The following is a 72,089-nucleotide window of genomic DNA, read 5'->3' as shown; positions in this document are numbered from 1 at the left end:
GGCTGTGTAATGCGCCTGCAACCTTCCAGAGATGCATGCTCTCTATTTTCTCTGATATGGTGGAAAAATTTTTGGAAGTCTTCATGGATGACTTCTCAGTATATGGAGACTCATTCAGCTCCTGTCTTGATCACCTGAAACTTGTTCTGAAAAGATGCCAAGAGACCAACCTAGTTTTAAACTGGGAAAAATGTCACTTCATGGTGACTGAAGGGATTGTTCTTGGGCATAAAATCTCAAACAAGGGAATAGAGGTGGATCAAGCAAAAATAGAGGTAATTGAAAAATTACCACCACCTGCCAATGTTAAGGCAATCAGAAGCTTTCTGGGGCATGCAGGATTCTATAGGAGGTTTATAAAGGATTTTTCAAAAATCGCAAAACCTCTAAGCAATCTGCTAGCTGCTGACACGCCATTTGTGTTTAACACAGAGTGCCTGCAGGCGTTTGAAACGCTGAAAGCTAAGCTGGTCACAGCACCAGTTATTTTTGCACCAGACTGGACATTACCATTTGAGCTAATGTGTGATGCCAGTGATCACGCCATTGGTGCAATGTTGGGACAGAGGCATGACAAGCTTCTGCACGTCATTTATTACGCTAGTCGCGTTCTAAATGATGCCCAGAAAAATTACACAACCACAGAAAAAGAATTACTTGCAGTGGTTTATGCCATTGACAAGTTCAGATCATACTTAGTAGGATCAAAAGTGATTGTGTATACTGATCATGCTGCTCTTAAATATCTACTCACAAAGCAGGATTCAAAACCCAGGCTCATCAGATGGGTGTTGCTTCTGCAAGAGTTTGATATAGAAATAAGAGACAGAAAAGGGACAGAGAACCAAGTGGCTGATCACCTGTCCTGGATAGAGCCAGTAGAAGGGACGCCCCTCCCCTCTCCTGAGATCTCTGAGACTTTTTCGGATGAGCACTTATTTGCCATTCAGGAAACACCATGGTTTGCCGATATTGCAAACTATAAAGCTGCAAGGTTCATACCCAAGGAGTACAACAGGATACAAAAGAAGAAATTAATTACTAATGCAAAGTACTACTTATGGGATAAACCCTATCTCTTTAAGAGATGTGCAGACGGAATAATCCGTAGGTGTGTGCCTAGAGAGGAAGCAGAGAGGATCCTGTGGCATTGCCATAGATCTCAATATGGAGGCCATTTCGGAGGTGAGTGAACAGCCACCAAGGTCCTCCAATGTGGCTTCTATTGGCCCACACTCTATAAAGATTCCCGAGAGTTTGTACGTAACTGTGACAGTTGCCAAAGAGCTGGTAATCTGCCTCATGATTACGCCATGCCTCAAAAAGGAATCTTGGAAATTGAGTTGTTTGACGTATGGGGAATTGACTTCATGGGACTGATGAGCGGATAATTTATACGCTTTTTGGCATTGTTTTTAGTATGTTTTTAGTAGAATCTAGTTACTTTTAGGGATGTTTTCATTAGTTTTTATGTTAAATTCACATTTCTGGACTTTACTATGAGTTTGTATGTTTTTCTGTGATTTCAGGTATTTTCTGGCTGAAATTGAGGGACTTGAGCAAAAATCATATTCAGAGGTTGTAGAAGGACTGCTGATGCTGTTGGATTCTGACCTCCCTGCACTCAGAGTGGATTTTTTGGAGCTACAGAACTTGAAATGGCGCACTTCCAATTGCGTTGGAAAGTAGACATCCAGGGCTTTCCAGAAATGTATAATAGTCCATATTTTGCCCAAGTTTAGATGACGCAAACTGGCGTTCAACGCCAGTTCTCTGTCCAATTCTAGCGTCCAGCGCCAGAAACAAGTTGCAAAGTGGAGTTCAACGCCCAAACTGGCACCAAAACTGGCGTTCAACTCCAGGAATGACCTCTACACGTGTAACACTCAAGCTCAGCCCAAGCACACACCAAGTGGGCCCCAGAAGTAGATTTATGCATCAATTACTTACTTCTGTAAACCCTAGTGGCTAGTTTATTATGAATAGGACCTTTTACTATTGTATTAGACATCTTTGGATGCCTGGTTCTTAGATCAGAGGGGCTGGCCATTCGGCCATGCCTGGACCTTTCACTTATGTATTTTTAACGGTAGAGCTTCTACACTCCATAGATTAAGGTGTGGAGCTCTGCTGTTCCTCAAAGATTAATGCAAAGTACTACTATTTTCTATTCAACTCATCTTATTTCGCTTCTAAGATATTCATTCGCACTTCAACCTGAATGTGATGAACGTGACAATCATCATCATTCCCTATGAACGCGTGCCTGACAACCACTTCCGTTCTACATTAGATTGAATGAGTATCTCTTAGATCTCTTAATCAGAATCTTCGTGGTGTAAGCTAGAATGATGGCGGCATTCAAGAGAATCCGAAAAGTCTAAACCTTGTCTATGGTATTCCGAGTAGGATTCAATGATTGAATGACTGTGACGAGCTTCAAACTCGCGATTGCTGGGCGTAGTGACAGACGCAAAAGGATAGTAAATCCTATTCCAGCATGATCGAGAACCGACAGATGAATAGCCGTGCCGTGACAGGGTGCATTGACCATATTCACTGAGAGGATAGGATGTAACCATTGACAAGGGTGATGCCTCCAGACGATTAGCCGTGCCGTGACAGGGCATTTGAATCATTTTCCCGAGAGAAGATCGAAAGTAGCCATTGACAATGGTGATGCATTACAAAAATCCAGCCATGGAAAGGAGTAAGACTGATTGGATGAAGATAGCAGGAAAGCAGAGGTTCAGAGGAACGAAAGCATCTCTATTCGCTTATCTGAAATTCTCACCAATGATTTACATAAGTATTTCTATCACTATTTTATTAATTATTTTCGAAAACCTCATTACTATTTTATATCCGCCTGACTGAGATTTACAAGGTGACCATAGCTTGCTTCATACCAACAATCTCCGTGGGATTCGACCCTTACTCACGTAAGCTATTACTTGGACGACCCAGTGCACTTGCTGGTTAGTTGTGCGAAGTTGTGAACCATGGTATTGGCATCATGTTTTTGGCGCCATTACCAGGGAAAGAAAGAGCGATGAATTTTACATAATCAAAGTGTAATCATAATTTCTGCGCACCAGGGACCTTTCCCACCATCATACTCAAACACTTATATTCTGGTGGCAGTTGACTATGTATCAAAATGGGTTGAGGCCATTGCCACACCCACCAATGATACTAAAACAGTGCTGAAGTTCCCCCAGAAACATATCTTTAGCAGGTTTGGTGTCCCTAGAGTACTGATCAGTGATGGGGGCACTCACTTCTGCAATAAACAGCTTTACTCTACCATGGTTCGGTATGGAATTCGCCATAAAGTGGCTACTCCATATCATCCACAAACTAATGGGTAAGCTGAAGTCTCTAACAGAGAAATAAAGAGAATCCTAGAACGGACAGTAAGTACCCGTAGAAAGGATTGGGCACGGAGCTTGGATGATGCTCTGTGGGCTTACAGAACAACATTCAAGACCCCTATAGGGACCTCTCCATACCAACTTGTGTATGGTAAGGTGGTGCACGAAATTGTGATGTCCAGGCTCGAGCAATCCCTGGTAATGGCTCCAAAGCTTGGTGCTTTGATCTTAATTCATAATTGTCGCAACTTCGATACAACTAACCAGCAAGTGCACTGGGTCGTCCAAGTAATACCTTACGTGAGTAAGGGTCGAATCCCACGGAGATTGTTGGTATGAAGCAAGCTATGGTCACCTTGTAAATCTCAGTCAGGCAGATATAAAGTGATAATGGTGTTTTCGAATATGATATAATAAAATAGAGATAGAGATACTTATGTAAATCATTGGTAGGAATTTCAGATAAGCGAATGGAGATGCTTTTCGTTCCTCTGAACCTCTGCTTTCCTGCTATCTTCATCCAATCTGTCTTACTCCTTTCCATGGCTGGCTTTATGCAAGGGCATCACTGTTGTCAGTGGCTACATCCCCTCCTCTCAGTGAATAATATGCTCACGCACCCTGTCACGGCACGGCTATTCATCTGTCGGTTCCCGATCATGCTGGAATAGGATTCACCCTCCTTTTGCGTCTGTCACTAACGCCCAACAATCGCGAGTTTGAAGCTTGTCACAGTCATTCAATCATTGAATCCTACTCGGAATACCACAGACAAGGTTTAGACTTTCCGGATTCTCTTGAATGCCGCCATCATTCTAGCTTACGCCACGAAGATTCTGGTTAGGAGATCTAAGAGATATTCATTCTACCTTATTTCATGTAGAACGGAAGTGTTTGTCAGGCACGCGTTCATAAGGGAGAAGGATGATGAGCGTCACACATAATCATCACCTTCATCACGTTCTTGGGTGCGAATGGATATCTTAGAAGCGAAATAAGAAGAATTGAATAGAAAACAGTAGTACTTTGCATTAATCTTTGAGGGACAGCAGAGCTCCACACCTTAATCTATGGAGTGTAGAAACTCTACCGTTAAAAATACATAAGTGAAGGTCCAGGCATGGCCGAGATGGCCAGCCCCCAAAATGTGATCAAAGGATCATAAGGTAATCCAAAGATGAACAATGGATTAAAACTGAGACCAAAGATGCCTAATACAATAGTAAGAGGTCCTATTTATAATAAACTAGCTACTAGGGTTTACATGAGTAAGTATTTGATGTATAAATCCACTTCCGGGGCCCACTTGGTGTGTGTTTGGGCTGAGCTTAAGTGTTCCACGTGCAGAGGCCATTTGTGGAGTTGAACGCCAGTTTCTGTGCCAGTTTGGGCGTTCAACTCTGGTTTTGGATCCTTTTCTGGCGCTGGACGCCAGATTTGGGCAGAAGGCTAGCATTGAACGCCAGTTTACGTCGTCTATTCTTGGCCAAAGTATGGACTATTATATATTGCTGGAAAGCCCTGGATGTCTACTTTCCAACGCAATTGGAAGCGCGCCATTTCAAGTTCTGTAGCTCCAGAAAATCCACTTTGAGTGCAGGGAGGTCAGAATCCAACAGCATCAGCAGTCCTTTTTCAACCTCTGAATCTGATTTTTGCTCAAGTCCCTCAATTTCAGCCAGAAAATACCTGAAATCACAGAAAAACACACAAACTCATAGTAAAGTCCAGAAATGTGAATTTAACATAAAAACTAATGAAAACATCCCTAAAAGTAACTAGATCCTACTAAAAACATACTAAAAACAATGCCAAAAAGCGTATAAATTATCCGCTCATCACAACACCAAACTTAAATTGTTGCTTGTCCCCAAGCAACTGAAAATTAAATAGGATAAAAATAAGAGAATATACTATAAATTCCAAACTATCAATGAAACATAGCTCCAATCAAATGAGCGGGACTTATAGCTTTTTGCCTCTTGAATAGTTTTGGCATCTCACTTTATCCATTGAGGTTCAGAATGATTGGCATCTATTGGAACTTCAGATTTCGAATAGTGTTATTGACTCTCCTAGTTCAGTATGATGATTCTTGAACACAGCTTCTTTATGAGTCTTGGCCGTGGCCCTAAGCACTTTGTTTTCCAGTATTACCACCGGATACATAAATGCCACAGACACATAATTGGGTGAACCTTTTCAGATTGTGACTCAGCTTTGCTAAAGTCCCCAATTAGAGGTGTCCAGGGTTCTTAAGCACACTCTTTTTTTTTTTTTTGCTTTGGACCTTGACTTTAACCGCTCAGTCTCAAGTTTTCACTTGACACCTACACGCCACAAGCACATGGTTAGGGACAGCTTGGTTTAGCCGCTTAGACCAGGATTTTATTCCTTTAGGCCCTCCTATCCACTGATGCTCAAAGCCTTGGGATCCTTTTTATTTGCCCTTGCCTTTTGGTTTTAAGGGTTATTGGCATTTTCTGCTTGCTTTTTCTTTTTCTTTCTATTTTTTTTTCACCTATTTTTTTTTCTGCAAGCTTTGTTCTTTGCTGCTTTTTCTTGCTTCAAGAATCATTTTTATGATTTTTCAGATTATCAAATAACATGTCTCCTAGTCATCATTCTTTCAAGAGCCAACATATTTAACATTCTTAAACAACAACTTCAAAAGACATATGCACTGTTCAAGCATACATTCAGAAAACAAGAAGCTTTGTCACCACATCAATATAATTAAACTAAGTTCAAGGATAAATTCGAAACTCATGTACTTCTTGTTCTTTTGAATTAAAACATTTTTTCATTTAAGAGAGGTGATGGATTCATAGGACATTCATATCTTTAAGACAAAGTTACTAACTACTAATGATCATGTAATGAAGGCACAAACATAGATAAGCACATAACATAGAAAACGAAAAATAGAGAAAGCAAAAACAAGGAATGAATCCACCTTAGTGATGGTGGCGTTTCCTTCTTGAGGAACCAATGATGTCCTTGAGCTCTTCTATGTCTCTTCCTTGTCTTTGTTGCTCCTCCCTCATTGCTTTTTGATCTTCTCTTATTTCATGAAGCATGATGGAGTGCTCTTGATGTTCCACCCTTAGTTGTCCCATATTGGAACTCAATTCTTCTAGGGAGGTGTTGATGTGCTCCCAATAGTTTTGTGGAGGAAAGTGTATTTGAGGCATTTCCGGAATCTCATGGTGATGAGCTTCATACGCCTCTTGAGCTCCATGAGTGGGCTCTCTTGCTTGCTCCATCTTTTTCTTAGTGATGGGCTTTTCCTCTTTAATGAGGATATCTCCCTCTATGTCAATTCCAGCTGAATTGCATAGGTGGCAAATGAGGTGAGGAAAGGCTAACCTTGCCATGGTGGAGGACTTGTCAGCCACCTTGTAGAGTTCTTGAGGTATAATCTCATGAACTTCCACCTCTTCTCCAATCATGATGCTATGGATCATGATGGCCCGGTCTATGGTAACTTCAGACCGGTTGCTAGTGGGAATGATTGAGCATTGAATAAACTCCAACCATCCTCTAGCTATAGGCTTGAGGTCCAATCTTCTTAGTTGAACCGGCTTGCCTTTGGAGTCAATCTTCCATTGAGCTCCTTCTACACATATGTCCATAAGGACTTGGTCCAACCTTTGATCAAAGTTGACTCTCCTTGTTTAGGGGCGTGCGTTCTCTTCCATGTATGGCAAGTTGAATGCCAACCTCACATTTTCTGGACTAAAATCTAAGTATTTCCCCCGAACCATTGTAACATAGTTCTTTGGATCCGGGTTCTTACTTTGATCATGGTTCTTGGTGATCCATGCATTGGCATAGAACTCTTGAACCATTAGGATGCCGACTTGTTGGATGGGATTTGTTAGAACTTCCCAACCTCTTCTTTGAATTTCATGTCGGATCTCCGGATACTCATTTCTTTTGAGTTTAAAAGGGACCTCAGGGATCACCTTCTTCTTGGCCACAACATCATAGAAGTGGTCTTGATGGGCTTTGGAGATGAACCTTTCCATCTCCCATGACTCGGATGTGGAAGCTCTTGTCTTCCCTTTCCCTCTTCTAGAGGATTCTCCGGTCTTGGGTGCCATCAATGGTAATGGAAAAACAAAAAAGCTATGCTTTTACCACACCAAACTTAGAATATTGCTCGCCCTCGAGCAATAAACAAAAGAATAGAAGAAGAAGAAGAAGAAATATGGAGAGGGAGAGGGAGATGTGGTTTCGGCCAAGAGGAGTGTAGAGGGGTGTGTTGTGTGAATTTGATGAAGAATGGAGGTCTTTATATAGGGAAGGGAGGGGGGGTTAAGGTTCGGCCATATGGGTGGGTTTGGGTGGGAAATTGGTTTTGAATTTTGAAGGTAGGTGGAGTTTATGAGGTAGGTTTATGGGGAAGAGTGGATGGATGTGAGTGGTGAAGAGGTGATGGGGAAGAGAGTTTGAGGTGATTGGTGAAGGGTTTTTGGGTAAGAGTGTTTATGGGGTTGTGTGAAAGAGAGTGGTGAGAAGAAGTGAGTGGAGGTAAGTAGGGATCCTGTGGGGTCCACAGATCCTGAGTGGATCCTGTGGGGTCCACAGATCCTGAGTGGATCCTATGGGGTCCACAGATCCTGAGGTGTTCAAGGATTTACATCCCTGCACCCATTAGGCATGTAAAAATGCCTTTGTACCCAACTCTGGGCGTTCAGCGCCAGGTTGGTGGCCATTTTGGGCGTTTAACGCCCATTTGTGTGCCATTTCTGGTGTTGAACGCCAGAACCATGCCTGTTCTGGCGTTCAGCGCCCAGAAGCTGCCCATTTTGGGCGTTCAGCGCCAGAACCATGCTCTGTTCTGGCGCTGAACGCCAGACAGATGCTCCTCCAGGGTGTGATTTTTCTTCTGCTGTTTTTGATTCCGTTTTCAATTTTTCTATTTATTTTGTGACTCCATATGATCATGAACCTAAGAAAACATGAAAAACAATAAAAATAAGAATTAGATAAACATTGGGTTGCCTCCCAACAAGCGCTTCTTTAATGTCAATAGCTTGACAGTGGGCTCTCATGGAGCCTCACAGATGTGCAGAGCTTTGTTGAGACTCTCCAACACCAAACTTAGAGTTTGGATATGGGAGTTCAACACCAAAGTTAGAGTTTGGTTGTGGCCTCCCAACACCAAACTTAGAGTTTGACTGTGGGGGCTCTGGTTGACTCTGCTTTGAGAGAAGCTTTTCAAGCTTCCTCTCCATGGTTGCAGAGGGAGATCCTTGATTTTTGAATACAAGGGAGTTCTCATTCCATTGAAGGACTATTTCACCTCTGTCAACATCAATCACAGCTCTTGCTGTGGCCAGGAAAGGTCTTCCTAGGATGATGGATTCATCCTCTTCCTTTCCAGTATCCAGGACTATGAAATCAGTAGGTATGTAAAGGCCCTCAACCTTTACTAATACATCTTCTACTTGTCCATAAGCCTGTCTTCTTGAGCTGTCTGCCATCTCTAATGAGATTTTAGCAGCTTGCACCCCATAGATTCCCAGTTTCTCTATTACAGAGAGGGGCATGAGTTTTATTCCTGAACCAAGGTCACACAGAGCCTTAAAGATCATGGTGCCTATGGTACAGGGTATTATGAACTTTCCAGGATCCTGTCTCTTCTGAGGTAATGTCAGTTGATCCAGATCACTTAGTTCATTGACGAACAAGGGGGTTCAACTTCCCAAGTATCAATGCCAAACAATTTGGCATTCAGCTTCATGATTGCACCAAGAAACTTGGCAGTTTGCTCTTCAGTGACATCCTCATTCTCTTCAGAAGAGGAATACTCATCAGAGCTCATGAAGGGCATAAGGAGGGTCAATGGAATCTCTATGGTCTCTAGATGGGCCCCAGAGTCCTTTGGTTCCTCAGAGGGAAGCTCCTTATTGACCACTGGACGTCCCAGGAGGTCTTCCTCCTTGGGATTCACGTCCTCTCCTCTCCTCACAGGTTCGGCCATGGCGCTTATGTCAATGGCCTTGCACTCTCCTTTTGGATTCTCTTCTGTATTGCTTGGGAGAGTACTAGGAGGGATTTCAGTGATCCTTTTACTCAGCTGGCCCACTTGTGCTTCCAGATTTCTAATGGAAGACCTTGTTTCATTCATGAAACTTACAGTGGCCTTAGATAGATCAGAGACTAGATTTGCTAAATTAGAAGCATTTTGTTCAGAGTTCTCTGTCTGTTGCTGAGTTGATGATGGAAAAGGCTTGCTATTGCTAAACCTGTTTCTTCCACCATTATTAAAGCCTTGTTGAGGCTTTTGATCCTTCCATGAGAAATTTGGATGATTTCTCCATGTTGAGTTATAGGTGTTTCCATAAGGTTCACCTAAGTAATTTACCTCTGCTATTGTAGGGTTCTCAGGATCATAAGCTTCTTCTTCAGAAGAAGCCTCTTGAGTACTGTTGGATGCAGCTTGCATTCCATGCAGACTCTGAGAGATCATATTGACTTGCTGAGTCAATATTTTATTCTGAGCCAATATGGCATTCAGAGTATCAACCTCAAGAACTCCCTTCTTCATAGGTGTCCCATTGCTCACAGGATTCCTTTCAGAAGTGTACATGAACTGGTTATTAGCAACCATGTCAATGAGTTCTTGAGCTTCTGCAGGCGTTTTCTTTAGGTGAATGGATCCACCTGCAGAAGTGTCCAGTGACATCTTTGATAGCTCAGATAACCCATCATAGAATATATCCAGGATGGTCCATTCTGAAAGCACGTCAGAAGGACACTTTTTGGTCAACTGTTTGTATCTTTCCCAAGCTTCATAGAGAGATTCACCTTCTTTCTGTCTGAAGGTTTGAACATCAGCTCTAAGCTTGCTCAGCTTTTGAGGAGGAAAGTACTTGGCTAAGAAAGCCGTGACCAGCTTATCCCAAGAGTTCAGGCTGTCTTTGGGTTGAGAATCCAACCATAATCTAGCTCTGTCTCTTACAGCAAAAGGGAAAAGCATGAGCCTGTAGACTTCAGGATCTACTCCATTAGTCTTAACAGTATCACATATCTGCAAGAATTCAGTTAAAAACTGAAAAGGATCTTCAGCTGGAAGTCCATGAAACTTGCAGTTCTGCTGCATTAGAGAAACTAATTGAGGTTTCAGCTCAAAGTTGTTTGCTCCAATGGCAGGAATGGAGATGCTTCTTCCATGTAAATTGGAATTAGGTGCAGTAAAGTCACCAAGCATCTTCCTTACATTATTATTATTTTCGGCTGCCATCTCCTCTGCCTGTTCGAAAATTTCTGAAAGGTTATCTCTGGATTGTTGTATTTTAGCTTCTCTTAATTTTCTCTTCAGAGTCCTTTCAGGTTCTGGATCTGCTTCCACAAGAATGTTCTTATCCTTGCTCCTGCTCATATGACAAAGAAGAAGGCACAGAAAAATAATAATAATAATAGAGATCCTTTATACCACAGTATAGGGATCCCTTTGTGAGTGGAAGAAAAGAGGGGGAGACAAAGAATGTGATGTAAAGGAAGAAACACAACTGTACGGATGGAAGAGATGTGAGATGAGATGTTAGGATATGAATGAATAAATAGAATGAGATGGGGAAGGGATAATTTTCGAAAATTATTTTGAAAAAGAGTTAGTGATTTTTGAAAAATGGTTTTTGAAAAAATGTTAGTAATTTTCGAAAATTAAGTTTTAAAAATTAAAAATAAAAATAATTAGTTAATAAAAAAGAAATTTTTGAAAAAGAGGGAAGATATTTTCGAAAATTAGAGAGAGAGAGTTAGTTAGGTAGTTTTGAAAAAGTTAAGAAACAAACAAAAAGTTAGTTAGTTAGTTGAAACAAATTTTGAAAAGATAGGAAGTTAGGAGGTTAGGAAAGATATTTTGAAAATATATTTTTGAAAAAGATAAGATGAGAAGATATTTTTGAAAAGATATGATAGAAATTAGTTTTTGAAAAAGATTTGATTTTTAAAATCACAATTAATGACTTGATTCATAAGAAATCACAAGATATGATTCTAGAACTTAAAGTTTGAATCTTTCTTAACAAGCAAGTAGCAAACTTCAAATTTTTGAATCAAAACATTAATTGATTATGTTATTTTCGAAAATTTGGTATAAAAATAAGAAAAAGATTTTTGAAAAATATTTTTGGAATTTTCGAAAATAACTAAGAATTTTGAAAAAGATTTGATTTTTGAAAAAGATTTTGAAAAAGATAAGATTTTCAAATTGAAAATTTGATTTGACTCATGAAAAACAATTTGATTTTAAAAATTTTTGAAAAAGTCAATCCAAATTTTCGAATTTGATGAGAGAAAAAGGGAAAGATATTTTTTTTATTTTTGAAATTTTTATGAAAAACATGAAAAATATGCAATGCATGAAATTTTTAGATCAAAACAATGAATGCATGCAAGAATGCTATGAATGTCAAGATGAACACCAAGAACACTTTGAATGTCATGGTGAACATCAAGAACATATTTTTGAAAAATTTTTAATGCAAAGAAAACATGCAAGACACCAAACTTAGAATTCTTTAATGCTTACGCACTAAGAATTCAAGAATGCATATGATAAACATGAAAAGACACAAAACAAAAAATCATCAAGATCAAACAAGAAGACTTACCAAGAACAACTTGAAGATCATGAAGAACACCATGAATGCATAAAATTTTCGAAAAAATGTAAGATGCATATGCAATTGACACCAAACTTATAACATGACTCAAGACTCAAACAAGAAACACAAAAATATTTTTGATTTTTTTGATTTTCTAATTTTTTTGGATTTTTATTTTCGAAAAATATTTAGAAAGAAAGAAAAATAAGGATTCCAAAATTTTTAATATGAATTCCAGGAATCTTGCCATGTTAGTCTAAAGCTTCAGTCCAGGAATTAGACATGGCTCACTAGCCAGCCAAGCTTTCAATGAAAGCTCCAGTCCAAAACACTAGACATGGCCAATGGCCAGCCAAGCTTCAGCAGATATGGATACTTTTCATGTATAGAGCAACTAAGTGTGTGAGAATCTCTTCATTTGTGATGGTAAGTTGAAACCCCAGTCCAAAAATTAGACATGGCTTACAGCCAGCCAGGATTCAACAAATCATCATGAAACACTAGAATTCATTCTTAAAAATTCTGAAGAAAAATATATTTTTGAAAACATTTTTATATTATTTTCGAAAATAGATGAGAAAATTTTAGAAATATTTTTGAAAAATTTTTTTGAAAATAAAATAAAAATAAAATTACCTAATCTGAGCAACAAGATGAACCGTCAGTTGTCCAAACACAAACAATCCCCGGCAACGGCGCCAAAAACTTGGTGCACGAAATTGTGATGTCCAGGCTCGAACAATCCCTGGTAATGGCTCCAAAGCTTGGTGCTTTGATCTTAATTCATAATTGTCACAACTTCGATACAACTAACCAGCAAGTGCACTGGGTCGTCCAAGTAATACCTTACGTGAGTAAGGGTCGAATCCCACGGAGATTGTTGGTATGAAGCAAGCTATGGTCACCTTGTAAATCTCAGTCAGGCAGATATAAAGTGATAATGGTGTTTTCGAATATGATATAATAAAATAGAGATAGAGATACTTATGTAAATCATTGGTAGGAATTTCAGATAAGCGAATGGAGATGCTTTTCGTTCCTCTGAACCTCTGCTTTCCTGCTATCTTCATCCAATCTGTCTTACTCCTTTCCATGGCTGGCTTTATGCAAGGGCATCATCGTTGTCAGTGGCTACATCCCCTCCTCTCAGTGAATAATATGCTCACGCACCCTGTCACGGCACGGCTATTCATCTGTCAGTTCCCGATCATGCTGGAATAGGATTCACCCTCCTTTTGCGTCTGTCACTAACGCCCAACAATCGCGAGTTTGAAGCTCGTCACAGTCATTCAATCATTGAATCCTACTCGGAATACCACAGACAAGGTTTAGACTTTCCGGATTCTCTTGAATGCCGCCATCATTCTAGCTTACGCCACGAAGATTCTGGTTAGGAGATCTAAGAGATATTCATTCTAGCTTATTTCATGTAGAACGGAAGTGTTTGTCAGGCACACGTTCATAAGGGAGAAGGATGATGAGCGTCACACATAATCATCACCTTCATCACGTTCTTGGGTGCGAATGGATAACTTAGAAGCGAAATAAGAAGAATTGAATAGAAAATAGTAGTACTTTGCATTAATCTTTGAGGGACAGCAGAGCTCCACACCTTAATCTATGGAGTGTAGAAACTCTACCGTTAAAAATACATAAGTGAAGGTCCAGGCATGGCCGAGATGGCCAGCCCCCAAAACGTGATCAAAGGATCATAAGGTAATCCAAAGATGAACAATGGATTAAAACTGAGACCAAAGATGCCTAATACAATAGTAAGAGGTCCTATTTATAATAAACTAGCTACTAGGGTTTACATGAGTAAGTATTTGATGTATAAATCCACTTCCGGGGCCCACTTGGTGTGTGTTTGGGCTGAGCTTAAGTGTTCCACGTGCAGAGGCCATTTGGGGAGTTGAACGCCAGTTTCTGTGCCAATTTGGGCGTTCAACTCTGGTTTTGGATCTTTTTCTGGCGCTGGACGCCAGATTTGGGCAGAAGGCTGGCGTTGAACGCCAGTTTACGTCGTCTATTCTTGGCCAAAGTATGGACTATTATATATTGCTGGAAAGCCCTGGATGTCTACTTTCCAACTCAATTGGAAGCGTGCCATTTCGAGTTTTGTAGCTCCAGAAAATCTACTTTGAGTGCAGGGAGGTCAGAATCCAACTGCATCAGCAGTCCTTTTTCAACCTCTGAATCTGATTTTTGCTCAAGTCCCTCAATTTCAGCCAGAAAATACCTAAAATCATAGAAAAACACACAAACTCATAGTAAAGTCCAGAAATGTGAATTTAACATAAAAACTAATGAAAACATCCCTAAAAGTAACTAGATCCTACTAAAAACATACTAAAAACAATGCCGAAAAGCGTATAAATTATCTGCTCATCATAAGGCATGTCACCTGCCCGTGGAACTGGAACATAAAGCCTACTGGGCAACCAGATTCCTAAACTTTGATGCCAAGTTAGCAGGAGAAAAAAGATTGCTCCAATTAAATGAGCTAGAGGAATTCAGATTCACAGCTTTCGAAAATGCCAAGCTTTATAAAGAGAAATAAAAAAAGTGGCATGATAGAAAGCTGTCATCTAGAATCTTTGAACCAGGACAGAAGGTTCTGCTGTTTAACTCTAGACTCAGGCTATTCCCCAGGAAATTAAAATCCCGGTGGAGGGGACCATATGTGATTACAAGTGTATCACCATATGGTTATGTAGAGCTTCAAGATATTGATTCTGATAAGAGACTCATTGTCAATGGACAGAGAATCAAGCACTATCTTGAAGGCAACGTTGAGCAAGAATGCTCAAGGCTGAAGCTAGACTAAAAGCTCAGCAAGGTCCAGCTAAAGACAATAAAGAAGCGCTTGCTGGGAGGCAACCCAGCCATGGGGCATCAATCCTCTGAGCATTTTGCCCTATTTCTATTTTTATTTTTATTTGTTTATATAGAGTTCATTGATAACAAGGTAAAGAATCAATTGCATAAGTTCACAGGGTTACGGAAGGAATCTGCAAATAAAACAGAGAAAAAGAGCTCACTGGCAAGAAAACGCCAGTAAGAGCCTATTTTGGCGCAATTTCTGCGTACCAAGTTTTTGGCGCCGTTGCCGGGGATTGTTCGAGTTTGGACAACTGACGGTTCATCTTGTTGCTCAGATTAGGTAATTTTCTTTTTGTTTTGTTTTAAAAAAATTTTCAAAAATTTCTCCTTTGTTTTTGAAAAAATCTTAAAAAAAAAAAGTTTTCAAAAATATAATAAAAATGTTTTCAAAAATATATTTTTCTTCAGAATTTTTAAGAATGAATTCTAGTGTTTCATGAAGCATGTAAAGCCATGTCTAAATTCATTTGGACTGAGGCTTCCAATTTGTTATCAAGAGCAAGCTAGTTGTTGCTAATCCACCTGCTACTGTTCCTGATTTACATACTAAAGCTTGGCTGGCTATTAAGCCATGCCTGACCCTTTGATTGGAGCTTTAGACTAAAGAGCATAAAGATTCCTGGAATTCATATTAAAGATTTTGGAATCCTTATTTTTCTTTTTCAAAATGATTTTTGAAAAAAATTAAAAGAAAATACAAAAAAATCATAAGATCATAAAAATCAAAAAAATATTTTTGTGTTTGAGTCTTGAGTCATGTTATAAGTTTGGTGTCAATTGCATGTTCATCTTGCATTTTTCGAAAATTTTCATGCATTCATAGTGTTCTTCATGATCTTCAAGTTGTTCTTAGTAAGTCTTCTTGTTTGATCTTTGCATTTGCATGTTTTGTGTCTTTTCTTGTTTTTCATACGCATTCTTGAATTCTTAGTGTTTAAGCATTAAAGAATTCTAAGTTTGGTGTCTTGCATGTTTTCTTTGCATTAAAAATTTTTCAAAAATATGTTCTTGATGTTCATCTTGATCTTCATAGTGTTCTTGGTGTTCATCTTGACATTCATAGCATTCTTGCATGCATCACATGTTTTGATCTAAAATTCTCATGCATTGCATCATTTTCTTGTTTTTCTCTCTCATCATAAAAATTCAAAAATCAAAAAAATATCTTTCTCTCTTTTCTCTCATAATTTCGAAAATTAGATTTGACTTTTTCAAAAAAATTTTAAAATTTAGTTGTTTTTATGAGTCAAATCAAATTTTCAATTTAAAAATCTTATCTTTTTCAAAATCTTTTTCAAAAATCAAATCTTTTTCATTTTTCTTAGTTATTTTCGAAAATTATAAAAATGTTTCTCAAAAATCTTTTTCTTAATTTTATCTCATAATTTTCGAAAATAACATCATCAATTAATGTTTTGATTCAAAAATTTTAAGTTTGTTACTTGCTTGTTAGGAAAGATTCAAACTTTAAGTTCTAGAATCATATCTCATGATTTCTTGTGAATCAAGTCATTAATTGTGATTTTAAAAAAAAAATCAAACCTTTTTCAAAACCAATTTCAATCATATCTTTTCAAAAATATCTTCTTATCTTATCTTTTTCAAAAATATGATTTCAAAATATCTTTTCTAACTTCCTAACTTCGTATCTTTTCAAAATTTGTTTCAACTAACTAACTAACTTTTTGTTTGTTTCTTATCTTTTTCAAAACCACCTAACTAACTCTCTCTCTCTAATTTTCGAAAACATCTTCCCTCTTTTTCAAAATTTTTTTTAATTAACCAATTATTTTAATTTTTTATTTGAATTTTCAAAAAAAAAACTACTAACCTTTTTCAAAAATTATTTTTCGAAAATTACTAACTCATTTTCAAAAATTATTTTCGAAAATCCTCTCCCTCTCTCATCTTATTCTTTTTATTTATTCATCTACTAACATCTCTTCCTCACATCACTCACCAAATTCGAACCCCCTCTTCTATCTGTGTTCGAATTTTTCTTCTTTTCTTCTTCTACTAACAATAAGGAACCTCTTTACTGTGACATAGAGGATTCCTCTTCTTTTCTTTTTCTCTTCTCTTTCTTATGAGCAGGGACAAAGAAAAAGGCATTCTTGTTGAAGCTGATCCAGAACCTGAAAGGACTCTGAAGAGAAAACTAAGAGAAGCTAAATTACAACAATCCAGAGACAACCTTATTGAAAATTTTGAACAAGTAAAGGAGATGGCAGCCGAACCCAACAACAATAATGCAAGGAGAATGCTTGGTGACTTTACTGCACCTAATTCCAATTTACATGGAAGGAGCATCTCCATTCCTGCCATTGGAGCAAACAATTTTGAGCTGAAACCTCAATTAATTTCTCTGATGCAGCAGAACTGCAAGTTTCATGGACTTCCATCTGAAGATCCTTTTCAGGTCTTAACTGAATTCTTGCAGATATGTGATACTGTAAAGACTAATGGAGTAGATCCTAAAGTCTACAGGCTCATGATTTTCCCTTTTGCTGTAAGAGACAGAGCTAGACTGTGGTTGGACTCTCAACCCAAAGATAGCCTAAACTCTTGGGATAAGCTGGTCACGGCTTTCTTAGCCAAGTTCTTTCCTCCTCAAAAGCTGAGCAAGCTTAGAGTGGATGTTCAAACCTTCAAACAAAAAGATGGTGAATCCTTCTATGAAGCTTGGGAAAGATACAAACAGTTGACCAAAAAGTGTCCCTCTGACATGCTTTCAGAATGGACCATCCTCGATATATTCTATGATGGTTTGTCTGAGTTATCAAAGATGTCATTGGATACTTCTGCAGGTGGATCCATTCACCTAAAGAAAACGCCTGCAGAAGCTCAAGAACTCATTGACATGGTTGCAAATAACCAGTTTATGTACACTTCTGAGAGGAATCCTGTGAGTAATGGGACGCCTATGAAGAAGGGAGTTCTTGAAGTTGATACTCTGAATGCCATATTGGCTCAGAACAAAATATTGGCTCAGCAAGTCAATATGATTTCTCAGAGTCTGAATGGAATGCAAGCTGCATCCAACAGTACTCAAGAGGCATCTTCTGAGGAAGAAGCTTATGATCCTGAAAACCCTGCAATAGCAGAGGTGAATTACTTAGGTGAACCTTATGGAAACACCTATAATCCATCATGGAGAAATCATCCAAATCTCTCATGGAAGGATCAAAGGCCTCAACAAGGCTTTAATAATGGTGGAAGAAACATGTTTAACAATAATAAACCTTTTCCATCATCCACTCAGCAACAGACAGAGAACTCTGAACAAAATACTTCTAATTTAGCAAATTTAGTCTCTGATCTATCTAAGGCCACTGTGAGTTTCATGAATGAAACAAGGTCTTCCATTAGAAATTTGGAAGCACAAGTGGGCCAGCTGAGTAAAAGGATCACTGAAATCCCTCCTAGTACTCTCCCAAGCAATACAGAAGAGAATCCAAAAGGAGAGTGCAAGGCCATTGACATAAGCACCATGGCCGAACCTGTAAGGGAAGGAGAGGACGTGAATCCTAAGGAGGAAGACCTCCTGGGACGTCCAGTGATCAATAAGGAGCTTCCCTCTGAGGAACCAAAGGACTCTGAGGCTCATCCAGAGACCATAGAGATTCCATTGAACCTCCTTATGCCATTCATGAGCTCTGATGAGTATTCCTCTTCTGAAGAGAATGAGGATGTTACTGAAGAGCAAACTGCCAAGTTCCTTGGTGCAATCATGAAGCTGAATGTCAAATTATTTGGTATTGAGACTTGGGAAGATAAACCTTCCTTGTTCACCAATGAACTAAGTGATCTGGATCAACTGACATTGCCTCAGAAGAGACAGGATCCTGGAAAGTTCATAATACCTTGTACCATAGGCACCATGATCTTTAAGGCTCTGTGTGACCTTGGTTCAGGAATAAACCTCATGCCCCTCTCTGTAATAGAGAAACTGGGAATCTATGGGGTGCAAGCTGCTAAAATCTCATTAGAAATGGCAGACAATTCAAGAAAACAGGCTTATGGACAAGTAGAGGACGTGTTAGTAAAGGTTGAAGGCCTTTACATCCCTGCTGATTTTATAGTCCTGGATACTGGAAAGGAAGAGGATGAATCCATCATCCTAGGAAGACCTTTCCTAGCCACAGCAAGAGCTGTGATTGATGTGGACAGAGGAGAATTAATCCTTCAATTTAATGAGGACAACCTTGTGTTTACAACTCAAGGATATCTCTCTGCATCCATGGAGAGGAAGCATAAAAAGCTTCTCTCAAAGCAGAGTCAAACAAAGCCCCCACAGTCAAACTCTAAGTTTGGTGTTGGGAGGCCACAACCAAACTCTAAGTTTGGTGTTGAACTCCCATATCCAAACTCTAAGTTTGGTGTTGGAGAGTCTCAACAATGCTCTGAACATCTGTGAGGCTCCATGAGAGCCCACTGTCAAGCTATTGACATTAAAGAAGCGCTTGTTGGGAGGCAACCCAATTTTTATTTATCTAACTATATTTTTCTTAGTTATATGTCTTTATAGGTTCATGATCATGAGGAGTCACAAAATAAACAGAAAAATTGAAAACGGAATCAAAAATAGCAGAAGAAAAATCACACGCTGGAGGAAGCATCTGCCTGGCGTTCAACGCCAGAACAGAGCATGGTTCTGGCGCTGAATGCCCAAAATGGCAGTATCCTGGCGCTGAACGCCCAGAACAAGCATGGTTCTGGCGTTCAACGCCAGAAATGGGCAACAAATGGGCGTTGAACGCCCAAAATGGGCACCAACCTGGCGCTGAACGCCCAGAGTTGTGTGCAAGGGCATTTTACATGCCTAATTTGGTGCAAGGTTGTAATTCCTTGAACACCTCAGGATCTGTGGACCCCACAGGATCATCTCAGGATCTGTGAATCTCACAGGATCCCCACCCACCTCACCCTTTCTCTCCATTCATGGTCATCCCTTCTGTTTTCCATTCACCACTCACATCTATACACACATCCCTCTATCTCCTCCATCTCTTCTTCTTCATCATCTATTCTTTCTTCTCTTGCTCGAGGGCGAGCAATATTCTAAGTTTGGTGTGGTAAAAGCATAAGCTTTTTGTTTTTCCATTACCATTAATGGTACCTAAGGCCAGAGAAATCTCAAGAAAGAGGAAAGGGAAGACAAATGCTTCCACCGCTGAGCCATGGGAGATGGAAAGATTCATCTCACAAGCCCATCACTAAGAAAAGGATGGAGCAAAGAAGAGAGCATATTCATGAATCTCATCAGGCACATGAAGAAGCTCATCATCAAGAAATCCCTGAGATACATCAAGGGATGCACTTGCCTCCACAGAATTTTTGGGAGCAAATCAACACCTCCCTAGGAGAATTAAGTTCCAACATGGGACAATTAAGGGTGGAACATCAAGAACACTCCATCATCCTTCATGAAATTAGAGAAGATCAAAAAGCAATGAGGGAGGAGCAACAAAGACAAGGAAGAGACATAGAAGAGCTCAAGGACATCATTGGTTCCTCAAGAAAGAAACGCACCCATCACTAAGGTGGACTCATTCCTTGTTCTTACTTTCTCTATTTTTTGTTTTCTATGTTAAGTGCTTATCCATGTTTGTGTCTTCATTACATGATCATTAGTAGTTAGTAAATATGTCTTAAAGTTATGAATGTCCTATGAATCCATCACCTCTCTTAAATGAAAAATGTTTTAATTCAAAAGAACAAGAAGTACATGAGTTTCGAATTTATCCTTGAACTTAGCTTAATTATATTGATGTGGTGACAATGCTTCTTGTTCTCTGAATGTATGCTTGAACAGTGCATATGTCTTTTGAAGTTGTTGTTTAAGAATGTTAAATATGTTGGCTCTTGAAAGAATGATGACAAGGAGACATGTTATTTGATAATCTGAAAAATCATAAAAATGATTCTTGAAGCAAGAAAAAGCATCAAAGAACAAAGCTTGCAGAAAAAAAAATATAGGCGAAAAAAAATAGAAAGAAAAAGAAATAGGCAAGAGCAAAAAGCCAATAACCCTTAAAACCAAAAGGCAAGGGCAAATAAAAAGGATCCCAAGGCTTTGAGCATCAGTGGATAGGAGGGCCTAAAGGAATAAAATCCTGGTCTAAGCGGCTAAACCAAGTTGTCCCTAACCATGTGCTTGTGGCGTGTAGGTGTCAAGTGAAAACTTGAGACTGAGCGGTTAAAGTCAAGGTCCAAAGCAAAAAAAAGAGTGTGCTTAAGAACCCTGGACACCTCTAATTGGGGACTTTAGCAAAGCTGAGTCACAATCTGAAAAGGTTCACCCAATTATGTGTCTGTGGCATTTATGTATCCAGTGGTAATACTAGAAAACAAAGTGCTTAGGGCCACGGCCAAGACTCATGAAATAGCTGTGTTCAAGAATCATCATACTGAACTAGGAGAATCAATAACACTATCTGAACTCTGAGTTCCTATAGGTGCCAATCATTCTGAACCTCAATGGATAAAGTGAGATGCCAAAACTATTCAAGAGGCAAAAAGCTACAAGTCCCGCTCATCTGATTGAAGCTATGTTTCATTGATAGTTTGGAATTTATAATATATTCTCTTCTTTTTATCCTATTTGATTTTCAGTTGCTTGGGGACAAGCAACAATTTAAGTTTGGTGTTGTGATGAGCGGATAATTTATACGCTTTTTGGCATTGTTTTTAGTATGTTTTTAGTAGAATCTAGTTACTTTTAGGGATGTTTTCATTAGTTTTTATGTTAAATTCACATTTCTGGACTTTACTATGAGTTTGTGTGTTTTTCTGTGATTTCAGGTATTTTATGGCTAAAATTGAGGGACTTGAGCAAAAATCAGATTCAGAGGTTGAAGAAGGACTGCTGATGATGTTGGATTCTGACCTCCCTGCACTCAGAGTGGATTTTCTGGAGCTACAGAACTTGAAATGGCGCGCTTCCAATTGCGTTGGAAAGTAGACATCCAGGGCTTTCCAGAAATGTATAATAGTCCATACTTTGCCCAAGTTTAGATGACGCAAACTGGTGTTCAACGCCAGTTCTCTGCCCAATTCTGGCGTCCAGCGCCAGAAACAAGTTGCAAAGTGGAGTTCAACGCCCAAACTGGCACCAAAACTGGCGTTCAACTCCAAGAATGACCTCTACACGTGTAACACTCAAGCTCAGCCCAAGCACACACCAATTGGGCCCCAGAAGTGGATTTATGCATCAATTACTTACTTCTGTAAACCCTAGTGGCTAGTTTATTATAAATAGGACCTTTTACTATTGTATTAGACATCTTTGGATGCCTGGTTCTTAGATCAGAGGGGCTGGCCATTCGGCCATGCCTGAACCTTTCACTTATGTATTTTTAACGGTAGAGCTTCTACACTCCATAGATTAAGGTGTGGAGCTCTGCTGTTCCTCAAAGATTAATGCAAAGTACTACTATTTTCTATTCAAATCATCTTATTTCGCTTCTAAGATATTCATTCGCACTTCAACCTGAATGTGATGAACGTGACAATCATCATCATTCCCTATGAACGCGTGCCTGACAACCACTTCCGTTCTACATTAGATTGAATGAGTATCTCTTAGATCTCTTAATCAGAATCTTCGTGGTGTAAGCTAGAATAATGGCAGCATTCAAGAGAATCCGGAAAGTCTAAACCTTGTCTGTGGTATTCCGAGTAGGATTCAATGATTGAATGACTGTGACGAGCTTCAAACTCGCGATTGCTGGGCGTAGTGACAGACGCAAAAGGATAGTAAATCCTATTCCAGCATGATCGAGAACCGACAGATGAATAGCCGTGCCGTGACAGGGTGCGTTGACCATATTCACTGAGAGGATAGGATGTAACCATTGACAAGGGTGATGCCTCCAGACGATTAGCACTGCCGTGACAGGGCATTTGGATCATTTTCCCGAAAGAAGACCTAAAGTATCCATTGACAATGGTGATGCATTACATAAAGCCAGCCATGGAAAGGAGTAAGACTGATTGGATGAAGATAGCAGGAAAGCAGAGGTTCAGAGGAACGAAAGCATCTCTATTCGCTTATCTGAAATTCTCACCAATGATTTACATAAGTATTTCTATCACTATTTTATTAATTATTTTCGAAAACCCCATTACTATTTTATATCCGCCTGACTGAGATTTACAAGGTGACCAAAGCTTGCTTCATACCAACAATCTCCGTGGGATTCGACTCTTACTCACGTAAGGTATTACTTGGATGACTCAGTGCACTTGCTGGTTCGTTGTGCGAAGTTGTGAACCATGGTATTGGCATCATGTTTTTGGCACCATTACCAGGAAAAGAAAGAGCGATGAATTTTACATAATCAAAGTGTAATCACAATTTCTGCGCACCAGGGACCTTTCCCACCATCATACTCAAACACTTATATTCTGGTGGCAGTTGACTATGTATCAAAATGGGTTGAGGCCATTGCCACACCCACCAATGATACTAAAACAGTGCTGAAGTTCCTCCAGAAACATATCTTTAGCAGGTTTGGTGTCCCTAGAGTACTGATCAGTGATGGGGGCACTCACTTCTGCAATAAACAGCTTTACTCTGCCATGGTTCGGTATGGAATTCGCCATAAAGTGGCTACTCCATATCATCCACAAATTAATGGGCAAGCTGAAGTCTCTAACAGAGAAATAAAGAGAATCTTAGAATGGACAGTAAGTACCCGTAGAAAGGATTGGGCACGGAGCTTGGATGATGCTCTGTGGGCTTACAGAACAGCATTCAAGACCCCTATAGGGACCTCTCCATACCAACTTGTGTATGGTAAGGCATGTCACCTGCCCGTGGAACTGGAACATAAAGCCTACTGGGCAACCAGATTCCTAAACTTTGATGCCAAGTTAGCAGGAGAAAAAAGATTTCTCCAGTTAAATGAGCTAGAGGAATTCAGATTCACAGCTTTCGAAAATGCCAAGCTTTATAAAGAGAAATAAAAAAAGTGGCATGACAGAAAGCTGTCATCTAGAATCTTTGAACTAGGACAGAAGGTTCTGCTGTTTAACTCTAGACTCAGGCTATTCCCCGGGAAATTGAAATCCCAGTGGAGGGGACCATACGTGATTACAAGTGTATCACCATATGGTTATGTAGAGCTTCAAGATATTGATTCTGATAAGAGATTCATTGTCAATGGACAGAGAATCAAGCACTATCTTGAAGGCAACGTTGAGAAAGAATGCTCAAGGCTGAAGCTAGACTAAAAGCTCAGCAAGGTCCAGCTAAAGACAATAAAGAAGCGCTTGCTGGGAGGCAACCCAGCCATGGGGCATCAATCCTCTGAGCATTTTTCCCTATTTCTATTTTTATTTTTATTTGTTTATATAGAGTTCATTGATAACAAGGTAAAGAATCAATTGCATAAGTTCACAGGGTTACGGAAAGAATCTGCACATAAAACAGAGAAAAAGAGCTCACTGGCAAGAAAAAGCCAGTAAGAGCCTATTTTGGGCGTTCAGCGCCCAAAAGGGGCAGCCAGTGGGCGCTGAACGCCAGTAAGGATAGCAATCTGGCGTTCAACGCCAAAAAAGGGCAACAACTGGGCATTGAACGCCCAGGAGAGCAGCATTTGGGCGTTGAACGCCCAAAACAGGCAGTGTTTGGGCGTTCAAACGCCAGGATAGTGGGGAGGAGGTAAAAATCATTCTTCTTCATATTTTTTCATTCTAATTTTAAAATTCCAGGTTTTTTTTTCATGATTTCTTGCATAAACATGTTAAGAACCTTGATTTCGAAAATCCTTCTTTAAAAATATCAAATGTATCTTAATCCATAAGCACCAAGCCTCTTTGCAAATTCAATCCAACTCTTTTCAAATCCTTTTTTTAAAAAAAAAACAAATCTATCTTTTTAACTCATCAATATCTTTTTCAAAGTCTCCACTTTATCTTTTTCAAAATCTAGATCTATCTTTTTCAAAAATCTTTTATATCTTTTCAATTTTAAACTATATCCTCTCTTATCATATCTTCTATCTTATCTTTTCCAAATCAATCTTTTTATCATATCTTTATCTTTTTTTTCGAAAACCCACCCCCTCCCTTTAAATTTGGGTTCGGCCTCCCTCCCCTTCCATCAACAATTGCACCTAGCTCTCCTTCTATCCCTCTCCTTTCTTTTCTTTTGCTTGAGGACAAGCAAACCTCTAAGTTTGGTGTGTTTATCCGTGATCACTAAGATCATGGCTCCTAAAGGAAAACAACCCACTCCAAGAGGCAAGAAAGAGAGCATTCCAAAACCACTTTGGAATCAAGGGAAGTTCTTATCTAAAGAACATTCAGACCATTATAACAAAATAATGGGTCTGAGATCAGTAATCCCGGAAGTTAGATTCGATCTGAAAGAAGATGAATATCCGGAGATCCAGGAGCAAATTCGAATCAGGAACTGGGAAGTCCTAGCTAATCCTGAAACGAAAGTAGGGAGGAACATGGTTCAGGAGTTCTATGCTAATATGTGGCAAACTGACAAGCAGAAACTATCTGGGAATGCTTTCTATGACTATCGAACCGTGGTCAGAGGAAAGATTGTTCATACCCACCCTGACAGGATCAGGGAGATCTTAAAGCTACCTCAGCTGAAAGATGATCTAGACTCCTTCAACAGGAGAATGATGAGAACAGACAAGGGCCTGGATAAGATTCTAGAGGACATATGTATCCCTGGAGCCAGGTGGACCACCAACACAAAGGGTGTCCCAAATCAACTCAAGAGAGAAGATCTCAAACCAGTCGCCAGAGGATGGCTGGACTTCATTGGGCATTCTCTGTTGCCCACTAGCAACCGTTCTGAAGTCACCATTAAAAGAGTAGTGATGATCCATTGCATCATGATGGGAAAAGAAGTGGAAATTCATCAGCTAATCTCAGCTGAACTCTACAAAATTGCTAACAAAAATTCTAAAGAGGCCAGGTTGGCTTATCCAAGCGTGATTTCTCTGCTCTGCAAGGACGCCGGAGTAAGGATGGGAATAACTGAGTATATCTCAGTTGAGAAACCAATCACCAAAGCATTAATGGAAAAACAACAAGCACAGGATGACCCCACCAAGAAGAAAACACAGGAATTTCTCCCAGAAATCCCTCAATCTGAATACTGGGAGTATCTTGAGATGTCTGTTACCAAGATACGGGAAGCTATGGAACAAATAATAAAAGAACAGAAGGAACACAGTCAAATTCTTACCTATATGTTTAAAGAACAAGAGGAGCAAGGGCATGACTTAAGGGAATTGAAGCGCCAGAAATTATCTCTTGAAGGACCAAGCACCCCAAGCACCCCACGGATCAGAGGAACATCCACTTCCTAGAACAAAGGTTGTTAAATTCCAATTTCTGCTTTAACTCTGTGATAGTGTCATTATAGAAGTTCACCTTAGGAGTCATATAGTAGTAATTAGTATCTATTTTGATTTTATCTCCAATTAAGCCATAGTTTATTTTTCTCATCATCAGCAAACATGAATAAAATAGTAGATCTTTTAAATAAGAGGCAATAAAATTTTGAGTTTTTAAAGAGAAATCCTAATTAGTTACATGTGGTGGCAATACTTTCTGTCTTCTGAATGAATGCTTGAACAGTGCATATGTCTTTTGAATTTGTTGTTCAAGACTGTTAAATATCTTGGCTCTTGAAAGAATGATGAACATGAGACATGTTATTGATAATCTGAAAAATCATAAAAATGATTCTTGAAGCAAGAAAAAGCAGCAAAAAAAAAAAGAAAAAAAGCCAATAACCCTTAAAACCAAAAGGCAAGGGTAATAAAAAGGATCCCAAGGCTTTGAGCATCAGTGGATAGGAGGGGCCTAAGGGAATAGAATCCTGGCCTAAGCGGCTAAACCAAGCTATCCCTAACCATGTGCTTGTGGCGTGAAGGTGTCAAGTGAAAACTTGAGACTGAGCGGTTAAAGTCAAGGTCCAAAGCAGAAAGAAGAGTGTGCTTAAGAACTCTGGACACCTCTAATTGGGGACTTTAGCAAAGCTGAGTCACAATCTAAAAGGTTCACCCATTATGTGTCTGTGGCATTTATGTATCCGGTGGTAATACTGGAAAACAAAGTGCTTAGGGCCACGGCCAAGACTCATGAAATAGCTGTGTTCAAGAATCATCATACTGAAATAGGAGAATCAATAACACTATCTGAATTCTAAGTTCCTATAGATGCCAATCACTCTGAGCTTCAATGGAAAAAGTGAGATGCCAAAACTGTTCGGAAGCAAAAAGATACTAGTCCCGCTCATCTAATTAGAATCTGAGCTTCACTCAAAACTCTGAGATATTATTGCCTCTCAACCTATTAGTCTTCTATTTTATTTGTCTAGTTACTTGAGGACAAGCAACAGTTTAAGTTTGGTGTTGTGATGAGCGGATATTTTATACGCTTTTTTGGGGTTAATTTCATATAGTTTTTAGTATATTCTAGTTAGTTTTTAGTTTATTTCCATTAGATTTTAGGAAAAATTCATATTTCTGAACTTTACTATGAGTTGTGTGTTTTTCTATAATTTCAGGTATTTTTCTGGCTGAAATTGAGGAAGCTGAGCAAAAATCTGATTCAGGCTGAAAAAGGACTGCTGATGCTGTTGGATTCTGACCTCCTTGCACTCAAACTGAATTTTCTGGAGCTACAGAACTCGAAATGGTACGCTTCTAATTGCGTTGGAAAGTAGACATCCAGGGCTTTCCAGCAATATATAATAGTTCATACTTTGCTCAAGAATAGACGACGTAAACTGGCGTTCAACGCCAGTTCTCTGCCCAATTCTGGCGTCCAGCGCCAGAAAAGGATTAAAAGTTGGAGTTCAACGCCAGAAATGGATCCAAACCTGGCGTTGAACACCCAAAACAGCCTTATGCACGTGAATTGTTTAAGTCTCAGCCCCAGCACACACCAAGTGGGCCCCAAAAGTGGATCTCTGCACCATCTGTCATAGTCTACTCACTTTTTGTAAACCTAGGCTACTAGTTTAGTATTTAAACAACTTTTAGAAACTTATTTAGCATCTCATGACATTTTAGATCTGAACTTTGTACTCTTTGACGGCATGAGTCTCTAAACTCCAATGTTGAGGGTGAGGAGCTCTGCTGTGTCTCGATGAATTAATGCATTCGCGCCTAACTATGGAGAAGGTGATGATCAGTGACACTCATCACCTTCCTCAATCCATGAATGTGTGTCTGACAATCACCTCCGTTCTACATCAGATTGAATGAATATCTCTTAGATTCCTTAATCAGAATCTCCGTGGTATAAGCTAGATTGATGGCGGCGTTCATGAGAATCCGGAAAGTCTAAACCTTGTCTGTGGTATTCCGAGTAGGATTCTGGGATTGGATAGCTGTGACGAACTTCAAACTCGCGAGTGCTGGGTGTAGTGACAGACGCAAAAGGATAGTAAATCCTATTCCGGTACGACTGAGAACCTGCAGATGATTAGCCGTGCGGTGACAGCGCACTTGGACCCTTTTCACTGGAAGGATGGATGGTAGCCATTGACAACGGTGATCCACCTACACACAGCTTGCCATAGGAGGACGTGCATGCGTGAATCAGAAGACAGAGGAAAGCAGAGATTCTGAAGACAAAGCATCTCCAAAACTCCAACATATCCTCCATTACTGCATAACAAGTAACCTTTAATCTATGCTCTCTTGTTTGTTCGCAATTCAACTGATAAATATAATTGACTTCCTGACTAAGAATTGCAAGTTAACCATAGATTGCTTCAAACCAACAATCTCCGTGGGATTCGACCCTTACTCACGTAAGGTATTACTTGGACGACCCAGTGCACTTGCTGGTTAGTGGTACGAGTTGTGAAAAGTGTGATTTACAATTTCGTGCACCAATTCCCTTTAAACAAAAGACACCTGTATTTTCTTTTTCTCTTTATCTAAGTCTCTCATAAGGCGCTCTCTATACTCTGACATGGAGACTCCTTTCTTTTTCTCTTCTTGGATTCTTTTTTTTGTTTATGAGCAGGAATAGGGATAGAGAAGCCTTTTTTGATCCTGATCCTGAACCTGAGAGGACTTTAAGGAGGCATCTGCAGCAAACTCAAAGAGCAGGAAGGAGCCTCACAGAAGCTCTTGGGCAAGAAGCTGAAGATACAATAATGGCAGTTAATCCAGAAGCTAGAGGAGACGTAAGAAATGTCCTTGGATCTTATACTACACCCAATTCTGACTTTTATAGGTGCAGCATCTCCATACCTACCATTAGTGCAAACAACTTTAAGCTGAAGCCTCAACTGGTCACTCTAGTACAACAGAATTGCCAATTTCATGGACTCCCACAGGAAGATCCCAACAAATTTATCTCTGACTTCCTGTAGATCTTTGACAATGTCAATACTAATAGAGTAGCTCCAGAGGTCTACAAGCTCATGCTCTTTCCCTTTGCTGTAAGAGACAGAGCAAGGTTATGGCTAGATTCCCAGCCCAAAAAAAGCCTAGCCACCTGGAAGAAGGTGGTCAATGGATTTTTGACCAAGTTCTTTCCACCTTAGAAGCTGAGCAAGCTTAGGGTGGAAGTTCAAACCATCAGACAGAAAGAGGGTGAATCCCTCTATGAAACTTGGGAAAGATACAAGCAACTGATCAGGAGATGTCCTCCTGACATGATCTCAGAGTGGACCATGTTAGAAATCTTCTATGATGGCCTCTCTGAGATGTCCAAGATGTCATTGGACCACTCTGCTGGTGGCTCCCTTCACATGAAGAAGACGCCTGAAGAGGCACAGGAGCTCATAGACATGGTTGCCAACAACCAATACATGTATACTTCTGAGAGAAACCCTATGAACAATAGGGTAGTTCAGAAGAGAGGAGTCTTGGAAGTAGACACTCTGGATGCCATCCTGGCTCAGAACAAGCTCATGTCCCAACAGATCAATATTATCTCTCAACACTTAAGTGGGGCGCAGAGCTCAGCTGCTTACTATCCATAGACATCTTATGAGGTGGACACTGGTGACAACACCTGGACCACCATGGAGGAGGTGAACTACATGGAAAACCCCTCACTAAACTCCAACAACAATCCTTATTCAAATACTTTAAATCAGGGATGGAGGAACTACCATAACTTTGGGAGGAGAAATCAGCAAAAGCCTCAACAAGGCTTCAATAATAATCAGGGTGGAATGAACCAGAACCGGTTCAACAACAGACCATTCCAACCCTCTCAATAGCAGACGGAGACTGCCACACAGAGCTTCTCTGGCCTGGCTACTATAGTCTCTAACCTCTCCAAGACCATTCACAGTTTTATGGTAGAAACTAGGTCATCCATCAGGAACTTGGAGATACAGGTTGGTCAGCTAAGCAAGAGGATCCCAGAGATCCCCTCCAACACTCTTCCCAGTAACACGAAAGTAAATCCGAAGGAAGAGTGCAAGGCCCTCACTGTGGAAGCCGAGGTCGAACCTAAAGATGAGCTTGCTACTGAGGAACTGAAGGAGATCTGGGCTCATGAGGAGCCTAGAAATGTTACCTTGCACGCCCCTTTGCAGAGAGAAGAGCCTAAAGAGGAGTAAATTGCTCGGTTCTTGGCAATCCTCAGGAAGCTAAAGGCCAATTCCTCTTATGCGTTGGTGTTGGAGAAGAAACCTCCTTCCATGGCGCTTTTGAAGAGCATGATCTCTGAAAAAAAGCTCTGAGGGGAGATGGGACTGTGGTGCTGACCAAGGAGTACAGTGCCTTAGTCCAAAAGAAGCTCCCCCAAAAGCTGCCTGATCCCGGAAGCTTCCTGATTCCCTGCACTATAGGGACCATCACCTTTGAGAAGGCATTATGCGACCTTGGCTCAAGCATCAATCTTATGCCTCTCCTTGTGATGAAGAGGCTGGGAATTCAAGACGTACAACCTGCCAAGATCTCATTGGAGATGGCAGAAAAGTCCTTGAAAAGGGCATATGGCATGGTGGAAGATGTCCTTGGGAAGGTTGAAGACCTTTACCTCCCTGCGGATTTTGTGATCCTAGAGACTGGGGAGGATAGAGATGACTCCATCATCCTTGGAAGGCCTTTCCTAGCCACTGATAAGGCCTTGATAGATGTGGAAAGAGGAAATCTAGTTCTGAGGTTGTGGGAGGATCACATCTTGTTCAAGATCCCCAACCCTCAGTCTCCCTCTGACAAAGGAGGTACCATTGTACAATACTTAGAGTTCCAACCTTCTCTCTCAGTACAAAGTTATACAGAACCCCAGACATTAATTCTAAGTTTGGTGTTGGGCATCCATCATTAACTACTGAGGAAGGAGGTACTAAGAAGAAGGTACCCAGAAGTTGGAGGAACAAGAAGATCCCAACTGTAGACCTCTCACTTAGCATGAAATTTGTCTTCACTAAGAGTTCAATCATTCCACACACAGTGAACATGATCCTGTCTCTAAAGCATGTGAAGCTCATTCATGAGAGCACATGAAGAAAGTTCACCATGAGGCATGAGGATCTGAGCCGTTATCTACCTCCGTAAAGGAGCTGTCCGTCAAGCTAATAACGGTAAAGAAGCACTTGTTGGGAGGCAACCCAACTGATGAATCCATATTTTACGATATATTTTGGTTTGATTTAAGTGGATTCCATCACATAAACCCACATTTATTCACCTAAATAGCTTTTGGGATTTCTTCCTAAATTGTGCTTGAAAGTGAAAACATGTTCTTTTGTACTTAATTTAGTCAATTTTATTCACTTTAATCTCATTTGGTGCCTTGATGTATTTGTTAAGTGATTTCCAAGTTTCCAAGGCAAGTATGGGTTTAAGAAGTGAGGAAAAGAGCATGCAAAAGGGAAGAATTCAAGAAATGAAGGATTTGGAAAGTTGCCAGTCCTAACCTCTCTGTACTAAATTGGTCATAACTTGAGCTACAGAGGTCCAAAAGAGGCGGTTTCAGTGTCATTGAAAAGCTAACGTCCGGGGATTCAAAATGATATGCAATTTGCTATAGTGGACATAAGTCTAAGTGGGCATACGCACAGGTACTTGTGCGTACGCACAGGTACTTGTGCGTACGCACAGGTACTTGTGCGTACGCACAGGTACTTGTGCGTACGCACAAGTCAGGATTCAGCGTGTGGGCGGATGCACACATCTGTGCGTCCGCACAGGTCCCTGCATGTGACCTCATTAATTGTAACTTGCTGGCAGTGATTTTTGGGCCCTGATGAGCGGATAATTTATACGCTTTTTGGCATTATTTTTACATAGTTTTTAGTATGGTTTAGTTAGTTTTTAGTATATTTTTATTAGTTTTTAAATAAAAATCACATTTCTAGACTTTACTATAAGTTTGTGTATTTTTCTGTGATTTCAGGTAATTTCTGGCTGAAATTGAGGGACTTGAGCAAAAATCAAATTCAGAGGTTGAAGAATGACTGCAGATGCTGTTGGATTCTGACCTCCCTGCACTCAAAGTAGATTTTCTGGAGCTACAGGATTCTAAATGGCGTGCTCTCAATTGCGTTGAAAAGTAGACATCCAGGGCTTTCCAGAAATATATAATAGTCCATACTTTGCCTGAGTTTAGATGACGCAAACTGGCATTCAATGCCAGCTCTCTGCCCTATTCTGGAGTTAAACGCCAGAAACAGGTTGCAAAGCAGAGTTAAACCGCAGAAACAAGTTACAAACTGGCGTTCAACTCCAAGGAAGACCTCTACACGTGAAATCATCAATGCTCAGCCCAAGCACACACCAAGTGGGCCCGGAAGTGGATTTCTGCATCATTTACTCATTTCTGTAAACCCTAGTAACTAGTTTAGCATAAATAGAACTTTTTACTATTGTATTTACATCTTTGGGGAGTCTTTTTCCCAATTTTCGAATTCACATGCCATTTGGGGGAGGCTGGCCATTCGGCCATACCTAGACCTTCATCACTTATGTATTTTCAACGGTAGAGTTTCTACACACCATAGATTAAGGTGTGGAGCTCTGCTGTTCCTCATGAATTAATGCAAAGTACTATTGTTTTTCTATTCAATTCAAGCCTATTTCTTCTCTAAGATATTCATTCGCACCCAAGAACATGATGAATGTGATGATTATGTGACGCTCATCATCATTCTCACTTATGAACACGTGCCTGACAAATACTTCCGTTCTACATGCAAACAAGCTTGAATGTGTATCTCTTAGCCTCCTGATCGTGAGATCAGAGTCTTCGTGGTATAGACTAGAATTATTGGCGGCCATTCTTGAGATCCGGAAAGTCTAAAACTTGTCTGTGGTATTCCGAGTAGGATCTGGTAAGGGATGGCTGTGACGAGCTTCAAACTCGCGAATGCTAGGCATAGTGATAGACGCAAAAGGATTACTGAATCCTATTCCAGTATGATCGAGAACCGACAGATGAATAGCCGTGCGGTGACAGCGCATCTTGGACCATTTTCACTAAGAGGATGGGAAGTAGCCATTGACAACGGTGATGCCCTACATACAGTTTGCCATGGAAAGGAGTATGAAGGATTGGATGAAAGCAGTAGGAAAGCAGAGATTCAGAAGGAACTAAGTATCTCCATATGCTTATCTGAAATTCTCACCAATGAATTACCTAAGTATCTCTATCCTATTTATATTTTAACTATATTTTAATTATCAATTCACCATAACCATTTGAATCTGCCTGACTGAGATTTACAAGGTGGCCATAGCTTGCTTCAAGCCGACAATCTCCGTGGGATCGACCCTTACTCACGTAAGGTTTATTACTTGGATGACCCAGTGCACTTGCTAGTTAGTTGTGCGAAGTTGTGACAAAGAATTGAGATTACGATTGTGCATACCAAGTTGTTGGCGCCATTGAGATCACAATTTCATGCACCAAGTTTTTGGCGCTGTTGCCGGGGATTGTTCATGTTTGGACAACTAACGGTTCATCTTGTTGCTCAGATTAGGTAATTTTATTTTAATTTTAAGCTTTTTATGTCTTATTTTTGAAAAATACAAAAAAAAATTCTTCTTTTTCGTTTTTCCCAAAATAATTTTCAAAAAATACCAAAAAAAATTAATAAAATCATAAAAACCAAAAATATTGTGTTTCTTGTTTGAGACTTGTGTCAAATTTTAAGTTTGGTGTCAATTGCATCTTTTTAAGTTTTCTTAAAATTTTCGAAAACTCGTGCATTTGTTCTTTATGATCTTCAAGTTGTTCTTGATGAATTTCTTTGTTTGATCTTTAATTTTTTTCTTGTTTGGTGTCTTTTCTTGTTTTTCATATGCATTTTCAATTTGTTAGTGTCTAAAGTTTGAAAATTTCTATGTTTGGTGTCTTGCATGTTTTTCTTTTCTTAAAAATTTTCAAAAATAAGTTCTTGGTGTTCATCTTGACATTCAAAGTGTTCTTGGTGTTCATCTTGACATTCAAAGTATTCTTGCATGCATCATGTGTTTTGATTCATAATTTTCATGTTTTGAGTCTTTTGGTTGTTTTTCTCTTTCTTCATTAAAAATTTAAAAATAAAAAAAAATATCTTTTCCTTATTCTCTCATAAATTTTCGAAAATTTGGTTTGATTTAGTCAAAAAGTTTTTAAATTTAATTGTTTCTTATGAGTCAAATCAAATTTTCAATTTAAAAATTCTATCTTTTTCAAATCTTTTTCAAAAATCAAATCTTTTTCATTTTTTTCTTTCATAATTTCAAAATTTTCAAAATTTATTTTCAAAATCTTTTTCTTATTTCTATTTCATATTTTCGAAATTAATGCTAACAATTAATGTGATTGATTCAAAAATTTTTAAGTTTGTTACTTGCCTATTAAGAAAGGTTCAATCTTTAAATTTTAAATCATATCTTTTTGTTTCTTGTTAGTCAAGTAATCAACTTTAATTTTCAAAATCAAATCTTTTTAAATTTCTTTTTCAAATCTTTTTCAAAATAAGCTTCAATCACATCTTTTTCAAAATCAATTTCAAAATCTTTTCTAACTTCTTTTCTAACTTCTCATCTTTTCAAAAATTGATTTTCAAATCTTTTTCAATTAACTAGTTAACTTTTTGTTTGATTTTAAAAGTTTACTATTTCAATCATATCTTTTCCAAAACTATCTAACTAATTCTCTCTCTAATTTTCGAAAATCACCTTCCTCTTTTTCAAAATTCCTTTTTAATTAACTAATTGATTTAAGTTTTAATTTAATTTCATTTTTCTTTTTAAAATTTTCAAATTTTAATTTTAATTTTAAAATAAAAACAAAAAATATTTTTCTTTTCTTTTCAATTATTTTCGAATTCTTCCCTCTCTCATCTACTTCTAATTATTTATTTATCTACTAACACTTCTCTTCTTCTTAAAAATTCGAACCATCTCCCTCCTTCTGTGTTCGAATTTCTTTTCTTCTTCTACTCACATAAAAGAACCTCTTTACTGTGGCAAAGAGGATCCCTATTATTTTCTGTTCTATTCTTTTTCATATGAGCAGGAACAGGAATAAAGACATTCTTATTGAAGTTGATCCTGAACCTGAAAGGACTCTGAAGATGAAGCTAAGGGAAGCTAAAGCACAACTCTCTGGAGAAAATCTGACAGAAATTTTCGAAAAAGAAGGAGACATGGCCGAAAATAATAACAATGCAAGGAAGATGCTTGGTGACTTTACTGCACCAAATTCCAATTTACATGGAAGAAGCATCTCAATCCCTGCCATTAGAGCAAACAATTTTGAGCTAAAGCCTCAATTAGTTTCTCTGATGCAACAGAACTGCAAGTTTTATGGACTTCCATCAGAAGATCCTTTTCAGTTCTTAACTGAATTCTTGCAGATCTGTGATACTGTTAAGACCAATGGGGTTGATCCCGAGGTCTACATCCTTATGCTTTTCCCGTTTGCTGTAAGAGACAGAGCTAGAATATAGTTGGACTCTCAACCTAAAGATAGCCTGAACTCTTGGGATAAGCTGGTCACGGCTTTCTTAGCCAAGTTCTTTCCTCCTCAAAAGCTTAGCAAGCTTAGAGTGGATGTTCAAACCTTCAAACAGAAAGAAGGTGAATCCCTCTATAAAGCTTGGGAGAGATACAAGCAACTGACCAAAAAGTGTCTTTCTGACATGCTTTTAGAATGGACCATCCTAGATATATTCTATGATGGTCTGTCTGAATTATCTAAGATGTCATTGGACCATTCTGCAGGTGGATCCATTCACGTAAAGAAAACGCCTACAGAAGCTCAGGAACTCATTGACATGGTTGCAAATAACCAGTTCATGTACACTTCTGAAAGGAATCCTATGAGTAATGGGACGCCTCAGAGGAAGGGAGTTCTTGAAATTGATGCTCTGAATGCCATATTGGCTCAGAACAAAATATTGACTCAGCAAGTCAATATGATTTCTCAGAGTCTGAATGGATTGCAAGCTGCATCCAACAGTACTCAAGAGGCATCTTCTGAAGAAGAAGCTTATGATCCTAAGAACCCTGCAATAGCAGAGGTGAATTACATGGGTGAACCCTATGGAAACACCTATAATCCCTCATAGAGAAATCATCCAAATTTCTCATGGAAGGATCAACAAAAGCCTCAACAAGGCTTTAATAATGGTGGAAGAAGCAGGATTAGCAATAGCAAGTTTTTTCCATCATCCACTCCGCAACAGACAGAGAATTCTGAGCAGAATCCATCTAGCTTAGCAAATATAGTCTCTGATCTATCTAAGGCCACTTTAAGTTTCATGAATGAAACAAGGTCCTCCATTAGAAATTTGGAGGCACAAGTGGGCCAGCTGAGTAAAAGAGTCACTGAAACCCCTCCTAGTACTCTCCCAAGCAATACATAAGAGAATCCAAAAAGAGAGTGCAAGGCCATTACCTTACTTGGTGTGGCCGAACCCAAAGAGGAGGAGGAGGACGTGAATCCTAGTGAGGAAGACCTCCTGGGACGTTCAGTGACCAATAAGGAGTTTCCCTTTGAGGAACCAAAGGAATCTGAGGCTTATCTAGAGACCATGGAGATTCCATTAAACCTCCTTTTACCATTCATGAGCTCTGATGACTATTCATCTTCTGAAGAAGATGAAGACATTGCTGAAGAGCAAGTTACTCAATATTTAGGAGCAATCATGAAGCTGAATGCCAAATTATTTGGTAATGAGACTTGGGAGGATGAACCTCCATTGCTCATCAAGGAACTAAATGCCTTGGTTCAGCAAACTCTACCTCAAAAGAAATAAGATCCTGGTAAATTCCTAATTCCCTGTAACATAGGCACCACGACCTTTGAGAAGGCTTTGTGTGACCTGGGGTCAGGCATAAACTTAATGCCACTCTCTAATGGAGAAACTAGGAATCTTTGAGGTACAGGCTGCCAATTTCTCATTAGAGATGGCAGACAAATCCATGAAAATGGCTTATGGAAAAGTAGAGGACGTGTTAGTAAAGGTTGAAGGCCTTTACATCCCTATAGATTTCATAATCCTAGACACTGGGAAGGATGAGGATGAATCCATCATCCTTGGAAGACCCTTCCTAGCCACAGCAAAAGCTGTGATTGATGTGGACAGAGAAGAGTTGGTCCTATAACTAAATGAGGACTACCTTGTATTTAAAACTCAAGGATCTCCTTCTGTAACCATGGAGAGTAAGCATGAAAAGCTTCTCTCACTGTAGAGTCAACCAAAGCCCCCACAGTCAAACTTTAAGTTTGGTGTTGGGAGCTCCCAACAATGCTCTGAACATCTGTGAGGCTCCATGAGAGATCACTGTCAAGCTATTGACTTTAAAGAAGTGCTTGTTGGGAGGCAACCCAATATTATTTAACTATATCTATTTATTTTCTATTGTTATTTTATGTTTTTTTTAGGTTGATGATCATGTGGAGTCACAAAAACTACTGAAAAATAAAAAACAGAATGAAAAACAGCATTAAAAATAGCTCACCCTGGAGGAAGACCTTATTGGCGTTTAAACGCTAGTAAGAAGCATCAAACTGGCGTTTAACGCCAGAAAGAAGCATCAAGTTAACGTTAAACACCAGAAACAAGCACCAGACTGGCGTTTAACGCCAGAACAGAGCATAGAAGTGGCGTTAAACGCCAGAAACAGGCTACATTTGGGCGTTTAATGCCAAAAATAGGCAGCAGTCTGGCGTTAAACGCCAAGATTGCACTGCAAGGGTGTTTACACGCCTAATAGGAGCAGGGATGATACATCCTTGACCCCTCTGGATCTGTGGACCCTACAGGATCCCCATCTACCCCCCTCTTTCTTCTTTTGCTCGAGGACAAGCAAACCTTTTAAGTTTGGTGTGGTAAAAGCATTGCTTTTTGTTTTTTCATAACCATTAATGGCACCTAAGGCCAGAGAAACCTCAAGAAAGAGGAAAGGGAAGGCAATTGCTTCCACCTCTGAGTCATGGAAGATGGAGAGATTCATTTCAAAGATCCATAGCTCAGTAGTAGAGCATTTGACTGCACATCAAGAGAGCCCACTCATGGACCTCAACAAGAGCATGAGGAATTCTCTCATCAAGAAATCCCTGAGATGCCTCAAGGGATACATTTTCCTCTCCACAACTATTGGAGCAACTAAGGATAGGAGCACCAAAAGCACTAAGGATGGAGCAACAAAGGCAAGGAAGAGACATTGAGGAGGTCAAGCACTCCATAGGATCTTCAAGAGGAAGGCGCCACCCTCACTAAGGTGGACCCGTTCCTTAATCTCCTTGTTCTTATTTTCCTATTTTTCGTTTACTATGCTTTATGTTTTATTTATGTTTGTGTCTTTATTACATGATCATTTGTGTTTAAGTGTCCATGTCTTAAAGCTATGAATGTCCTATGAATCCATCACCTCTCTTAATTAAAAACTATTCTAAAAACAAAAGAACAAGAAGTACATGGTTTCGAATTCATCATTGAAACTAATTTAATTATTTTGATGTGGTGACAATACTTTTTTTTTCTGAATGAATGCTTGAACAGTGCATATGTCTTTTGATATTGTGGTTTATGAATGTTAAATATGTTGGCTCTTGAAAGAATGATGAAAAAGGAGAAATGTTATTGATAATCTGAAAAATCATAAAATTGATTCTTGAAGCAAGAAAAAGCAGTGAATACAAAAGCTTGCGGAAAAAAAAGAATGAAAATAAAAATGGCGAAGAAAAAAAAAGAGAAAGAAAAAGAAAAAGCAAGCAGAAAAAGCCAAAAGCTCTTTAAACCAAAAGGCAAGAGCAAAAAGCCAATAGCCCTTAAAACCAAAAGGCAAGGATAATAAAAAGGATCCAAGGCTTTGAGCATCAGTGGATAGGAGGGCCTAAAGGAATAAAATCCTGGCCTAAGCGGCTAAACCAAGCTGTCCCTAATCATGTGCTTGTGGCGTGAAGGTGTCAAGTGAAAACTTGAGATTGAGCAGTTAAAGTCGAGGTCCAAAGCAAAAACAGAGTGTGCTTAAGAACCCTGGACACCTCTAATTGGGGACTCTAGCAAAGCTGAGTCACAATCTAAAAAGGTTCACCCAGTTATGTGTCTGTGGCATGTATGTATCCGGTGGTAATACTGGAAAACAGAGTGCTTAGGGCCACGGCCAAGACTCATAAAGTAGCTGTGTTCAAGAATCAACATACTGAAATAGGAGAATCAATAACACTATCTAAATTCTAAGTTCCTATAGATACCAATCATTCTGAACTTCAATGGATAAAGTGAGATGCCAAAACTATTCAAGAGGCAAAAAGCTACTAGTCCCGCTCATCTGATTGGAGCTAAGTTTCATTGATATTTTAGAATTTATAGTATATTCTTTTCTTTTTATCCTATTTGATTTTCATTTGCTTGGGGACAAGCAACAATTTAAGTTTGGTGTTGTGATGAGCGGATAATTTATACACTTTTTGGCATTGTTTTTACATAGTTTTTAGTATGGTTTAGTTAGTTTTTAGTATATTTTTATTAGTTTTTAAATAAAAATCATATTTTTGAAATTTACTATGAGTTTGTGTGTTTTTCTGTGATTTCAGGTAATTTCAGGCTGAAATTGAGGGACTTGAGCAAAAATCAGATTCAGAGGTTGAAGAAGGACTGCAGATGCTGTTGGATTCTGACCTCCCTGCACTCAAAGTGGATTTTCTGGAGCTACAAGAGTCCAAATGGCACACTCTTAATTGCGTTAGAAAGTAGACATGCAGGGCTTTCTATCAATATATAATAGTATATACTTTGTCCGAGTTTAGACGACGCAAACTGGCGTTCAACGCCAGCTCTCTGCCCTATTCTGGAGTTAAACGCCAGAAACAGGTTGCAAAGCAGAGTTAAACGCCAGAAACAAGTTACAAACTGGCGTTCAACTCCAAGGAAGACCTCTACACATGAAAGCTTCAATGCTCAGCATAAGCACACACCAAGTGGGCCCGGAAGTGAATTTCTGTATCATTTACTCATTTCTGTAAATCCTAGTAACTAGTTTAGCATAAATAGAACTTTTTACTATTGTATTTACATCTTTGGGGAGTCTTTTTCCCAATTTTCGAATTCACATGCCATTTGGGGGAGGCTGGCCATTCGGCCATGCCTGGACCTTCATCACTTATGTATTTTCAACGGTAGAGTTTCTACACACCATAGATTAAGGTGTGGAGCTCTGCTGTTCCTCATGAATTAATGTAAAGTACTATTATTTTTCTATTCAATTCAAGCCTATTTCTTCTCTAAGATATTCATTCGCACACAAGAACATGATGAATGTGATGATTATGTGATGCTCATCATCATTCTCACTTATGAACGCGTGCCTGACAAACACTTCCGTTCTACATTCAAACAAGCTTGAATGTGTATCTCTTAGCCTCCTGATCGTGAGATCAGAGTCTTCGTGGTATAGGCTAGAATTATTGGCGGCCATTCTTGAGATCCAGAAAGTCTAAACCTTGTCTGTGGTATTCCGAGTAGGATCTAGGAAGGGATGGCTGTGACGAGCTTCAAACTCGCGAATGCTGGGCATAGTGACAAACGCAAAAGGATTACTGAATCCTATTCCAGTATGATCGAGAACCGACAGATGAATAGCCGTGTGGTGACAGTGCATCTTGGACCATTTTCACTGAGATGATGGGAAGTAGCTATTGACAACGGTGATGCCCTACATACAGCTTGCCATGGAAAGGAGTATGAAGGATTGGATGAAAGCAGTAGGAAAGCAGAGATTCAGAAGGAACTAAGCATCTCCATACGCTTATCTGAAATTTTCCCCAATAAATTACATAAGTATCTCTATCCTATTTATATTTGAATCTGCCTGACTGAGATTTACAAGGTGGCCATAGCTTGCTTCAAGCCGACAATCTCCGTGGGATCGACCCTTACTCACGTAAGGTTTATTACTTGGACGACCCAGTGCACTTGCTGGTTAGTTGTGCGAAGTTGTGACAAAGAATTGAGATTATGATTGTGGGTACTAAGTTGTTGGCGCCATTGAGATCACAATTTCGTGCACCAGGCCCCAAAATCCAATCCAACTCATTTTTTGAAGCTATTTAAGGCCAAATTGAAGAAGGATGAAGGGGGGACAATTAGGGTTAGCTTTTATCATGTTTTAGTGTAGTTCTCTAGAGAGAGAATCTCTCCCCTCTCTCTAGAATTAGGGTTCTTTAGTTTAATTTCTTATAATTTCTACTTTTAATTCTTGTTTCTATTTACTTTTCCTTGTCATTTATTGTTATTGCTTTTTGTTCTTCTTCATTTCTCTTGTTATTTACTTTATTTTGTCAATTTATGTTTTATGACACTCTTGTTACATTTTACTTTCAATTAATGCAAATTTATGTTTTCATGTCATTTATTGCTTTCTTTAGTTTTTATTGTTATTTTCTTGCTTTGGTAACTTTAGATTTTATTTTAATGCATTTTAATATTATTTTATTCTCATACACACCAAGTGTTTGATGAAATGCATGGCTTAGTTTTTACTTAGTTTTTCTCCACTCTTGGCTTGAATTTGATGACTTTGGTGATCCTTGAGTCCTTGATGTCCATTCTTGTTTGATATATTAGAGTAGTTAGTTGATTTGGTTTTCCTTGACTCTATTTGACCCTTTAGTGTTGACATAGGACTTAGGGATTGAAATTAACTATGCCTATTTGACTTATCTTTGATGTAAGGTTGACTAAGTAGGATTAACTCTTCATAATCATCATATGTTTGTGGTCAATGACTAGGATAGGTAGCTTAGCCTTCAATTACTTGCCAAGAGGTTTCTTGCATTTGAAGTTTCCTTTACTTGCATTTAATTGCTTTGACTTTTATTACATTGACTTTTATTTGCTTTGATGTTTATTTCTTGCATGTTTAATTTTCACACTCTTGGTTGAGAAATTGGATGTTTGGGTGGAATTGAGTTGTGGATGTCCATTTCGCATTGTGTGAGAATGATTAATTGATTTGGTTTCCAGTGACGCTAGTCTTTCACTAAGTAATTAATGAGTTGACTAGGACTTATGGATTGAGATCAATTATGTCTTTTGACTAATTCTCAAGGAGGATTGACTAGTTTGGATTACTTCCACATAATTGTCATGTTTGTGGTCTACAACTAGGATAGGAAACCTAGATTACCCACTTCTTGCCAAGAGTCCTTTACTTGCTTTCCTTTACTTCCTTACATGCTCACTTACTTTCTTGCTATTTACATCTCTTGCTCTCTTGCTTTCATTCCCGAATCCCCCATGCTCTCCTTCATAGCCAATAATTGTACATTTAATTGCAACTCCTAGGGAAGATGACCTGGGAGCTAAATACTCTCGGTTTATATTTTGTATTTAATTTAATATTTGATAGTGAGAATTCATTATTGGTTTGGACTATGCTACGAACAAATTGATTCTTGTTTTGATTAAATTCCGAGCTGACATAAATTCTCATCTTATCACCAACCATGAGAAGAGTACTATTGTTTTTCTTTTGTTTATTCTCATTTGATTTCATTTTTAGTTGTTTTCAATTAGATTTCTGTAGTTTTCCCTTGCTTTTAATGTTTGTGATCATGTGCAGCACTTAGAATAGAGACAGAAACACCTGAAATGGAAAACAGAACACCCTGGGGAGAGCCTCTAACTGGTGTTGAACGCCAGAAAGGGAAGGGAGCTAGACGTTCAATGCCCATTGAGGAGTACTAGCTGGCATTGAACGCTAGAATAGGAGAAGAAGCTAGGCATTCAACGTCCATGAAGAAGCACTTGCTGGCATTGAATGCCAGACAGGGAGCAGTCTGGGCGTCCAATGCCCATTAAGGAATATGCACTGGCGTTAAACACCAGTAAAGGACCAATCTGGGCATCCAATGCCCCCTATGGAGCAGCCAAGGGAACCTTTTTTATCCCTACCTGGCATTCAATGCCCAGACCTGGCAATGAACACCCAGGCAAGGGCAGGTGGCTCAAGATTTGAAGCCTTCTCAGCTAATGGGTCTCACATAAATCCTACCTACTCCACCTTTCCTTCTCTCACCTACTTTCTCAACCTTGATTACCACACCCCACCTTTCCTCTTCCCAATACATATTCACCAATCACATCCCCTTTAACTATCCCTCTTCCCCAAACCCATCATAAATCCCATCAATTCCACTTCCCACTAACCCCACCCACTTCAAATTCAAACCTTTCCCCCCATTCTTCCCTCCCATCCAACCGAACCCTAACCCTCCCACCTCTATAAATAACCCTTCATTCCCCTCCCCCCATTATCCTTACACGTACACAATCCTCTTACCTTCTCCCATATTACCTTTCATACAGTTCTCTTTTACCTTCTCTATATTCTCTTCTTCCTTCTACTACTCCTCTTTTCTTTTGTTATTATTTGCTCAAGGATGAGCAAAGTTCTCAAGTTTGGTGTTGTAAAAGCTCTGCTTTTTGCCTCTACTCTTCCTCCATGGCACCAAAAGCTGGCGAATCTTCAAGGAAGAGAAAGGGAAAAGCTCCCGCTTCTACCTCTGAACCTTAAGAATCATGGAGATTTCTCACTGACGGAGGAAAACTGTCGGTAAAAAATTTCACAAAAATATCACGTTGCAAGTATAGTTCTAAACCAACAAATTATCCTCGGTCAATATTTAAATTGTTTGTCACAAATACAAACCCAATAAAATTAACTAAAGTATTCAAACCTCGGGTCGTCTCTCAAGGAATTGCAGGGAAGTGTAGTTTCTTATTTGTTATAGAAAAGTATTTTTGGGGTTTTGGAATAAGAGAAAAGAAATGTAAACAACAAAGAAGTAAACTAACAATTAAGAAAAGTCCTAGCAAGGATTGATAATTGGAATTCTTATCCCCATTATCATAGTCACTTGTGATGGTAATTGCCTTTTGCTATCACTTAGTTAACCTCTAACAATTGGAGGAAATTTAAGTGAGCTAGATCAACTTAACTTCACTAGTCCTAATCAAAGACTAGATTTAGTGAAGCTTAAGCAAACTAGCAACTTTCAATCACCAATCAACAAGAGACTTTGACAACTCAAGAGTCTCCAAATTACTCAATTCAAGATAAGAACATAAAAATCTAATTTAAAATCCAACCAAGAATTTTATCAAATACTTGGAAGGCATAAAATAAAAACATAGAAAATTAACAAGATATCACAAAATCTAAACAACCAATTGTAAGCATTAATAACTAACAATTAAATAGAGTAACAATAAACATGGAAAACATAAATTGCAAATGTAAGAAGAGTTCACAAACATAAAAATGGCAAAAAAGTGAAATTAACAAGAGAAGAAGGTGAACTAAAGTGCTTGTACAAATAAAAGTAAGACAAAAACTAAATTAAAGGAAGATTGAACCTGAATCTAAAGAGAAATTGAAAGAAGAAACCCTAAACCTAGAGAGAGGAGAGAGCCTCTCTCTCTCTCTCTAGAATTCTACATCTAAACCTAAAATTGTGTGAATGAATGTATGAATGATTGATTCCCCTCCAGCTTCACTCTGCCACCTCTAATCAGTATTTTCGAGCTTGAAACTGGGCCAAAAGCAGCCCAGAAATCGCTCCCAGCATTTTCTGTAATTGCAGCACGTGACGCTCTGTCACGCGTACGTGTCGGCTACGCGTACGCATCACTTGAACTCTTCACTAGCCACGCGTAGGCGTCAGCCACGCGTGTGTATCATCTGTCGAATGCACAAGTCACGCGTATGCGTCGCTCATGCGTGCGCGTCGCTACTAGATTCTAAAATACTTAATTTCTTGTGTTCATTCCACTTTTGCATACTTCCTTTCTATCCTCTAAGCCATTCCTGCCTTATAAACCCTGGAAACACTTAACAGACATATCACAATATTGAATGGTAATAAGAGAAGATTAAAATTAGTGAATTTAAGGCCAAAGAAGCGTGTTTTCAATCACAACACAAAATTAGGAAGGAAAATGTAAAACATGCGAATTCTATGAATAAGTGTGAGAATAATGGATAAAATCCACTCAACTTAATACAAAATAAACCGCAAAATAGTCGTTTATCACTAACCAAGGTTCATCAAGACCACTTCTATGATATGGTGAGACATAAAGAGGTGATCCCCGAGGTCACCTTCAAGCTCAAAGAAGAGGAATATCCAGAGATTCAACACGAAATCTGGAGAAGGGATTGGGAAACTCTGACCAATCCTATTTCTGGAGTTGGAATGCTCATGGTGCAAGAACTTTACGCCAATGCTTGGGTCACCAAAAAGAATGACACAAGTGTGAACCCAAAGCTTAAAAATTGGCACACCATGGTGAGAGAGCAACTCTTGGATTTTAAACCAGAAAGTGTAAGGGTGGTGCTACAATTGCCTCAGATGCTAGGAGACCCACACTCTTACACTCAAAGGGTCAACTCTGACCAACGGTTGGAGCAAGTGCTCGCATATATCGATGTGGAAGGAGCTTAGTGGATAAGGGACACACAAGACAAGTCCTACCAACTGGGTAGGCTTAACCTCAAACCTATGGCTAGATGATGGTTAGAGTTTATCCAATGCTCCATCATCCCCACAAGTAACTGATCTGAGGTTACCATATATCGAGCAATAATGATTCACTACATTATGCTCGAAAATGAGGTGGAAGTGCACGAGGTAATACCTCAAAAGCTCTACAAGGTAGTTGGCAAAGCCTCAACCCAAGCAAGGCTAACGTTTCCTCACCTCATCTATCACCTATGCCAGTCAGCTGGAATAGGCGTAGCAGGAGACACCCTGATTGAGGAGGACAAGCCCATCACCAAGAGGAGGATACAGCATGCTAGGGAGCAGGCACACAGACCACAGTATGAGCCAGTTCAGCCACCTGCACCTGAGATCCCAAAGATGCCTCAGAAAATGTACTTCCCTCCCTATGACTATTGGGACCAACTGAACACATCTCTAGGGAAGCTGACTTCTTCTGTGGATCAGATGAGGATTGAGCACCAAGATCAAGCTGCCACCCTCCATCAGATAAGGGAGGATCAGAGGATCATGAGTGAGGAGCAGCAGAGACAGGGGCGAGATATTGAGGAGCTCAAACGCTCCATTGGATTCTCCAGAGGGAGCAGCAGCCGCCATCACTGATGTTGTTGAGTCCCATTATTTCTCTATTTGTTTTATTTCTGTTTTCATTGTACTTTAATTTATTATCTATTTTCTATTCTAGTGCATGATTACATCCAGTATTTCGTCCTTTTTAGTGTCATTTTCTTTAATTTGTTTTGGTTATAAGATATCCAAGGTATCTCTCACCATGCTTAAAAGAAAATTTTTCAAAAAAAAGTTGTAAAATACATAAGATCTTGAGTTATGTCATAAGTTATTCCAATTAATTAGATGTGGTGGCCTTGCCTTTACTCTCTAAATGTATGAATTAACTATGCATATTTGATATTAAAGTTAAGCGTGTTGACTCTTGAAAGAACAGTGAATTTAAAAAAGTATTATTGATTTTCTGAAAAATAAAAAATATTAATTCTTGAAGCAAGAAAAAGTAGCCAAAAGAAAAAGAAAAATAAAAATAAAAAGCTCAAAAGAAAAAGAAAAGAGGAAAGATCCAAGGATTTGAGCATCAATGGTTAGGAGGGTCAAAAATTGGCCTAAAAAGCTCAAATGAGTTGCTATCCCTAACTAAATGCTTGTGGTGTGAAGGTGTCAAGTAAAAAGCTTGAGACTGAGCAGTTAAAGTCATGATCCAAAGCAATAAAAGAGTACGCTTAAGAACTCTGGGCACCACTGTCTCGGAATTTAAGCAAAGCTAAATTTGAATCCAAAGGGTTCCCCCAGTTAAGTACTTGTGGCATTTATGTATCCGGTGGTAATACAGAAAAATAAATTGCTTAGAGTCACTGCTAGGAGGTGCAAAGCACCAAAAAGAAGCTGTGTTCAAGAATCAAGAAAAGCTAAAAGAAGAGAATCAATAATATCATCCGGATTCTAGTTCCAAGGGATGTCAATATCTCTAAGCTTCAAGGGAAAGTGAGATGCCAAAACTGTTCAGAAGTAAAAAGCTAATAGTCCCATTCAATATTTGGACTTGAGCTTCATTGACAACTCTGAGACCTATTTTATTTTTCTCTTCCCATTGTCATATCTTGTTTTTGGTCGCTTGAGGACAAGCAACAGTTTCTGAGACTTATTGTATTTTTCTCTTCCCATTATTCTATCTTTTTTTTGGTTGCTTGAGGACAATAAACAGTTTAAGTATGGTGTTATGATGAGCAGATATTTTATACCCTTTTAAGTATCATTTTCTTAGTATTTTCAGTTACAATTTAGCAAGTTTTAGTATGTTTTAGTAGGTTTTAGTGCAAAATTCACCTTTTGGATGCTACTTTGAGTTTTTGTGTTTTTATTATGATTCTAGGTAATTTTTGGGTGAAATTGGCAAATTCTCACAAAGGCAGATTCAGAAGCAAAGAAAGGATAGCAGATGCTGTCAAATCCTGACCTCCGTGTATTCCAACGAGCATATCTTGAGCTACTGAGATCCAATTGATGCGCTCTTAATGGCGTTGGAAAGCTAACTTCCAGAGCTTTCTAGTAATGAATGATAGGCTTTACCTTTCTTTGGAAATGACCGCCCCAAATGGGCGTTAAACGCCCAACTTACCCCCTTTCTGGCATTCAACGCCCCAAAAGGACCAAGGCCAGCGTTGAACGCCCAAAACTGGTGTTCAACGCCACCAAGGGAGCAAGGAAGCAGCGTGGACACTCCCTAGTGGGTGTTCAACACCCACTCTTCCATGCTAAATGCCAGCTCAGCCCAAACACTCACCAAGTGAGCCCAGAAGTAGATTTTCGCACCTTTTGCTTAATTGATCTCATTTTTGTAATTTTTAATTATTAGATTAGTATATATAGGAGAAGATCACTCATGTATAGGATTTTCAACCTTTCAGAACTTATCACACATTATTTTTTTTAAAATATGAGCAGCTAAACCTTCTGAGTTAAGGATAGGAGCTCTGCTCATTCCTATGGATTGATATCATTACTTTTCTACTTTAATACATGTTTGATTCCATTCCATAATATATTTTCGTTCTTCATCTTTATGAATATGAGGTGAAACGAGAGTAGGACCTTTTTTCTACAAGAGCTCTTGCGAAGCCTTAGCCGGATAGTATTGAGCTATAGCTTGAGAGTACATCATAGGTTCTAAGAGAGTATCTGGGCTAATTGGGATACGTGACATGAAATCTCGTTAGTCATGGGTAATTGAGGTCTTTGTGGTGTTAAGGCTAGAATACAGAGCATCATTCTCTAATCCAGAAGATCTGACCTTGTTTGTGGTATTTTGAGTAGGATCACCAGAGACTGAATTCCAGAGACTGAATTGCGTAAGCTACATCCTCGTTCAGATTGGATGACCATTAGCACTGGTGTGTGATCTGGATCAGAGGAGATTAATGACCACTAGCCCCAGCTTTAATCACTTACAGCCTTGCCATTGAATGAATCACTCAATGTTAAAGTAGTCAATAAGAAGTATTAATCCAGAAGAACAAGCATCTCCAAGGCCTTAACTGATTTCCTATCATTATTTCTACACCAATTCTATATTTATTTCTTTATTGTTTTGTTTATGCGCCTACAACAACAACAATCATCTTTCTATTTGCCTGACTAAGATCTGCAGGATAACCACAGCTTGCTCAATCCAACAATCCTCGTGGGATCGACCCTCACTCTCCTGAGGTATTACATGGACGACCCGGTGCACTTGCCAATTCAATTATGCGAGTTCTAATTTCGCACACCAATGAGTATGTACCCGATTCCCAAGATCTTCAACAAAAATACAAAAATACACTTTTACATCAACTAATTTTCCCAAATTTTCTCACACTTAAATGATACACAGTCTCACTAGCCTAAGCTAATCAAAGATCCAAATAAAGAACATTTATTATTTTTTACTTAGGGGTAGTGATGTGCTAAAATTAAGAACAAATGGGATTAAACAGGCTCAAAATTAGTTAACAAAGGCGGATAAAAGGGAAAGGCTATTTGGGTAAGTGAGCTAAATAAAATGAAGGCCTCAATCATATAATTGCATTCTTATACAGAATAGTGGACAAAAAGAATCAAACAAATCAAAGATTACAATTATAGAAAGAGAATAATACACACAAGAATGAAAATAGTGGTTAATATGATGTAACCACAGAATTAAGCTCAAAACTCACATGGAGGTGTGTTCTTAGCTCAAAAACATGTTCCACAATATCAAGCAAGTTCAATAAAAAGTTTTTACTCAAATAAATTGGAATGCCTTATAGATAAATTTCTTGAAAAATTTCATTATTTTGACTAAGTTTAATATATATATATATGAAAAGAAATGCAATAAACTAAGAAAAATGCAACTAAGAATTCTAAATGACATAGTAATAATAGAAAAAAAATGTGAAAGTGTTGGGATTAGAAGTTTTCACCTAAAAACGGCCGATTGGTCGGACGACCTCCCCACACTTAAAAATTTGCACAATCCTCGGTGCATTCAGAGATGAGCAGGGGGTACGGTGACTACACAGATTGCCACCTTCAGCTGGTGGATGAACCGGCTGCTACATGTTCTTTTTTCTGCTTCCCTTTTTGCTTCTGGAAAAACATCCTGAAAGATAGAAAATAGGATAGTAAGACAATTAAATGCAAAAGTAAGGAAGCATATATTGTTGGAAGGAGGTAAAAATCACTAAAATGAAGTGAGTTAGTAAGGGTGTGACATTAAGAAAAAATGGTGTGCGGGTTCTAAGTTGTATGTGGTTTAAAACACACACACTAGCATAGAAAGCGATGCCACCTTTGTACAAAAGAGGTGTACACTTTACTCATTCTAGTGTGCTTGAAATACTTTAAAAGAAACTTGTAGGTTAAGATAAATAAACAAGTGGCAAATAAGCATAAAAGCATTCAATCAATAATGAAACAATTGTGAAACGGATAAGGAATGGACATAGATTGATGTGCAAGGAAATTTAATGAACAAAATGAAATATGAAACTTACACATCAATCAATGACACACTTTGAATTTTGTTTGCAATACCTAGTTGACATAGAAGGTGGAACATGGGTGCTAAGCAACTTAGGAAAATAGAGAATTAGAGGTGAAAATCCATCACATAGCAAGCATGGTCTACAAAGTTTGAAAAGCTCAAAAATATGTCACTAGATAAGCTTACAATCTAATTTCACAATTCCAAAATCTCAATCCATGAACTAGGTGACATAAATAAAGATTAATCATAAACAAGCATCACCTAACAAAAAATGAATCGACTACATACAATTGCCTAACAATAGATAGTGAGTTCAAATTACATGGTGGCTAGCTACAACATACAATTTAGAAATCTAAAAAAAAATTCTTGACGACAATGTCATAAGTACTTGGTATGCATAAATAATAAGCGTGCAAAACTCAATACCAAGTAACAAATCATAACCTCAATAAAGAAATCCAACAATGATTATTAACAACAATGATGCCAAAATAGCATTCTAACAGTAATCAGCAGCAATAAACAACAAACAAGATTAATAATCCAACACTTAGCATGAAAATATAACCTAAACTAACAACCTAATCTACTAAAACAAAAAATTCAAACCAACTAACTAATGGAGATGGTGGTAAATGGTGACTGGTGGTGGTGGATGACGGTTGAAGGAAGGGAAGAAGAGAGAAGAAGAGAAAAGAAGAAAAGAAATGGAGAGAAGAGAAGAAAAGAAAAGTATGAAACATGGGAAGTCATGCGTACGCGTGGGTCACGCGTAAGCGTGACTTGCAAGAAAAGGGTGCGACGTGCACGCGTAGGCATGCGAAGTGAAAATATGGGTGACGCGTACACGTGGGTCATGCGTACGCGTGGGTAGAAATGGTGCTATAGACGCACAATTCCCACACACCACGCGCACAACTCTCTGTTTGGACTGTGCGATGGCACAGTCCACGCACGATCCCAACACGCTTAAATTCATGGGTGTCACGCGTGTGTTAAACATACGCATGACAGGCCTTATTTTTTTAAAAAAAAAAAGAAGCATAAAATAGAAACAAGGCACTCCCACCCACTATTTACATGTCTAACACCAACCAAAATCATAATTACCAAAATTCAAAATAACTAACCTACAACTTAAGGCATAAATTTAAACAAACAAACTAACACATAAGGCAATATATACAAGAGTAATATAAAGAGAGAAAAATACCTAACAATGGCAACTCAATTCGTTCATCAACTATATATACAAGAGAATGGAAAGAGGTTACCATGGTGGGTTGTCTCCCACCTAGCACTTTTATTTTAAGTCCTTAAGTTGGACCATTGATGGGGTGCTTGTCAAGGTGGCTTGTGCTTGAATTCTTCCTTGAATCCCCACCAATGCTTGCATATTCAATGTTCACCGCGATCCCAAACTAGGCGTACTAAGCTCTCAAGCAAATTTAAACAAGTGACAAGACCCCAAGATTGATGATGAATGATGTGTATTCTGGGGTCCCAAACCTTGTTTTCGCACCCGTCTTCTTGTTGATTATCATAGTTCCATCCAGGTGACAAGGTTGAAGAATTCTCCTTCAAGCACCCAAACAACTTCCTAGATCCTTCTAATTTAGCACTACACCATCCCTTGCAATTAGATTTTGAGATTTCAACCATAATGAACCTTGAATGGCAATTTCACCCACTGACCATCTCTCTTCTACTATTTTATCCACAAATATTCCTTGACTAGGATGGCAACAGGTCCCCATGGGGACGGAGACATGCCCTCCGCTCCGTGCTCCCAAAAAGCCCCCCGTTCCCACCCCATATCCGCAACGGGTAACAGATCCCCGATATCCGCTGGATATCCCCATGGATTTTTCTTAAAAAAAAATTAAAAATTCAAACAAATTGAATTCTCATTTCAGAACAATGCAGATTATCAATGCAACATTCATAACAACGGAAATTAACAATTCAGATTTCAGAACAATTTTAAAGAATTTATATCTATACTATGTAGATTTTATAACAATGCAGATTAACAATCTAGATTTCTGAACAATTAAAAAAATTCTAGATCTATACAATGCAAATTAACGATAGATTTAAAAAAAATTTTAAAACACACATATTTGTAGATGGCGAGGCAGGTGCAGTCAGCAGTGGTGAAAAGCAAACCAGGAAATGGAGTAGATGGCGACGGGAAGATGGCGATGTGCAGACGGCGACGCCCAGATCTGTGGCGCTGACGAGGAGGAGGGCTAACGCGCAAGGAGCAAGGATATCTGACGACAATGTCCGCGAGATGGGGACAATCTGACAACGGCAATGAGGCTCGATTTGGCGATGACAATGAGGTGACATCACGACAGGCAGTTCAACGAAAAAGGAGCAAAACACGATGAGAATAGGGGAAAAGGGAAGGAGGAAGGTGAGGCGACAACGACGTTCTCCTCGTCCTTTGGCTAGGTTATGGCATGCGATGGTGGTGCAGCGGTTACTTGAGGGTGAGAGGGGTCGAGCCGTCGAATGGAGGAGCTTGGCGGTGTCGCAGTGAGAGATAAGAGGGTGGTGGAAGGCGGTGAGGGGAGAGTGGGAGAAAATCTGTGAAAGGTGAAAGGGTTTAAAAATTTGAGAAGAGAAGGAGTGAGTGACGGCATTAGAATTTTAGGGTTTGGAAACTAGTATATATATATATATATATATATATATATATATATATATATGGGATATTTTGGTATTTTTGATATAGCAGGAATTAAACGGGTACCGACGGAGCGGAGACCTCTATTCCTACCCTCGCCCCATTTATTATACGAGTTCCTGCCTTCCTTTTTCAGGGAGAAAATGCTCCCCAAATCTGTCTCTCAGCGGGTAATTTCCTGCAAATATTCACTCCGTCGGAAAAAATTGCCATCCCTAGTTGATGACGAATGTTATAACTGGAGATCCTTTAAGAACTAATATAGGATATTATTCAAACACAAAAAAGTGACATCAAAGTCATTTCATTAAATAACCAAGATCTATGGATATAAAATAGGATATATTTCATAAGATGAAACCGAAAACCGATGGAAGACCTTCAAACAATGTTACAAAGTAGAGGAATTATGGGAATCCTTTTCAAGCAAGCCTTGTGCTAAAACTCATCCCTTAAACTAATTAGTATGTTTAGGCTGTTTATCTGATGGATTCAAAGTTTTGTTTTATCATAAAGGTAGATTCCAAGAAAGTGATGCATGGAATTGGAAATAAAGGTTAATTATTCATGTCCGTGGAAATAAACCATAGAGTTCAAAAGGAGTCAAAAAGCATATAAAGTGACATATTTTAAATCAAAACAAATTCTTGCTGCCCAAGTTTAAGTGTTTAACGTCTAGCAACAAGAAACACTATGGTGTTAATTAAACAATTATTCAGTTGAACATATAAAATAAAAAACATTATGGGTGTGTTTGTAATATTTTGGAATTAGAATTGATTTGATTTGCAAATCATTTTTCTTATTTGGAATTAGAAAGAAAATGAGAATTGATTTGATTATTTAGAAATTTTATGAATTTGTTTTATTACTTTTTTTAAAAAATTTCTCTTTTTTATAAATAAAGGGGGGTGTTTGGAGGAGCTAGTAGTGGTGTTTGACGATAGTTTGAAAGCTAAGTGATGGAGGATTACGTAATATAATTGGAAAATAATTAAAAATAAAAACTCTAAACTCAAATTAATTTAAATCTCACTAATTTACTTTTCAAATATAAAAATTAATTCTAAATCAATTTAATTATCATTTTATATGATTTACTTAAAACACAATAATTGATATACGAATTGTTCGGTTGCTCGTCAGAATAAGTGGTCAGTTGTACGGTTAAGTATGAGCAACGATGGAATGTTGAGTATTTGGAAGGACATTTCGATGCTAAAGTAAGCATTCGTACCATGAGTCGACTAATTAGAGTAAAAGAATGACGTACTTGAGGGAGGGATAGGTCCCCTCCCTTTATCTATACTCGTTGAGTGGACCCTTTCGTTTGGACCCCTATGTCTAGAAGCATTCACCAATTGTCCAGGTCGCTAGCTGTCCAAATCCTGGATGGCTTCACAAGAAGTACGTTGGCTCGGACAGATTGAGGACCCGCCAGGTTCGAAAATAGGTCAGGTAGACCTCCGGCCCTCATTTAACTGGACCACAACACGAATCAATTCAATTTAATTAAATTATAAACTCCAATTTCTTTTGAAATATATACACCCTTAGCACTCTCATTTTTATCACTCTCTCTTCATTTACATAATTGTAATTTTATGATAAAAACAAATGTGATCCTATTTTTATCATTTATAAATAATTCAATAACTTTTAGTTTTTGTAAAATAATATACTTAATCTATCTAAACGCAAAATATTTTTTACTTCTACTTCTACTACTATATATACCTCTATTTCCGTTTGTTTTTAAAAAGAACTTCTAAATAATCTTTATCAAATTAAACGAGTCCTAGTCCTATACATTATACACACACATATTATATATACGAAAATATGAAAATTGGATGACCTAATACAGTTTAATCCGCCTAATTTCGACGAAAGTACATATAATATTGCAAATAAAGTTGATTCCAGCGAAACTTGGCAAAAGCAAATAAAATATGCAAAATCAGTGATCGCATGAATCATATGAACAAATGAGTCAAAGTCAAGACTTTTACAATATTATCACTTTCTAGTTTCCATTTTGAATATAGTTTAAACTATTCAACAAACTTGGTGACCAAGTATGTATAGCCACATCAACAAATTATATAAACTTGGAGCCCTGTATGCAATAAATGATCTCAATTTAATTCTCAGACATCAATAGCCAGCAGCAATTTAATTAGAATAGCAAATAAATCCTATCCCCAGCTAGTAACAAACTCAATTATTGTGAATGAATCCTATTAGTAAGATTGAGATATATTGGGGCCATTAATAATTCATATTTGGAGAGTCAAGATGGGCAACAAAGGGAAAAAGAAGAGCTCGTTTTCTTCCAGAGTTGGATCAATTATTGCAAAGCATATTTTTATTTGCGGAGATGTGAAGACAAGTAATAATAGAACTGCAGCACCAGCTTCGGGTCCTGTGGCCACCATGGTTGCTGCCTCAAAGCATTTTTCTTCATCGCCTCATAAAGTGCGATTTAATTAGTCTCTGTATACTCTATCTAGCTATACTCTATAGTTTATCACTATCTTGATGCCTTTACTTCGTTAGAATTATGTAAATTAAATATTTTTGTAATTATGTATTTTTCAGTTTAATCCGTGATAATCACTATTGATTAATTTGTTAAACTCATTTACAATTAAAGTTATTATTTTAAAAGTGATAAATCCATCACTTTAACACTTAGAACAAGTTGATACACCAATAGAACAAGGCTTGAAGCTATGCTTTAGTCTATTCATGTTCCTATGGACAAGGGGATCGGCGGTACTAAGTACACAAGGGAAAATGTGGAAAGTGTTGCTCGAGCTTCAGGGGAGACACTCAAGAACTTGAATGAATTGGGAGAGCGCTTTCTGCCATTCTCAGTGTGAGAAAAAACACAAATGAAAATGTGATTGAACTAACTTCTTCTGTTACAAGTTGGTCTATTTATACATAGCTTCAAAGAGTAACAGCTTCAAAGAGTAACTAACTGACTAATGATAAATATGCTAACATAATTAGGGAACGTCTGTGGTGGATATGTGGGTTGGATGGCTAAGATGGCCAAGACCCACCAACAAATCTAAATGGGACACGTAATAGAGTTTGACATGAATGAATGATAGTTTGACCCCAATAATCAAGTAGCTAATGTCCTACGATAAAATCTATGAATTATTAAATAATTATTAAACAATAATTATTAACAATTTAACCAAAATAGTAAATCATTGAGACAAATTTGTCAATTCCCAACATCCTTACTCAGTAAGATTGAGTAAGTTGGAACTTGAAAGCACAACTATATGGAGAGATAAAAAATTTTGAAAATGCAAATTTTTAAAAAAAAATTAGTTTAAAATTTTAAAAATAAAAAATAAAAAATTTTTAATTTTTTTTATTAGATATTGTTAAATTTTATTTTATTTTTTAATTTTAAATAAAAAATATATTTTTTAAATATAAAAATTTAAAAATAAAAAACTTAGCTTTTTAAAATTTTAAATTTTTCAAAAATATTTTTTTTATTTTTTTATTTCTCGAACAGTGCTACACCTATTAAACTTTTTCGCAAATTTAGATTAAATTAATTTTAAAATTTAAACTCTTTAAATTTTTTGTTTATTGGATATTTTAAAATTTTTTATTTTTCTAGTTTTAGTAAAAAAATTATTTTTTTAGTTTAAAGATTTAAAAATAATAATTTTTAAAATTTTTTGTTTACTAGATATTGTTGGACTTATTTATTTTTTATTTTAAATAAAAAATTTAATTTTTAAATTTAAAATGTCAAAAATAAAAAATTTAATCTTTTAAAATTTTAAATTTTTTTTTAAAAAAAATTATTTTTTATTCACCAGATAATATTACCTCTACTGAAATTTTTTATAAATTTAAAATAAATTAATTTTAAAAGTTTAAATTTTTTATTTGTTGAATATTTTTAAAATTTTTTATTTTTTTAGTTTTAGTAAAAAAATTTATTTTTTTTAGTTTAAAAATTTAAAAATAAAAAATAAAAAATAATAAATTTTCTTAGCCAAAAAATTTAAATCAAAAGAATGACGGTATGAAGCATCAAGGATGAACTAGAGTTCTAAGTGTTGTTGGTGGTTGGGTCGCGTAAGCCAGTAGGGGATGATTTTCGGCGTGCAGTCGGCGGCAAAAGTAATGGCGGACAGGAGCAGCGGCTGTCGTCGTGCGTTAAAGGGTTGCGTCGGTGAGAGGAGCAGAGGAGGTGAAGGTCAAATTGTGGATTGGTGAGGGTTGCATTGAACTATACTCTCGACCTTGTCTTTTGCACCCACTAAGAGCATCATTAATTAGCATCTATCACTAAAGCTTCTCCTGTAATGACCAGTGCTACGTGTCGAGCAAGCACTCGCAGGTCAACGGATGGCCACCTTTAGCCACTACACAACTAGAAAATAGATTAATACAGACAGATTTACAAACGGATTTGGTCTTTATTACAGACGGATTTTTAGTTACCAACGAAATTACCGACGGATTTTGTCCCTCTGTAAAAGCCCCGTCAGAAATTATTTATCGACGGATTTTTCCTCTGTAAATTTTCTATCCATTTCCCAAAGGCGACGAACTTTCCGACAGATTTTCTGTCTGTAATTACAGACGGACGGACGGATTTTCTGACAGATTTTTTGTCTGTAATTTGAATTTTGGAAAATCATCCCACGTTCTGATTACAGACAGAAAATCCGTCTGTAAATCCGTCAGTAAGGTAAAATAGAATTTTTTTTAAATTTTTTCATTGCAAAATAAATGCTTTAGATTTGTTTTCTAAATTTACTCCATCAAACACACTGTAAATTGAAAAAAAGAAAGCCAAAAATCACATAAATAAACATAATATTCATTACATGATACCTATAAAATTGGATGTTATTTTTTAACACCATTAGTCAATATCTCACTGTCTCAATAAAAAGATACCCCAAAAATATAAGATGACTATCCCAATAAACAAGTTCCTCATTATAGTTACTTTCCTATGAATATAATCATATCATTAAATTAATTCCTAAAGTGCTACTTCAGGATGCTAAAATTGAACTCCAATCCACAATTAGGAGGGAGTTCTTATCAGAATTTTCAACAGATCAAGCAAATTATAAATCAAGAGTTAATTTTCCTCATTCAAGCATGATGCTGTTGTTGTGACTTGTGAGAGGAGCTACTCCTGCAGTTGCACTTTGTTTATTCAGCCAAGGACCAAAAAGATTCACATCCCTTAAAGGTTCTAATTTGGTGGTGGAGTCGTGAAGGTTCCAATTTCAATTCTTGTACTTGAGGAAACACTGTTATTAAACTGCTTGATAGTTAAAGAAGTCATGTGCAGTATAGAGTTGTATTATATTAAAATTTAAATTCTTAATATTCTTTAAACAAAATATGAACTGATTATTGAATTAAATTGGTTTAAAATAATCAGATAGTATTGAATCTATTATAAAGAATAAAGTATACGAATTATCACAATGACATCATTAGATAGCAGGGTTGCCTTGAGTTCTTTTCTTAATATCTTGCCGATTAAAGATTTTGGGATTGCGTCAATGAAAATTACTCTATGTAGCCTCTTGTAAAATACTACCTATTCACCACAATTAAATTACAAAATATCATGCATTGTCTTATTAATTAATTATCTTCTTATCAAATACAATTAAATTAATCAAATATAAATCATTTACCTGTTTAGCTATAAAGTCCTTGACAGCATCTTCAGTAATATGATCAAATAGGATCATTTGATGACCTCACCACAAAAGCAACTGGAACTTCACCAGCTACATCATCTTTTTGCCTATATATGCATGTGTGTGCAACAAACCATTTAATTACTTATTATTACTCAATAATTGTTATTAGCTAATAGCTAGCTTAATTAATTTCAAAGATACATATAATTATATATGTATACTTACGGGACAACAGCTGCATCTTCAATAGAAGGGTGGCTCATGAAAATTCCTTCAAGTTCTGCCGGAGCCAATACATCAATAAAAGATGCTAGAAAAAAAATATACATAAGCATATTACTTGTGCTACTCTCTTCAATGGTAGAATGGTTCAAGTTAGATGACTTCATGAATCTTTTCTTAAATTAACAATGGATGCAAAAATCAGTCCACAGATCAAGATAAAGAGACTCAAAATATAAGTTTTGCTTTCATGTTATCTGACTCTAGAGAAGGGTCAGTATGAATGTGTAGTAGGTAAGGTTAGCTTGAATTTGGCAAGAAGTTGATTTTACAACCAAAACTTCGAACGTTAACTACTGACCTTTGCACCATGGCTCCAAATTTAAGAGTTTTAGTAGTATTGCAAGTCTGTCTCATCTAAAAATAATCTTAGACCTTGTAAAGCAGAAAAAGCCATGAACATACTTGATTTCGTTTCCCCTTTGTGAGAATCTTCTATATAATCTTCCCTTATCTCCACAAGACCCTCCTGTGCCAAAATCAAATATCATCACAAGCAAATCAATCAGTTAAGAAAACTTCATGAACACTTTCGTACGCATGCATGATGAAAGCACAAGACGGATCAAGTCCCATTAATTTTAAAGTAAAGAGCTTATCAACGGTGACAGGGAATGTCTTCTTTGCACGCACAGTGTAGCGTATCTTCTCATGCTTATCATAGCGCAATCCAACACCAAGTGTTGCTGATAACTACATTACAGTATCATATAACAAGAATTAATTAATTTAATTTGAAAATACGATTAGGGCTTGGGAGTAAAACGGAACTGACCGAGGGGTAGAAATGTCTAATTTGGGCACTCAGAGAACTGGCTTGCCCGACTCTGGTATCAAGCTCTCCATGAACCTGCCAGAACAGTGCCACGTACACAAACCCCAACTATAAGGAGAAATATTTCTTCAATTACAGCATAGCATTTGATGGCCAAAACAACACTGTTACCTAGAAGAAAGTGTTCAAGTCGATTGGGACTTTCTCCTTCGCATGGATTCTTAGAGCTTTGAAATCTCCTCCATATCTCTGAGATGTCTCCATTTTTTTTCTCACTCGACTATCCCCTACTATCTTCAGTAGGACTTTAGATTGTTTATTCCATAAAACCCTAAAACATGCTACGTTTTTTTTTCAGTTGATGATGCTACGTTTTTTTATTTGGTGTAACTGTATAAGGCTGTCTTTTCCTAGTTCTTATCTATGGGCCCATTTGCTGTCCACTCTCTTGGGCAACATAAGCATATGATAGATGGGTTTTTCTGCACACAAAAAGCTTTTTAGGATTAGCCCCAAATAGGGCAAGGACAAGCAGGAACATATAGGCATTACTAACTTAGAATGTCAATAGAATAATACACAAATTCAAAGAATCTTTAAACAAGATAGCAACCTTCACCACTGCTTATACTACAGAACAACAGAACACACACCATCAACATGAACAATATATTTAATGCTTGGGAGAGTAAGAGAAAGAGGGGTACCCTCAAACAGTCAGAGAGAATAGAAGGAGTGATGAGCTTGAATTTGGGAGCTTTAGAGAGGAGCTTGTCATAAGTACCCTGATCAAACAGCACCTGGTTGTTCACCTTCTCCTTTTGCTTTCCCTTGCTCCACTTCTGTTATTCACATTCACAATAACAAAAAAAAATCCAAACTTTAAAATCCTCAAAATTATCCAATAGGTCAACCAATGATTCATTTAGGGCCCAAAAAAAAGGTAACATTTATTTTAAAATTAAGGTCTAAAATTGGTCAATGCATATGGCCATGGGAGTCAAGTGACATTCAAACTACAAGTCAAATACCACACATATCAAATATCTGCTTAGAATGTATGTCTACTATGATTTACACAGCTAACAATAAATTCAAGTGATGAAATCCTCCTCCTACATTAATGGCCCATCCTCTTTCTTTTGCAAGTTTTGCAGACAAAATAGTTCCACCAACCTACTGCAGTAATAAGAATAAGACCTAAATTTCAGAGAAGCTAAACAGACAAAACAAGGAAAATGAACAAGGAAAAAGAAAGTTACTTCACCTGCTTCCGGAATGGATGAAGAACTTTTTGTTGCACAAGACAGTTGGGAAATAACCCCACCGGAGGGACCTACGTTTATTATTCTATATCAGTGAATATTTAGCATGTCAACTTCATAAAGTTCCAGCAATTACCAATTTTGTACAAAATAACAAAATAATAAAAAACAAATACACAAAAGCATTCCAATAAATATGTAAGTTTATTTTCTTGATTTCTTTCTATTGTACAAAAGGAAAGATAAAGACTAACTACATACCCTTTCATGCAAGGGCACCATAGTAATGAAAATCAAGGAATGAGAAGTATCAACATTGTTAAAAGAAAACATTGTTAAAAGAAAAGTGTCAAGCTAATTTAACCAATCAAACTAAAAAGTGAGTAGTCACCAAAAAAAAAAAAAACTAAAAAGTGAGACTTATAAAAAAATGTAGAATTTAATTTCCTATGATTTCTCAGCAACCAAACAGTAACAAAAACCAAAAAATAAAAAAAAAAAAGTAGTGCGTCTGTGTCTTGAATCCTTGATCCAATAAAAGTGAAACATCTCTTCAGAAAGGGGAAAAAATGAATACAAATTAGTTCCCTGGAGATAAGTTTGCTAAACAACTCAGCAAAATGTAAAAATTGAAGAAGCACAAACATAAACACCATTAACTAGTAAGCTTTTCTTAAAACAAAGAAGTTTAGAAGGAAACTAAAAGTGGATAGTAGGTAGGAAGTCTAAAATAGAAAAACTGCAGGAAATACAGAAATCACTAGATTTCTAAGAAAATTATCTTCTTTTTCTGAAAATGGGGAAAATTTTACAAAAAAATAATAAAGCCCTACGAAGAAAGGTATAGCAATTAAATTAATGTATGTTTGCAAGCAATTCTAAGAGAAAATACAGATAACCCAAAGTGAGCAAACAGAATAAAAACATGGATGCACTTGTTAAGTTTATCAGGTATATCATATATGAACTATTCTTCAACAAGGATGAAAAATATGTGAAGAACAATGTGAAACCAGAAAGGACACATCTAATAGCTCTAATACCTGAACTTTACGGAGAAGATTGCAAGTACGATGCATCTTCTCTATGTGTTCCCTTTTGTCAAAAAGAGAAGTGTTAACGCTGTCACTCCTTGACTGCACAGACATTATCTGCAACAACTAGGAAAAACACACATTCCTATCTACAACTACCTTCTCAAGAAGTTGCTCCATATTTGAACCTTCACAAAATTCTCCAATTTAACGATTCCAAATCAGAACCGAACAAACAGAAAACAATCACAACGAAATGCGAAGAGACTTGGAGGGGATATCGTCGGGTACAAAAGCACAAAAGCAGAGTATGATAAACCTAAAACTTGCACAGAAAAATTGAGCCCTAAGATTCATCACGAAGAACAGAATCATAAAATCAGGATATATATACCTGAAATTTGAGATGGTTACAAGAAGAACCGAGAGAGCGAGTTGAGATTAGATGGAAGAGGCGCTAGAGGGAGCAGATGCGATGAGAGTAGCGACAGAGAGAGCTCTGCGACCATAGGAGTAGATGCGACGAGAGCGGCGTCGGAGGGATCTCGTGCGATGCAAGGGATGAGAGAGAGAGATTGTGCGACGCAACGGCGGCAGGGGCAGCGGCGGAAGAAGCAGAAGTAGCAGCCATGGAGAGAAGTAGCTCGTGCTAGGGAGAGGAGAAGAAGCTTTCATTTGCAAGAAGCTCGCGTTTCATTTACCTTTAATTCAATATTTTTGAAGGAAAATTTTAAATTACAGACGGAGAATTCGTCTGTAACTATTTCCCACGGAAAAAAAATTAATTTTTTCGACGAAATTATCAACGGATTCTCTTTTCTATTTGTAATTTATACTAATCCATTTTTTTGATTTTTCGACAAAAAATCCCTCTGAAATTCCCTCTGTATTTCTGTGGGATAAAATCCGTCGAAAATATCCATCTGTAATAACTAGTTTTCTAGTAGTGTACTACAAGATACGCCACCGGAGATCTTCCCACATAACTAATGCTAACAAACTAACAAACTTCTATACTATTTAACACATGTATGCAGTAAAGTGAGAAAGGTATGGGTGTCAAGTCACAGAAAATATTAACGATGTATGCGTGTATTGATCTTGTTAACAAAATAGAGCACATTAATATTATGATGCACATTTCAAGGCATGTGAAGGTGAAGAACGGAAGAGAGAGTACAGAGAGAGAACGGAGGAAGGAAGTTGAATAATATGCTTGATAATGTCAAGTGTATATTCCTAACACAAACCTTATACATCGGTTTACATATTTGACAGCTACATATAGAAAACATCTTATTAGAGTTAATTAGAGTTATATCCCTTTACATCCCGCACAAACTCAAGGAAGCTTATGGGCTAATCTGAGTTTGTCCTTGAATTTTCCAAAAGACAGTGTTGGAAGAGATTTAGTGAGGATATTCGCTACTTGTTCCATAGAAAAAATATGAGTGATCATGGCTAAGCCTTTTGTTTTCCTGTCTCGTACAAAATAAAGATTTTGAGTCATGGAAGAAACATGGAGTAAATCATACCGTTTGTAGCGTTTGTAATATGTAGATTGTGAAATAATTGAATTGCCAACATGTTTGATACGAATACAAGGACTATTACTCGTATACACTTGTTCTTGGCCTTGGTATTCGAAAGCTTGAAGAAGATTCAATGATATAGGAGTGCAATGTCGACTAGCTCCGGAGTTAGTGTACTAAGAAGAATCAACAATTAGCTCTACAATATCTTTTTTTTTTTGGTGACTAATTAGCTCTACAATATCTGAGTATGTGTTTTGGTGATTAACAATTTTAAATATAATTTAATTATTTCATTAATTCTTAGCTAAAGTTCATTCGAGAGTGTATTATACTGAATTTTTTTTCTTTAAGTAATATAAATAAATAAGATAAAATTTGAATCTAAAAAAGTGTTAATCGATCGCAGAAATTAATTCTGAGTAATCAGATCATCTTTAGAAAACACTACATTCAGTGATAATTTACTTCAAAAGTAACATTCGTGTTCTATAATAAGTGACAATGACTTGAAGATGCAAAAGTATTCACCTTAAAAATGCATCAGGTAAAAAATGTGTCTTGACCTATGTTTTAAAATGAGCGTGTCTAACCACTACACAAATCTTTTTAAATGTAGTTTTTCTCACTATTTGCAAGGTACATTACGAAGTTCCTATTAAAGGTAATGACGCAAATAATTTTTGTACTAAATTAATTTAGTAACGATCTCTAATCCTAAACTAAAAAGACTTAAGAAAAGAACATCTAAAATGATTAGATTGGTAGGAGGTATCTAATCTAAGTTTTGTTTGAAAAGGTCAGTAGAATGTCTAAAATTATTAAATTGATGCTGGGATATAATCTTAGTAACTACTTGGTTCTAAAAAAGAGAAAAAAACTATCGAAAATCTTAGGTTGGCAAGAAGTTTTCTTCTTACTAGGAGAGTCAGCAAGCTATCGGAAGCGATCTGGCTCCCCCTTTAAATTTTCAATTCCTTCTTTTCGTTCTATTTAGGTGGAGCAATTCGAACTCTCAACAGAATATAAAAGAGCATCTTCAAACCATCCAAGGAGGGAGTTTGCTTTACCCAACCCCTTTTTGACAACAAGGCAGAAACCCTCGACATTAGTTTCGAATGAAAAATAAAGAGTGCCGTGCCCCAGCAAGCACCTACTCCTATCAAAATGAAAAGCGTGACTTTACTAAACAAGCAATCTAAGTCACTTCTTAAATTTGAGAAAACTTGAGAAAATAATAACTAAGGTTTTTAGATTGAATTGTAGTTCAATTTGAGTCAACCTTTAGCCTGAAAAAACTTGAGGATAGAATATTTATTCTATACTATTCTAATAGTAAAACTCTTAAATTTTCTTGAGGACTGGATGCATGCATTTTAGCCTAAACAAGTATCTATCACTTGTACGCACATCTTCTAATACTTAGTTCTTTTTGTTTATATTTTATTGTTTTTAATGTGTTCCGTAGTTAGCTTCTCACATATCAGCTTGATCTAAGATTTTTTAGAAAGCATTTTTAAAACTATTTGACACATGTCAAGACTTCATAAAGTATTTTACTAAAAATAGGTATCTCATAATCTATTAAAAAATCCAAAAATAAAACTTTCTAGTTGAACACACAAATACATTATGTTGTTTTACACAAGTCTAAAGACTTGAAAAGTTTTAAATTTCTTTGTTTCAAATTCGAAAAGAATCAAAGCACAAATATACCCCTTCTCAATTCTCATGCACTTGTAAAGATTTCATCAACAATAATGGAAGGAGAGACAATTAAGGCATTGAGATTGTGCAAAGAGGTCGATAGTGGAAGGTCTAGTTGTAAAGTAGATAAAGGTGTTGTTGTTGTGCGCTCAAATATGTTTGATCAAAACAAAAATAGCAATAAGGGGCAATGTGACAGAGTTTACCATAAATTGGCATTGTGGCTGATTCTTTGAGATGCAATAGCTCATGCTACCACGACCTCTTCAACTAAGGGGTTATAACCTAGAAGACTAGCCACAACATGGCCAGAACCTAGAACAAATTCTTGATACTGAAAATCCGAACACAGCTTGAGAGAGATGAACTTGTGCCATAGCATTATTAGATTTTTTGAATTGATCAATGATGTCCTCTTGTGCCATGAGAAGGGCTTCAAAATCAAGAATTTCATAAGGAGGATCTTTTGCAGACAAGAGCGATGAATGATTGGTAATTTTCATATAGTCCATTAAAAATAACATTAATATATTCAGAATAGTAAGGGTATCATATATAAAGGCAAGAGAATCAACCATATTTTTTATCTAGAGAAGATAATAGAGGTAGAGCTCAATTTCTTAATCGATTTCAACTGAAGTTGAAGTTATCGAGTTTGTGTCTTTGTTTGCAAAGATAACAATATATAAAGGAATATGGCAAATTAATAGAATCAAATCATATTTCTATAACATATATAAAAATGTATATTACATACAAATAGAAAATATTAGGTGTAAGAATAAATACATAAAATAAAACTTAAAAAAATAAGAACAAATAATAATGTATTAAAGAAAAGAAATATAAATAGAAGAGAAATAAAATTATTAGATGAAAGAGAAACAATTTAATGATTTTTATGTGTATATAAAAGAAGAATAAAAAAAAATATATCTTGCCTTGTTTAATTTAACGAGCTTTATCATAATAAACATATAGAATAAGAGAATAAAAAAAATAATAATTAAAAAACTAAATATCTGAATTAATATTAAAAATAAAAATTAATCAAATAATGATAATCTATTATAATCTTAATCTTTTAATATAATTAATTAATAACAATATAATTATATATAATCTACCATAATTTTAATATAATTTTTAATATAATTAATTCTAATTAAGTAATTAAATATATTGAATATAAATATGTGTAATCTAATCGTTCAAACAAATAGTAAATTTTCTACAATTATATATAACGTCATAATATATAAAAGTAGTAATTTATCAAATCAAAGCATATATATATATATATATATATATATATATATATATATATATATATATATATATATATATATATTATTTTTTTGGGAGAAAACGTCATTTTAAAATTGGATTATTATTATCAATGATATATAAAATATTAAAATTGTATTAATACGTTAATTAAAATATATTATTAAATTAAAAAGTTACAAAAATTAAAATAACTGAAATTTATTAATTTTAATTAGTTAAAATAGCATAAAATAAAAAAAGATGATAAATCAGATTAAATAAATTAAAAAAATTATCACTTAGCAAATGCCCTAATAATTATGCTAATAATTAATAGAATCAATTCAATCAATTTAAATTTTTATTTAAAATAGGTAATTAAAAATCACCAATAAATTAAAAAAATGGGATATAATGAACAATAATATTGGTCGTATAAATAATTAAATTAAATTATTATATAATACCGTTTTTACCCTATTATAATTTAAGTTTAGAATAATAAATTTTATAAAATTAAAAGTATGTAAATTGATAACAATTTATATTATAATTATTTTATCATTATTATTTTTTTCAACTTAATAAATTATTATAACTAATGACAAAAATTCATTTATTAGTCGTAATTAATTTGGTTTGATAATATACACAAAATGAATTGAGATAGAGTTCAAAAAACATAACATGTTAGGATGACACATTAATTGTTAAAAATTAATTTTAAATAGCCTTAATTTATATTTTACAATATAATTAAAGTATAATTTATAATTTTTATTGTGTGATTAATCAATATTTTTAAACTTTTTAGTTAAGTCTTCTATATTTATAATTGACAATTTTTCTCTATAAAAAACGAATTTGTAATGAATTATTATAATCATAAACAATTAATAAAATCAAGAAAAAAAATATAAAAGGAAATCAAATAAAAGATAGTGGGCAAATGAACTAAAGAAATAAAATGAAAATCAAATTTATATGGATCCCCTAAAATAAAAAATATCACGTACAAGCTCTGATACATAAATTTATGTAAATTAAATTAGATTAAATCGATTTAGCCGTGTCAGTGGTAAATCGAATGAGACTGGATTGATTTAATATGGTATGAAGTACACTCATGATAAATCGAATTTGGGTGCTTCGAATTACATTCATGATTTTTACCCATAGTAATTCGAATTAGGTGGATTTGAATTGGGCATTAGTAAATCGAAATAGGCTGTTTCGATTTACTTGGAAAGATCGTGATAGTAAATTGAAGTAGGATGCTTTGGTTTATTGGGTGTATACTTATATAAAGAATTCGAAGTCACATGTTTTGAATTACATTTCACCTCATTTCAGAGAAAGTTTTCACCCAAAAATATTCCTGAGATTCAGACTGTGAAAACAGAAGACGATCCAAATCATATCTATCGATTAGATGGCGTCGCCCATATTGCTAGTTCTATCCATGAAAAGGTTAATTTCTGAAATTGAACATCTTTAAAAAATAAATAGTAGTTTGTGATGTTAAGTCGTTTAGAGTTTCATTATGTGCGCTCTTGAGATTTTTAAACTACAAATGGTAGTTTCGCAAGTGATTTAGTGTTTGTTAGAATTTTAAAAGTATAAATACAAGGTGAAATAGTGTTAAATGATGCCTAGTTAGAGTAGTAATTAACTAGATTAGAGATTTTTTGGGAGTTTAGGATTTATTAATGTAGGTTTTGAATATTAGATTAAATGGGCAGTAGAAGTTTGGCAAGGATTTAAATTAGTTTTTAATTTAATTCGTAAACATTAAGTTAACTAGCAATAATTTAGTTTATTTTTATTTTAGTTAAAATTAATTTAGTTTGGGTTTAAAAAAATTTTACGTGAATTTAATTTATTTTAATTTATTTAAAATTAATGTAATTTAATAGTTAAATGTTAGTGTTTAAATTAATATAATTTAGTTTAGTTTGTTTTTATAGTTTACATATCGAATATTAGATTAACTATGTACTGTTAGAATTTAATTTAATTTGGTTTACTGCAACTTAATTAAATTATTTATCGTTAGGTTATCTCACTACAAAAAATCTTGATTAAAATGGCAATAGTATTATGGCAGGTCCATATAACTGCCATTTTTTGAGTTAATTTCGGCGGTTTTAGTGTCCGACGTAATGTTCAATTTCTTTTGGCAGTTATTTTCTTTTTTCCCCCTTTTTATGTGTTTTAATTTTTAAACTGAGGAAGTGATGCATCTGATAGTGATTAGTGTTGTATTTGAGAAGGGGAGAGTGATGTGATTGATGAACCCTAATCTCTTGTCGCCGTTCATCTTCCACCTCTCTCATACATCTCTTTGCTGCCGCCCGTTGCAGCTCATCTCCTCGTCGCCGTCGCCGCTGCAAACAATGTCGTTGTTGCTACCTTCAACGAGCTCTGCGATTTGGTTGCACCTTCTCTGTCACTTCCAATAGGTAATCTTTTTCATCTTCTTCTTTTGATTTTTCCTCTCACTTCATACTTTTAGATCTAGTTTATGATCTAGTAGGAACAAATAGAGAATGCTTGCTCACTAAGTCGCGTCAGCAAATCAGATCTACCAAAATATTCGACGGCATCCTCGGTCAGAGATTCGTCGCGAAATGGTTCCGTACTTTGATTTCTCTATTTTTGTTCTTCTTTCTTCATGCCTTTCACTTATTGCGATTATGCTGATTGTGATTTTCAATTTCTTATTTTATCTCCTTTTATTTTTTTCTGCGAATCGTTGATTAAACAGACGAAGCTTAGAATCCAATCAATGTGATGATAAGGAGAAAGAGGACCGCGATGGAGAAGTTTATTAAGATCTTCTTACAATAGTCTTTTTTTTTTTGCTTTTGTTTTAGGAAATTTGTTGATTCGGTTCATAGTCTTTGTTCTATATGCAATTTTTTATTACAAGAAAGAAGTAGGTTTTGGAAACCACTTTATGTCGTAGTTTCTATGCTTTGCTGATATACCTCAATAAATTGGCTTAAGAAGCATGATGTCAGTATATAGTATCTGTAATGTAATTAATATTGACTCATCTTTTTTATACATGCAGGACATAGCTGTTGTCCCTCTTCAAGTCATTCTTCCAATACTAGAGAGCCAGGTAAAGATGGAAAATATAGATAATATATAAGATATCTAACTGGGTGGAACTCCCTTTTTTGTTTGAAGTTTGATTCATCACCTTCGTGGAATGGAAGTTTTAGGTTTTAACATTTTGGAGTGGCTCTTTGTGTTTATGTGTGTGTGTGTTCCATTTTATGGTGGTATCCTAATTATGTTATTTTTTTTTTCTACATCTAAATGTTAAAATTGTTATATTTTCAGGACCAATATTTATGATTGAAAAATTATCATCTGACTATTATAATTATTGGTGACCTGAGCTTTCCAAATTTTTTTTCTAGAATCTGGCTAAGGAAAGCATTTGGCCAATGCTTGCTCAAGAAAGTTTAAAGGCATTAGGTGGATTGGGTCTGCTATCTTTGGGGGGAAAAATATATTCTTAGAAGAGTACTTGAGGTCTGACTGCTATATTTGCAGCTATTCTATGCAAGAATTTGGGGGGAGGGGGGGAGGGGGGAATATACAATCCTGTGTTAATATATTCTAGGAAGTAAATTTGTTGGTCAAATTCAGGTTGTTGCAGATGCAAGGAGCTCAGAGGCCTTCGTTGCACTTTGCTTGCTGACTATTGCTGGAACTTCACTTGCCATGCAGCATTTGGATTTTAGTGATATGGTTTGCTATTTTCCCAATGCACAATTTTAATTTTGGGTTGCGTATTGGAGAAATCATCGAAATAAATATCTGCAAAAATTGGTTGTAATTATTTTATATTGACAATGATTTTACAGTACTTCCAAAAATTCTTATTGGTTCTCTCATATATTGTTTGATTCTCTCTGCTTTTAGGATTAAGCCTGATGAGAAGTCACTTTACTTGAACCCTTATATGCTTGGAACAAATGTATGAAAAAAATTGAAAAATTTTGTATCACGAACTGTGTTATTTTTTCTTGTTTTCTTGTTCTTTACATGCTTTTGATTGCTTGCTGGTGTTGGTGTTGTAGTGGCAAACATATTATTCTGTGATTCTCTTGCTGGTGTCGGGTTTTTGTACTCGAATAAGACGACGGATCTGTACACATTTGGTGACCAGAGAACAGGTAATGAAGTTGTCACATTTGTTCATCATGTCGATTTTGCTTTGTTCATTACGATCTTGAGTTGGTTGTGTGCTTGTATTTGGGATCTTGAGGTTCCTGAATTTACAGCTGAAGATGCCTATGCATTTCTTGTTAAGTGGTTTGAAAGATTTCTTCAGTATAAGCATAGAGAGTTCTACATTGCTGGAGAAAGCTATGCAGGTGATTGATTGATATACTAGTTTTTTCTTAAAGATTTAGGTTCCTGAATTACATGAATTGATGAATAATTCAGTTCCCTACAATTACTTTTCAGGGCACTATGTTCCTCAGTTGTCTCAAATTATTTATGAGAGAAACAAGGGAATCAAGAATCCAGTGCTAAATTTCAAGGGATTTATGGTGAGAGATTGTAAGATCTATTTTGATTGATAATTTTTGCTATAATCATGGTTTTATTTTCTTATGTTATCATTTTTCTTTTGGCTTTTTGTAGTTGATTGGTGTGGAACCAACTGAAAGTTCAGTGCTGTCAGGTGGAAAACCTGGTGAGTTACAACCTCTTCTGTGTGACAATGACTTTCTTGTATTTTCTGTTGTGTATAAGTTCTCCAATGTATGTATATTAGTATTTTATTGTGACACTTGTAATTTCTGGTAACATATTCAGTTAGTGATCAAAGAATATTTGATATTGTCAATGACCTTTTGTTTTGTTTTTTGTTTTTGTTTTGTTTGGTAATCAATCTTATTTGAGGTTTATTCTCATCAGTAACTTATTTCTTCTCAAGAAACAGATCTCACATGTTGGATTACTAGCTTGCTCTGCAGCGATGTGTTAGAAAAGATGCTGGTAAGTAATTGCACTCCAAGCAATCAATAATAAGTTGCAGAACTCCAAATCACAATGCTTTTATCCTCATGTAAGTGACTGGTAAATGGTTTGGGAATCTATTTGGTTTATAAATAAATTTTTCGAGGTATATAATTTAAAATAAAATATAGAATCCTAATTGAGAAATTGGAAACATATGGAATTTGAAAAAGATTTGTTTATTATAAAAATAAATGATTAAATTGATTATAATCTCGAGGATCTTTTAGCATGTTATGACTAATGTAACCTTTTATTTTGATTGGGCAAACAATTAAGTATTAGATTGACCAATTGTCCTATAAAAAGTTTCAATAGTGTGTATATTTTTGTCGTTTCTTTAGAAACATTAATGCTGAATTGGTAAAATGCATTGTTATGACTTATGATCA

General features: G+C 36.8%; 3 protein-coding genes and 1 non-coding gene across 10 annotated transcripts in view; 2 read left to right on the top strand and 2 right to left on the bottom strand.

Moving 5' to 3' along the window:
* Positions 1 to 17,504: 17,504 nt before the first annotated feature.
* LOC148565169 (small nucleolar RNA R71) lies at positions 17,505 to 17,612 on the bottom strand. The gene has a single exon (XR_015884010.1). It is a non-coding gene; the product is annotated as a small nucleolar RNA R71 (small nucleolar RNA).
* Positions 17,613 to 30,805: 13,193 nt separating this feature from the next.
* Positions 30,806 to 43,028, top strand: LOC148565168 (uncharacterized). Its single transcript, XM_088487123.1, has 2 exons — positions 30,806 to 31,064; positions 42,904 to 43,028. Exons 1-2 carry the CDS (start codon positions 30,806 to 30,808, stop codon positions 43,026 to 43,028), a joined length of 384 nt encoding a protein of 127 aa, XP_088343249.1.
* A 14,866-nt stretch (positions 43,029 to 57,894) lies between these two features.
* On the bottom strand, positions 57,895 to 62,848 carry LOC107640587 (small ribosomal subunit protein eS25x-like). Of its 7 annotated transcripts, XM_088488828.1 has the most exons (11): positions 62,153 to 62,820; positions 61,112 to 61,180; positions 60,964 to 61,020; positions 60,552 to 60,686; positions 60,016 to 60,326; positions 59,845 to 59,919; positions 59,703 to 59,762; positions 59,371 to 59,538; positions 59,013 to 59,097; positions 58,779 to 58,891; positions 57,945 to 58,382 (listed from the first exon to the last, which is right to left on the bottom strand). In XM_088488828.1, exons 1-5 carry the CDS (start codon positions 62,255 to 62,257, stop codon positions 60,255 to 60,257), a joined length of 438 nt encoding a protein of 145 aa, XP_088344954.1. In that variant the 5' UTR covers positions 62,258 to 62,820; the 3' UTR covers positions 57,945 to 58,382; positions 58,779 to 58,891; positions 59,013 to 59,097; positions 59,371 to 59,538; positions 59,703 to 59,762; positions 59,845 to 59,919; positions 60,016 to 60,254. The 7 variants fall into 7 exon arrangements, with proteins under 7 accessions (XP_088344950.1, XP_088344949.1, XP_088344948.1 ...); XM_088488824.1 differs by lacking the exon at positions 60,964 to 61,020 and having other exon boundaries at positions 57,895 to 58,678; positions 62,153 to 62,848; XM_088488823.1 differs by lacking the exon at positions 60,964 to 61,020 and having other exon boundaries at positions 57,895 to 58,393; positions 62,153 to 62,848.
* A 6,816-nt stretch (positions 62,849 to 69,664) lies between these two features.
* LOC107643618 (uncharacterized) overlaps positions 69,665 to 72,089 on the top strand; it is a 2,490-nt gene continuing 65 nt past the window's right edge. Inside the window, exons 1-7 of the mRNA XM_016347306.3 lie at positions 69,665 to 69,778; positions 70,315 to 70,416; positions 70,749 to 70,844; positions 70,937 to 71,045; positions 71,140 to 71,225; positions 71,320 to 71,371; positions 71,615 to 71,746. Of these exons, the coding sequence (XP_016202792.2) occupies positions 69,665 to 69,778; positions 70,315 to 70,416; positions 70,749 to 70,844; positions 70,937 to 71,045; positions 71,140 to 71,225; positions 71,320 to 71,371; positions 71,615 to 71,706 (651 nt within the window). The 3' untranslated portion in view covers positions 71,707 to 71,746. The remainder of the gene's footprint in view (positions 69,779 to 70,314; positions 70,417 to 70,748; positions 70,845 to 70,936; positions 71,046 to 71,139; positions 71,226 to 71,319; positions 71,372 to 71,614; positions 71,747 to 72,089) is intronic.

Source organism: Arachis ipaensis, chromosome B5 (assembly GCF_059453495.1).
Source record: "Arachis ipaensis isolate K30076 ecotype BB chromosome B5, ASM5945349v1, whole genome shotgun sequence".
Taxonomy (NCBI): domain Eukaryota; kingdom Viridiplantae; phylum Streptophyta; class Magnoliopsida; order Fabales; family Fabaceae; genus Arachis; species Arachis ipaensis.
Note: the sequence above shows the minus strand (reverse complement) of the source record. Positions and strands in the feature narration are given on the sequence as shown.

Coding starts and splice junctions, on each gene's coding strand:
- LOC148565168 (XM_088487123.1), top strand. CDS start 30,806: ATGGCAGAAAAGTCCTTGAAAAGGGCATATGGCATGGTGGAAGATGTC. Junction 31,065..42,903: donor GTCTCCCTCTGACAAAGGAG/GTACCATTGTAC, acceptor GATCATGTGCAG/CACTTAGAATAGAGACAGAA.
- LOC107640587 (XM_088488828.1), bottom strand. CDS start 62,257: ATGTCTGTGCAGTCAAGGAGTGACAGCGTTAACACTTCTCTTTTTGAC. Junction 61,181..62,152: donor ATCTTCTCCGTAAAGTTCAG/GTATTAGAGCTA, acceptor TAATAAACGTAG/GTCCCTCCGGTGGGGTTATT. Junction 60,687..60,963: donor AAAGAGGATGGGCCATTAAT/GTAGGAGGAGGA, acceptor TGTGAATAACAG/AAGTGGAGCAAGGGAAAGCA.